At 33.2% G+C, this 59185-nt stretch overlaps 3 protein-coding genes across 40 annotated transcripts; all 3 read right to left on the bottom strand.

Annotated features, from left to right (window-relative positions):
* Nucleotides 1-5107: 5107 nt before the first annotated feature.
* LOC114334467 (uncharacterized) lies at nt 5108-12597 on the bottom strand. The gene is made up of 3 exons (XM_050658423.1): nt 12447-12597; nt 6890-7586; nt 5108-5621 (listed from the first exon to the last, which is right to left on the bottom strand). Exons 1-3 carry the CDS (start codon nt 12508-12510, stop codon nt 5135-5137), a joined length of 1248 nt encoding a protein of 415 aa, XP_050514380.1. The 5' UTR covers nt 12511-12597; the 3' UTR covers nt 5108-5134.
* Nucleotides 12598-28348: 15751 nt separating this feature from the next.
* LOC114334473 (uncharacterized) lies at nt 28349-39653 on the bottom strand. 38 transcript variants are annotated; one of them, XM_050658384.1, is made up of 15 exons: nt 39385-39650; nt 38391-38465; nt 38036-38110; nt 37857-37931; nt 37683-37757; nt 37505-37579; nt 37331-37405; nt 37155-37229; nt 36981-37055; nt 36807-36881; nt 36364-36438; nt 36190-36264; nt 35840-35914; nt 35668-35742; nt 28349-29580 (listed from the first exon to the last, which is right to left on the bottom strand). In XM_050658384.1, exons 1-15 carry the CDS (start codon nt 39566-39568, stop codon nt 28400-28402), a joined length of 2340 nt encoding a protein of 779 aa, XP_050514341.1. In that variant the 5' UTR covers nt 39569-39650; the 3' UTR covers nt 28349-28399. The 38 variants fall into 38 exon arrangements, with proteins under 38 accessions (XP_050514341.1, XP_050514346.1, XP_050514343.1 ...); XM_050658389.1 differs by lacking the exon at nt 35840-35914 and having other exon boundaries at nt 39385-39653; XM_050658386.1 differs by lacking the exon at nt 36364-36438.
* A 3579-nt stretch (nt 39654-43232) lies between these two features.
* On the bottom strand, nt 43233-49095 carry LOC114334474 (uncharacterized). The gene is made up of 2 exons (XM_050658383.1): nt 48615-49095; nt 43233-44470 (listed from the first exon to the last, which is right to left on the bottom strand). Exons 1-2 carry the CDS (start codon nt 48787-48789, stop codon nt 43290-43292), a joined length of 1356 nt encoding a protein of 451 aa, XP_050514340.1. The 5' UTR covers nt 48790-49095; the 3' UTR covers nt 43233-43289.
* Nucleotides 49096-59185: the final 10090 nt, after the last annotated feature.

Below are 59185 nucleotides of genomic sequence, written 5' to 3'. Positions count from 1 at the left end.
TGTTTATCCTTTATCGTTTATAAATAAGGAATTGACAAGATTAGATCGAATGGAACAGAACAACTTGGAACGGGATCCTACAACATTCACAAGAAATAATACGAGGAAAATAACAATACTATATATAAAAGGACTATCCGAGAAACTTAAAACAATAGGAAATAAATTCAACATTTCAACAACATTTAAAACAACAAACACATTGAGATCTATTCTATCTAAAACTAAACCTAACAATGAACAAGAAAGAACAAAGAATTGCATTTATAGAATACCTTGTGAATGCGAACAATTTTATTTAGGTGAAACATCAAGACCATTAAACGTTAGAATAAGTGAACATCAGTCTTATATTAAAAACAGAGAATTTGATAGATCTCAGATATGTCAACACGCATGGGATAATGAACATAGAGTTCAGTGGAGAGATTCAAGTATAGTCCTGAAAGAATCAGATAGCAAAAAGAGAAAAATCAAAGAAGCGGCTCTAATTATGCTAAATGAAACCAATTGTGTCGCAAATTCCTCGGTAGAATGCAGTAGGATGTGGTTACCCATACTGAAAGAGGAAGTCAATAGAAAGAAAATACCACGATTAGTATGTCAATAACATATCGAGTTAGTACAAATTTTATATTTTAGTATTACTTATTGTATATCTATGTAATATTAATATTATTAATAATTTAAACATATTAAAGTCAGAATTTGGTATTAGTTTTTTGAAGGTAGATTAAATGTAAGACCAAATACTTATGATGTCGGGATAGTATCACGAGGTTTTTTCCTGGTTTTCCCTCGTGATTTACTATGGAATCTCTAACGCGAGAATTTTACTGTCATCGTTGCATTTGGTTGTCTTTTTAAAGACAGATCACATGCTATGATTTTTTTGCGACGGATATTCTTGAGTTGGGATTGATTTTATGTAATCGAATGAACTATCTTTTAGTAAAGTCGTCCCAGGAACGCAACTCATAAATATTGGCGATATCATTTTAAAGTCTTCTACTTTAAAATGTATAATATACGTCTGAATTGCCAATATAAATGAGTCAGATTAAATAAATTATTAGAAGAATTTTTTTTACTTAGCAACAACATGTTTATTTTATTTTAATAGTATTTTGTATTTTGACAACGAAACCCGATTTGGGCTTCAAAACGTTAATAAATTCATTTTTTAGTAAAATTGTGGCTTATTTCCCATAAAAAAATACGTAATTATAAAAATGCCACAAGGAAATAGCTTCAGAACAATTTGATAGCTTGGTTTCACTGCACTTCTGCTGATCTTTTTAAAGCAGCTGTATCGAAAGTGCGAATTGCCATGATGGTTGCCAACCTTCTTAGAGGAGATGCCACATGAAGAAGAAGTGACACTTAAAACAACGATCCAATTTCATAAATGTTTGTTGTATTTGGTAATTATCTTCTTGATTTTTGACAAGAATGACTGCTATCCTAGGTTTTCATATTTGGTGAAATCTGCTATGTCTGATAAGTGGCTTTTAACATAGGTTTCCTCAATGATTAAATGATACCACATGCTATGAAACCTAAAAATTTCAAAAAGCAGCTTACCGGCCTCTTCATGGTCGGAATAAAACGAATATATACGTATGCAATGAGTTTGATTTTGAAAAGGTAGAACACCTTAAATATCTTCGAGTCTCAGTTAATAGAACTAATGACAAAAGCGTCGTAATCAGTGAAAGAATCCAGGCAGGAAACAGAGCCTACTGGAAATGCAATAACTTCCTCAAAGATTACTCAGAATACTAAACTGAAAATTTACAAAGCAGCAATTAGACCAGTAATCACATATGGTGCTGAAGTAATGTGTCTGACCCAGAAAGAGGAATAAAGATTGAGGATCCTAGAGAGGAAAATAATTCGGAGGATAGCAGGCCCACTAAACTTAGGTAATAATGAATTTAGAAAACTCATGAACCACGAAGTAAGAGGACTTCTGAAAGGAGAAGACATCGTCAGGTTTATCGAGGCACAGAGACTCCAGAAGAAGGAGAAATCCAGAAGCCGTCATCAAGAAAATTTCCAAATGGAGACCTGTATCAGGCAGACCACGAGGAAGACCCAAAACTAGTTGGGAGAACCAGATAGTCGAGGACCTTAAGAAGATGGGAGTGGGGGAATGGGTAACCATAAGTAAAAACAGGAACGAATGGAGAAAAATTGTAGAAGATGCCAAGTAACACAACCAATAATTGTAAAACCAAAATGTTAATGCGGATTGATTCACCGCGACAAACGAATCGGAAGAGCCCAAAGAGGGCGGGCGACAATCACTCCGCTAGGAGTGTGGATGCCATGATGATACGTTTGCAAACGGCTCTAAAGCTGATAAGGAGTTGAAGCTGAGGTATCAGAAGGGAATCAGTGGCTAAGACTTAGTGAAAGGTTAGGTCTCCTATCTTCCAAGCAGAAATGTTTGCTATAGAGATGATCCTGCAGGTACCAAAAAGAGGAATTGCGGGGACTGATCTATAAAACTTATATCAAATTGCCAGGCAGCATTACAGGGCACTGGAATCGAATCGGATTGACTCCAAGTTAGCTTGGAACTGTTTTCGGAATCTAATTCGGATCGGAAAAAGTATTAAAGTAAGGTTATTCTAGGTCCTGGACGTACTGGTATTGAAGGAAACGAAGAAGCTGACCTACTTGCAAAGGGAAGGGAAAAAGATACATTCTTAGATCCAGAAGCTGTTGTTCGCATAGCAACAAGCATTATCCATTTGGAGTAAATCTCACTAAGCAACAAGTACATAAATACATATACATTCACTATGAAGTTAGAACACTAAATAGGCTACAGTTCTCTGAAATGGGATACATAGAATAGCATGGACACAGAAGAAGACTAACACGGAAGTATTGCGAAAATGGGCAAAGAATGCGAAATAATAAACACAATAAAAATAGGAAAGTTACATCTGGGACACGGAAAGATAAGAGGAGGAAGGAGTATAGGAAGAAGGAGAGTGTCCTGGTAGAAGAATTTAAGGGACTGGTTTAAATGCAGTTCTGTAGAACTCTTCAGAGCAGAGGTAGATAGAGTAAACATAGTGATGATGATATCCAACCTACGATTGGAGACGGCACTTAAAGAAGAAGAAGAATGCAACAAGTAATAGAGAAAGCCTTAAAGGAAAACAGGGATAACGAGCAGCTACGAAACAATACAGGTAGGACGGGGAGGGTGAAGCCCCACACTGTGGCTAGCGTTCCACCCTCCTCTACAAAATACCTCCTACAATGTCAGACAAAACTCTGTTCGTGCATGCAGCCTGCTCTACCCAAATCGGAGCTTGTCAGATTGTCTGCATTCCGGAATCCCCGGAATTTCCCGGATTGTTAACAAAAATCCCCCAGGTGATGTCCCTCTGGGGGATTCCCCAGGGTTCTCTTTTTATAATTTTTTTTGTCCCACATGATAATTTTGCTGTATTTTTCATAGCATTTCTAAATTTTCTCCATTCTTCTTTTACTATCCCGTCATTTCTCCTTTATCCATTTCCTTCTTTAATTCCTTCTTATATCTGATATTCGTTGTTATTTCCTTAGTTTATGTATTTTAATTATTATTCCCTTGTATTTCTTATTCTTGTCATCTGTGCTCCATGTGATTCATGTTGGAATAGATTCTTTGAGTGGGTAGGGGGTCTGGATTTACTTGGTTTTTCCAGGCTTTTAATCCAGCTCACTGCTCAAGAGCCTCTTGTCAACACGAGAGGCGTGCACCAGGTTCGAATCTAGGCCGGAATATCGCGTAGGGATGTCTTTAGGTGGGCGCGTTGTAAGCTGTTGGGGGATACGCGGTTTCTCAAGCAAGCTGAAACTACTTGAGTAGGCCGCTCCGTCTCTTAAAAAACATTGAAAGTTGTGGACTGGGGGCTAACCAGCCTCCCAGACTTCCTTGGTAGCGTCTGGTAGCGCCAACAGTGGTCCTAGTAGTCTCTGGCCTGCACCAGAGCCTAACGGCCAAAGAATACTACCAGGGCTATAGTCCCTGCCTGTCGTAAGAGCCGACTAATGAGTCAGAACGAGAGGAACTTAAGCCATTGTTTGAAGTGTCGAGTCCGTAGTAACGAGCGCATTGCGCGATCCTGATCTCTGCGTCTCGTGCGCAGCGAAGGTAACGTGGCCGTCGTTTGAGGTGTCGGCAGGGAGAGGAGCCTGCTAGTATCCGAGACGAGTCCATTAGTCGCACTGGCCAACGGTCTTCGTTCATAGTATCCGAGACGAGCTTAACGGGGGTCCACTCTACTCTCGATTCTGTATAACCTGCCGTGAGTAAGTTCGACAGGTCATAAACGCTGGCACAAACCAGCGTGGACCGACGAGCCTTGCGGTATGGAGAAAGTGGTAAAGCAGGAGGCTCCTTGACAGTGACCTTCGGGGAGGACAATATTTGGTTATAGCGACACAGGTACTGGAAACGGGCTCGCGGGGGTATTTGTTCTTCCTTAGATAGAGCTCTTCTCTACGATGTAGAGGATCTCTTCATACTACCTGCTCTCTCCAAATGGGATATTGTTGAGACTTTGTATCGAGGGGGACTCCAGACTTCACAACCTGGGGGAGAATTCTTGTTAGCCATTCATGTTGACATGGATTCCTTAGTAGGGCAGGAGGTCCGGTATTTTTCTTGGGTTTTTACAGGACTTCGAATCCCACACTGCTGCACATATGCGTCATGATTTTAGTGCGAGACGCGTGCAGCGGTGCCGCTCGTAGACCGGAAGATAATCCAAGGTATGACGCTGCACTCCAATTCCTGCCACCCAGTGACGACCCGTAAGGGGAGCCGTAGGTGGGAAAGGATGTAACCGGTCCGGCGGAGGAGTGGTCAGTATTGCGGGAAAGTTGCGAGTACTTGAGGAGGCCGCCACCTTCTTTTAAAACAGACATTCGAACATTACAGGGGGTTCCTACGATTATTGGGGGAAATTACCATCCCCCAAGCCCCCTGGTGCGGTCGCAACTATGACTCTTTTTAAGGTGGATAACCGTGGTACTAGCCGTAAGATCTTGATATTCTTATGGCAATGAAAGATACTAATAAGCGAAATAATAAAAAAAATTCGTTAGAACGTATATATTTTAATATTTACTCTAATAATCCCTTTATCGTAAGATGAGGCAAAACGGTTATAAGAGTCTTGAATTTGCTATCTGTACAACTACAAGCATACGAATATCCAGTTCTGACATTATTCTTGTTCCATTTAAGCCAAGTAACTTTTGCTGCTACATCAGTCTTGCAAATTTTTTGACTATTACTTGTTATTTCTTCGTATGGATTATTATGCCCAACCAGAACAATACAATGTTGAGTTATTGGTTCATATACTAGTCTCCAAAATACTTCTGGTGCTGGAAGGGCAGGAGAATGCTTTTTGTCTTGATGGTTAACGTAGATATAGAGATCTACAAGTTCGGAAGTTTGAGAGTTGGGAAGGCTGGAAATTCCATAAACTCCTGTCCAAACTTTTAAGTCAACGTTTTTGTTGTTGGCATAATTTCTTACGTCAGTTTCTACTTGGTTCCAGTTACCTCCATTAAAAGTGTTCCATTGGGGAGCTGCATTGACATATCTAAAACATAATTTTAGGAATTGTAATTAAGAGGCTACATCAGCGCGTCTTCAATATTTTTTTTTCGAACGTTCTGCGAACTTTCAACAATATGGAAACAGTGCGTCAGCAGTACGATAGTGACAGTGACACTATACTATCAAAAACAAAGGCAAAATATTGTGATAACAATAATTATTATACTCATAGGCGCGCTAAATGTTGCCGTGTCAGTCAAGTTCGATTTCTTATTATAGATAATCAATTATTAGTAATTCCAATGTAACATAAAATCTAGGCATGGGATAAAAAAGTTTACTTGAAGGAAGTGTATTTTTTTGTTATTCTTAATGGCAGTACAGCTGTTTTATTCTTTTATTTTTTTAATGTTTGGTATTGTTTTTTTTTTTTTTTTTTTTTTTTTTTTATTTATTTAATGGCATAGACATTAGTCATTCAGCCAGTTGCAATAAACAAAATACAATCCTAATCCTAATACAAAATAAACAGAAACAATATAGTAACACAATAAATAATACAATACAATAATAATACAATAAAAACAATAATGGAACTCTGATAAAGTGATAAAACATTTATGACAAAAAAAAAGATGCAAATCTGAACTTAAATCATAAAAAATCTCATGCCCGCGTACAAATCTTATAGGACTGTGCGTGTATCTGACAAGAAATCTATAATGGTATTGTTTTAATAAAAATTCTTGGAAAGTAGTAAGTATTAAAATTAGTTTAATATTTAAATGAAATATAAATAAACTGTTTAAAGTACATATTAATTTCGTTAGAATCATATAATAGAAGTATAACTTCTTACGTGCGTACAAAGTACACACACATTCTTTTTTTCTTTCCCATCTAAGAAGCTGCTCCTCTTGTTCACTAGTCAAAGTCCATGTTCCTGTTGCATACATTACTACAGGTCTCATAACTGTTATGTATATTTTTACTTTTGAATTAATGGATACTGATTTTGGCTTTATGATATTCTGTAGGCTGTAGAAGCATTTGTTTCCAAGTGAAATTCTCGCTGTTACCTCTTCACTGTTTTTATTTACTTCTGTAATTGTTGATATGTTGCCTCTTAAGGGTCTACATTTCAAATACATTGAGAAGAGTCAACCTGACGTAGCATTTTGATAAAGGTTGTCGAATTCTCAGTTTTATTCGAGAATCACATAGCAATCTTTTGATATTTTCAAACGATTTTCTGGTCTGATTATAAATATTACAATAATCAGTCTGCAAAAAGTAATTGAATTTACTCACCTATACGACGCTCTTTGATGTGGTTCATACACAAAATCAGCTTTGGCAGCCAAATGTCCTCTATTTGGAAAAATACTTGTATTAACATACTGAGTGGACGTAGCCTCTAATCCAACGAGGGTATTATAAGTAGTCTGGATACTTTGGTACATCGCATTCACAGACCTCCCCATTCTATAAAAAATATCATCCTGCGAAAAGGAAGGGTTGGCAACGTTTCGAGCCCTATAATTTATAGATTTTGACAGAACAAAATAGGTGTATATTGCAAGCCTAGTAGTACTATCGAAACAAACAGTCATGGCTTCACTGAAACGGTCAGAACTTAGTGCAAACCCAATTTGAATGATTTGTAATTTTTTAACATTATCAACACATTTATTGTTTGGATCATTTGTGTCTGTTGCTCTAGTAATTTCTCTAACTGTGGGATTAATTACGTTATTACAAGACAAATAGGACCAATGTACGGTGTGGCCATTGATGTTAAAGACATCGCCTGTTTTACATGTAGCTGTTACAATGTCTCCTAATGATGTACCGTTCTTGATGATTTGAGTTCCTGGACATGCGAACTCTACTGCAGCGTTTCTGGTGAATGAAAGAGTGGTGTAACCAGGTGTGGGTTCGATTAGAGACGAAGTACCATATTTTACTACTAATGGAGTTTTACTACCAAATGGGTTTATTTCGCACCCTAAAAAATGTTAAAAAACTATTAAGAGACGTTTTTATTGCGAGAAGTAAATTCATATACAGGGTGTTTCATTAATAATTGTCCATATAGTAACTGAAGGAACCTTAGCACAAAATATGAAGATTTAACCTAAAAACACTTAAATAAAATGTAGTTAGTTACTGAGTTAAAGGGAGTTTTATCTAAAAATTTAAATACTATTTTTGCTCAGCATTTTAAAACTATTCGACATATCCTTTTCATACTTGGCAGGAACTATAGGTATTGTACAAACTACTAAATTATGTTAAACAAACGTTTCTGTCTATTACCAGAGGCGTACGACGGGGGAAAGTGAATAGTTGACCCTTTCCAAATTCTACGCCACTGGCAGAATTGCTATTTTAGTTCCATTTTTGGATTTTCCAATACTATCTATGAAAATAATATACTCTTCATTAGTAACGATAAAGTCATTAGTTTTCGAGATCTTTGAAGTTAAAAATTAAACGACAGAGTTATTTTGATTAATGTATTGTGTCGCTTCATTTTTAATTTCAAATATCTCAAAAACTAATCATTTTATCGTTACAAATGAAGAGTATATTATTTACATAAAAATTATTGAAAAATCAAAAAAAGAATGTGTGTGTACTTTGTACGCACGTAAGAAGTTATACTTCTATTATTATGATTTCAACGAAATGAATATACGTAACAGGTTATTTGTATTTTATTTAAATATTAAACTAACTTTCTTACCTACCACTTTAAAAAAAAATTATTGAAACGATACCAAAAATTAAAAAAAGGAATATGAATCGTCGTGAATGAATGGTATGAATTTGAACCCGGGACCCCTCGATCTCCGATCACACGCTCTACCACTGAGCTATATCCCTTTTGCTTTGACAGGTTACAAGATTTCTCATACATACTGAAAAATTTAATAGACCAAGTGAAGAATACAAAAATACTTTAAATATACTTACTATTATTATAAAATATCTTATTCCCGAGGAAGACAAATCTAAAGACACAAAAATTATAATAATTAATAGATTTACTAAAAACACTAATATATCCTTTTAATGACTTAATTGCGCTGACAGCGCTGATACATACATATCTTGAAAGATTAGCAACGAACTGCATAGATACTGTCTGTGTGCGCATGCGCCCAGCATTATAAAATTTCACTCTCGATCGTAAAGAAGTATAACTTCAAAAATCACTATAAAATAGCAATTTCGTCAGGGGCGTAGAATTTGGGAAGGGTCAACGAGCCACTATCCCCTGTCGTACGCCTCTGGTAGTAGCTAAAAACGTTTATTTATCTTAATTTAGTAGGGTGTACAGTACCTACACTTTCTGTCAAGTATGAATAGTTTTAAAGTACTGGCATACAAAAATTTTTAAATTTTAATCATAATATGAATCATAATATAAACTGTGCCGTTTCATATTTAACTTCAAATATCTCGAAAACTAATGACTTTATCTTTACCAATCAAGAGTATATTCTTTACGTAGAAAGTAATGGAGAATCTAAAAATGGCACTAAAATAGTAATTCCTCCATTGGTGTAGAATTTGAGATGGGTCAACCATTTACTATCCCCTGGCGTACGCCTCTGCTAGCAGCTAGAAACGTTTATCATAATTTAGTAGGGTGTATAGTAGTCGTAAACATCCTGTAACTCAGTAAGAAACCACATTTTATTTAAGTGTTTTAGGTGAAATCTTCGTATTTTGTGCTAAGGTTTCTCCAGTTACTATATGTAGGTATATTATTAATGAAACACCCTGTATACTATATAAGAGTTTTTAGTATTATATTTATACATAATATATTTATACCAACAATACGGTACAATACAAGATGATAATAATTTCATACAATTTTACAGAGACCTAAAACAAATAAGGGTACTGGATATGATGGAGGAAAAAGCCAGAACAAAGTTCACTGAACTAGAAGACATTAAACTACACTTGAGAGCAAAAAATCGGCTCACTCAATGAATTATACACGATAGATGTCTCGAATTTCTCAAACTTGTTGTCCGATTTGAGTGATTTTTTTAGTATGTTATAGCCTTATTCTTTAACAAAACCGCTGTAATAATAATATTGCTAAGCAGGTAAATGTCATTTTATACCGAGTGTAACAATCATACTGTCTTTTTCCTTAAATTTCGGAACACCGCGTGGAATATTTTAACACATTTAAAATATTGAAATTAAAACTAAATTGTAGCGTTAAGCTTTATTAACATTTTCTTTTCTGATTTTTGCTTATGTTGATAATAAAAAAGTTAGGCACGTTAACAATTAGCCATGTTTTCCATCAATGCATCCTCATTTTCTGCTTAGTTTAATAAACAAGCCTAAAATGGGCTATGGAAAATTAACAATTTAATGGATGTCAAATTCTTAACAGTCAAAAAGTGTCTGGTTTTTTGTGAAAATTATTAGATCTATTATTTAAAGTTTTAATACATAATTAAGTTCGTATTTTTTTTTGTTGTTTGGTGGAAATGGAACGCGCTACAAGGAATTTGACCAGCTATGAGTGTGTTCAAGCAGTGATCTTACGTAGCGAACGACTTGGCTAACATGGTATCAGCTCCTTATTTTGGTAACAATTTTTTGCTGATGCACGATAATGCAAGACTTCACGTTCACGAACTATAACTGAATATTTACAGCAGGTAAATCTTCGGACTTTGATTGGCCATTGCATAGTCCAGATTTTAACCCGATCGAACATTTGTGATACATAATTGGCAGAAGACTACGACAGTATTTGCCACCTCCTAGAACCTTACAAGAGGTAGAAACAGTAGCTCTCGAAATTTGGAATGATATTGATCAAGACCAAATAGCATACCTCAATAATAATATAAAAGTATATACAGTAGAACCCCGCAAATCCGAACCAATTGGGGGGACAGCCTGTTCGGATTCCGAAAAGTTCGGTTTATCCGAAAGTTAGCCTAACTAATAATTCAAAGCTTTCGTTGTCGTTGATTTTGGGTAAATGCACTTGTCTCACCCTATCCCTCTTCCACCCATCTCCGATTGATGTAACTGATGCAGAGCCAGTGTCATTGTTTGTGTTTAGTCGCTAACTCGCTGGCTAGATTTACAATTTGCAGAAGATCCATTTTTCCACTCTCCATTACAAGATGACCTCCTAGAAGTCGTACAACAACAGGATGAGAAAACGAAAAATAAAGTGCAATTACAGAATGGATTGAAGCTGACGACAATGGGCACCAAGGATTCATGGATGAAGACATTGTAGACTTGGTTCAGCCTCAAGGCAACCCTAATGAAGATAAAAAAGCGTGGAAGAAGTTTCCCTGCCATATCGAGTGTCACATGCAGATGCCACTAAAGCTCTGGGTGTGACTCTACGTTACTTGGAGCAGAACTCTGCTGCGTTACCGGTCGACGTAATGTTTATGCGTAAATGGTTTAACATTGCTGCGTCAATTCGCTACACCTCCATGCATCAGAAGAAAGTGACCGACTCCTTTCAGAATACTTCTTAGGGCTGCAAACGTTCTCGCAAGACTGTGACAATATTTTTGGACTCAAGTTGACTACAAGAGAACCGACGTAAAAGCACTATGTATCAAGTAGGTATTATTTTTTAAGAAATTTTGAATTTCAAAGACCTATTAATCCTAGATTGTTCAATTTTCTTCTTTTACTCTGTATAATGATGTTTTTAATTGTTTGTCTTGAATTTTTAAATTTTTTTCACTTTCCATTGGTTCGGATTTGCCGAACATTCGGATTAGCAGGGTTCGGATTTGCGGGGTTCTACTCTATCTCTTTTATTATCGAACATAAGCGAATGAGTCAAAGCACAAAATGGTAATAAAGCCTAAGTCTACAATTGTGTTTTAATTTAAATATTTTATATATGCTAGAATATTCCACAGGGTGTTTCGAACTTTAAGGAAAATACAAAGTATGATTGTTACACCCGGTATAAAATGACATTTGCCTGTCCATCAACAATATTATTACAATAATTTTCTTAAATAATAAGGCTATAATATCCTAAAAATCACTCAAATTGGGCAATAGGTTTAGGAAATTCGAGACATCCTAACGTATATAATTCATCTAGTCGATTTTGTTGCTCTCAGGTGTAGATAAACACTAACAAAAGGCGCACATAAAAATACTAACAAAACCCAAAAAACGGGCAAGAGGGGCCCACATCCTCGAGCGCCGAGTCACCGAACTGGACGTAGGCCGGAATGGTGCCTCGAGGCCCGAGCAATATAAATCACTAAAGATAGTGTAAATAGAACATCTTACGCTGACCTGAATTGATCGGGGTAGAATTTCGTGTGGGACTGCTTGATCCCAGGTCCTCCATATGATAGCGCAATGGGCCCGGAGGAGTGTTTATTCCTCCTCGGCCCATTGAATTATATCAGGGGTGTACAAATCTCTCAGGCTGGGTTAAACACTATTGCTGCTTGCAGGTTTGTCCCGATTTATCCATTGTTTACAACAGGCCTCCTCCAGGTGTTCCCATTTTCTCCTGTTCTGCGCCTCTGATATACTATTTAACATGATAATTTCAGCAACCAAGAATATCTTGAAGTCGAAAGATTAGGAAGGCATTAGAGCTCAGGAATTTGGAGGAAGAGGACGCTTAAGACAAGCAAACATGGCGATTAATGGTGGAAATGCGAAAGTAACTTGCAGGAATAATTTTACCACTTAGAGGAAGTGAGGGCTGTATGGTTAAAATATAAGTAAGGAATAATAACCAATAACGAAAATTTTACATTAGATCAAAATCAACAAAATCCCTGTTAAACCAACAATTAAACAGTATAAACTTACTTACCTGTTGTAGCACATGTTCCTACAGATAGTAAGTAACCAACTAATATAATTATAACAGAGTTCATTGTTGCTGAAAGGAAAAATGCATGAATCGCATCCTTATGTAAAGGTATTTATTGAAGTATTTTATTTTATCTAATTCCAATTTATATTTGAAATAAAGGTTTTAACTCAATAAAATTAATACCAAAGATGAAATTTTATAACGACCAATTAATAAGTTTATGGAGGAAATTATTACAAAATTTATTTGGATTCTAAAAAATTTAAATGTACATATATAAAAGTAGACACGTAATATTTGGACCAAGAATTTAAATTATTCATAGACAAAGATTAAATTAGGTTTCTTAGATTTTTATTCCATTACTTTTATCAAACACCTCTTGACACATATGTACAAACTATTTATGAAAATCTTAACGAAGACTCTAACACCAAAACTTGATTTCTATTAGCTCAAAAAGCAGGCAGGCTTCAGGAAGAATATGGCACAAATGACCATTTGCATATCAAAGGTATTAATTGAAACATGCATCGCGTACAACAATTCCACTGGTTCTTGCATTTGTCGATTACGAGAAGGCTTTTGATTCTGTAGAATTTCAAATATACTGGAAATCGTAATGTAAAGCTGAATAGATTACAGGTATACGTCACTAAAAAACATCTATCAGAACGCTACATCAAGTATACGACTACACGAAGACACAGAAAAATTCAGCTTAGGTCGAGGGGTAAGACAAGGAGACAATATTTCACCAAAATTGTTCACGGCAGCTCTAGAGTTAGTGGCGTAGCTGAAGATTGGGGGGCCCACCCGAGAAAAATTTTGTGGGCCCCCGTATTATAAACATAACGACAACTAATAATAATAACAGTATAATTACTAAAATATATGTAAATCACAATATTTTGCCTTTCTTCTATATCAGTTCAATAGAAATGAAAACGTGTTGCACCTACATGTCTCTTAATCTGACAAACCTATTAGTAAGTTGTTGCAATATTATATATTTTACATTGAAAACATTAACTTCAAAATTTTTTGCTACTAGTTATTTTTTCGTAAATTTTTTTATACGTTTTATCCGGTTATTTTTAAATTCCGGTATAATTTCCCACTATTCTGCTATTCCTGCTGCTTCTGCTAAAGTCTCGGAAAATTAATTTCTCATTTCTCGAAGAATATCACGAGTTATTTCAAACAGCTGAAGGGCGACCGTTAACTCTGCCGTTTCAGATTGCAAAAAAAATATTAATGTTAACGACAAATTCAAAATTCATATGCTCTAATAATGCATTAGCTTAATGCAAAGCCTTAACAGCATCATGTGTGGGTGATCACCGGGTTTTACATAAACTTTTAAATGTTGGCAAACGCGATGAATCAAAAGTCAAAAGAGTACACTCCATCTTTTAATACTTGCACTAAAAAAACATATAATCTTTTAATTATATCCTAAAAAAAAACAACTCCTGTAAACCAGCAACGGCATCATCCAACACTAGGTTCAGATTATGGGATGCACAATAGGTCACAACTAGGGCACATAGGAAGCGGTTTTTTCAATGTCAGTGATGCGACTTTGTACGGCTGAATATACATCACTCATAACGCTTGCCCCATCATACCCCTTTCCTCTGCAGTTGTGTATGGAAAGGTGGGTGCTTTGATTGTGTAAATTTTAAAATTTCATTTACCAGTCCTTCTGCAATTTGGTCTAATATGCAAGTATATTCCAAAAAACTTTCAACAACTTCTGCTTTGGAAGGTAAATTATTTTCATCTTCTTCTAAAAGTGCCTATCTTCTGGAGATGTTGGCGGCCACATTGACATATCTTATTCTATTTACGGCAGCTCGAAATAGATCAGTTGACGTTAGACCAGTCCACTTTCTAAGATTGACCAGCCAGGATATACGTCTACGTCCAAGGCCTCTCCTGCCCTCAATCTTGCCTTGTAGAATCAACTGTAGCAGTCGGTATTCTTCATTACGCATAATGTGGCCTAATATGAAATAGCCTGCTATGATAATAATGAAAATAATTTTCATTATTTTCATAGCAAGCTATTTTTACATACCGGAAAATAAAACTAAGCTGATCGTGTTTTGAAATATCTTGAGTGGTATCAAGAATTATTGAATAAAAACAACTTTTTTAAATTAAATTAATCAATTTGTAAAAATGAATAACCATTTTCAGTTTCACCAGAGAAGGTTCCCATTGTTTTTCAGTCTGGTAGGATGTAGAATGACATTTTTGGATGTTGTTTTATGTGCTATTAGATTGAAAACTTAGGTGTTTTTTTTTTTGTTTTTTAATCAATTTGTGTTCAGTTTCTTGAGCTAGCAAATTAACTTCGTTTTGTATTTGGGGGCTCAAGTAATTTGTTTTTAAGTTATTGTTTTTATCGATTAATTTAGCTAAAACATGATCATATTTAGCTCGTAAAAGAACCACCGACATAAAATTACGTTTTTGGACTACCAACATGCCCACGAAACGCTAAATTTCACCTGTAAAGAGTAACGCCCGGTTTCATAATCAAAGTTCATAACTAAAATTCACTTTAAAGTTGACATTTACCCATATGAATTGCATTGGTAAAGGTACCAACTTAAAATTTAAAGTCCACTTTAACTGATTATGAAACCGAGCTTAAGAGTTACATCAATTACCCGCTTCATTACTTCCTTCTAAATTCTCTATTTTGATGTTTATTAGGAAAATAGGTTTTGGTCCCCAATTTAAATAAAGTAGAAGTATTAAGCTTTAAGGCTTTAAGGGGCCTTGCGGGCCCTGCGGGCCTGTCAGCTACGCCACTGTTAGAGTCGATATTTAAGAACACTTAATGGCAAGATATTGGCATCAATATAGGTGGAGAAAGATTAGATGATTTGAGGTTTGCAGATGATGTTGTATTAATCGCAGACAATTTACAAAATACAGTTTCTATGATACATTCGCTTAAAACTCTGAGAGAGCAGGATTAAGAAAAGGATGTGTGTGTACTTTGTACGCACGTAAGAAGTTATACTTCTATTATATGATTTCTTAAAAATAAATATACTTTAAACAGTTTGTTTTAATTTTTTTTAAACACCAAACTAATTTTGGGCTTACCGCTTTCAAAAAAATTTAAAAAAAAGTATAGGATTGCAGTGGATTCGAACTCAAGACCTCTCGATCTCTGGCCGAATGCTATACCAAATATGCTACAAGGACTGTGTCTGTATCGGTTCGGACGTACCTAATGACAATTCACGGTAACAAACAGACAAGGTGAAGTATAATAAATATACAATAAAATATTTTAATAACACTCATCTTACTCCTGAGGAAGACAAATCCAAAGACACAATAATTATAATAAATATGTTTACTAAAGACACTATATATTCTTTTCACACCTTTTCTTGCACTGATATATTTATATATAACTAGAAAGATTTAGCAACTAAATTCCATACTGTCTGTGTGCGCATGCGCGCAATATTATGAAATTTTACTCTCAATCGCGCCTAAAGAAGTATAACTTCAATAAACTTTGATAAAACTAAATTTATGATAAATCTCTTAATGAGTGGAAATATAACTATTGACAATAATACCATTTAACAAACAGACACTTACAAATATCTGGGACACGAGATCAAAATAATCAGAAACAATCAAACACATGAAATATAAAGGCAAATACGCCTGACTTCTTCTTCTTCATGTGCCTCATCCTTTTAGACATTGTCGATTCTTTTACATTTTACTCTGTCTGCAAGCAACGGTTCAATCTGGCTGCAATAGGCCTGACATGGGCAATATTTGGTAAACTAAGCCATATTCTAAAACAAGCGAAAGGTTTATAACCAATGTGTTTCTACAAACAATGATTTTTCTCTGATAACAAAATATGACTTTTTGTTGAATGAATCCTTCTTTGAATTTTCCTTAGTTTTTAATAAAAATCTTAATCTTTACATTATTTGCATCTATAGATCACCTGACTCTTCCGTGGAACTATTTTTTCAGAACCTGCTAAATTTGTTAGATGACTTGCCTCACAAAAGCAGAAAAATTCTATGCGGAGACTTCAACATAAATTATGCTGCTGCTTGTGCTACCCAAATGTTCTTGATCAACATATTTGAATCATATGGTCTCTCAATGCACGTTAATTCTCCTACAAGGATTACAAAAACTACATCTACCATAATTGATTATATTGTCTCCGATTTCTCACCCCTTGATGTTTGCTCTACAGTTATTAATGCGGAACTATCGGATCATGAAGCAGTATATACGAAATTTAACATCTTCAGCAAACCCTCCTCGAAAACCCGACGTTTAGGTAGGATTTTTTCCGCTCGGAATTTTCATAAATTTCAAAATTTATGTTTAACTTCGGACTGGCATTTTCCTTCTACGGACGTGGACTATAATTTCAGTGATTTTTTGGAGAAGATTGTCTGTACCTTCCAATAAGGCATTTCCTTTAATTACGATTAAGCCAAAACGTCGCAAACCCTGGACTACCAAAGGTATCCGCATATCAGCAAAAAATATGCGTTCACTACTTTATATCAAGAAATTTACTACCAACGTCTCTGTCATTCAATATATCACCAAATACAGAGTCACATACCTAAAACTCATCAAATCAGCTAAAAAAAGCCTACTATCAAAATCGTCTGGGAAGCTCCAAAAGTGTTGCAAAAGAAACTTGGTCCATAATAAACGATCTTCGAAATAAAACCCACGCAGCTCAAACATTTGCCCTTCCAAACCCTGAAAATCTAAACGAATACTTCATTAACGTGAGTAAAAATATAACATCAACTATTCAGTCTCAACAAGATCCCATTTCCTATCTCCCTAATTCAGAAATTGTCTCGAATTCATTCTTTATAAGACCAATCTATAAATCTGAATTGATCCAAACGATCAATAGTATCAAAAGCAAATCATCTTGTAGTACTGATGGACTATCCATAAAAATCTTCTCAAATCTCACAGATAATGTGTTAGAACTCCTCGTGTCACTAATTAATGATTCCTTTGAAAACGGTAAATTTCCAGAGTGCCTGAAGACAGCCATTATTATTCCTCTTCATAAAGGTGGCGAAAAATCTAATGCCTGCAACTATAGACCTATTGCCCTACTACCGGTACTCTCCAAAATTATTGAGAGGCTCATAAAAACCCGACTTATGTCCTTTCTCTTTGATAACAATATTTTATCACAAAATCAGTTCGGCTTCTTAACTAATAAATGTACAACTGATGCCATGTTTTCTGTACTTCACGAGGTTGACCAAGCACTAAACAATAATCTTTATACTGCCACTGTTTTCTGTGACTATTCCAAAGCTTTTGATTGTGTAAATCACAACATTTTGATTAAAAAACTTAATTACTATGGAATTCGAGGTATTTCTTTGAATTGGTTCAAATCTTACTTAGATAATAGGAAACAATTGGTTAGAGCAAATGATACTGACTCTAGTCTCAAAAACATTATATGTGGAGTACCACAAGGTTCAGTATTGGGTCCTCTACTTTTCCTGATCTTTATAAATGACATCACTAATTTAAAAATCGATGGAAAAATTTTTCTTTTTGCTGATGATACCAGTATCACTTGGAGCAACTCAACTATTGCATTCATGCAACTATAACTTCTGATCTTCTTACGATAAAAACCTGGCCTGACTCTAATTTACTCTCCTTTAACGTGGATAAAACGGTAGCATTATCATATAAAGGTGCTCTTCAACCCCTGCTTGTGAATAGCAGCCAGATCTCTACCGTTGATTCTGTAAAATTTCTTGGTATTCTTTTAGACAGCAACCTCAAATGGTCCCTTCATATCGATTTGTTAAGTAAGAAACTCGCCTCGGCCTGCTATGCCATAAGATCTGTTTCGAAGGAACTCAATTTAGCATCTTCTAAAGTAACATATTTTTCTTTATTCGAGTCTCATCTTCGATATGGTCTTCCTTTTTGGGGGTCTAGTACAGCTGCCCAATTTGATGTTATTTTCAAATTACAAAAAAGACCAATAAGATATCTGTTTGGCCTTAGAAGAACAACCCATTGCAGAAGTTACTTTAAAGATCACGAAATTTTAACCCTTCCATCTTTGTATATTTTAGAAACTGTTTGCTTAATTCGTAAACACATGCATGTCTTTCCAGCAAGGCCTCATCATGACTACTCCACCAGAAATTCAACTTTTGATGTCTATTTACCGATCCCGTCTTCTGAGTTAGTAAAGAAATCTATACTATATTCCGCAAAAAAACTATACAACCATTTCCCTTTACAACTCAAATCTGCAACATCCTTTCTCAAGTTCCGTAAAATGACAAAAGCTCACTTATCTAAAAGACCATATTATTCAGTAGAAGAGTTTCTTAATGACTAACTAAGAAATCACAGTAACGTACAAGTAACTAAAGTGTATTTATCTATATTTGGGTGTCACATACAGCAGCTTAAACTTATTAGTTCCTTTGTTTTTGTTTTATTATATTATGTTGTATGTTCAATTTTGCAATTTATAGTAATTTTGCAATATATTGGTTTTTGTTTTTTTACTTCACTTTTTTAACTTGTTTATATTTTTTTTATTGACGATTTATCTAATTTTATAAAATTGTATTTGTTATTGTTATGTATATCTTTTTCGTGATTCTATGTTAAGCTTTGTCCATAAAATTGTATAATTTTCAGTGACAATAAAGCATATTTCTATTCTATTCTAGTCTATTCTCGTACAAACTTATGGAGCAGAGAATTTTACACTGATGCAAAAATCCGAGAATAAGCTAGAGGCTACACAAGGAGCCATGGAACATGCAATGCTGGACGTGAGCATTCGGACCACATAATAAACCAACAGATCAAGCAAAGATCAGGAGTTCAAGACCTCATCGAAAGAATCACGACGTTTAAGTTGAACTGTGTAGCACCAGCGTATGAATAACAAAGGCAAAAAAAAATAATATGTATCACGACAAATTAAACAAACATAAAAATATCTGTACTTGGTGCTACGTAACTTTTCGGAGTACCTCGGTAGCTCTAAGTCTTCAGAGATCTAGAGGTGTGGATTCTTAATAGATTTGAAATATAATAGAACTCAAATGCTCGGGGGCGCCATTGGATAAAAAGAATATGAAAGACGAAATATACTTAAAACTTCAAAAAAATAACTAAAGTAAAAAGTTAATAAAAATATATAGTTATCATGAAATAGAAACGCATTTACATAAATATAAATATAACATGACCTTACCTTAGTGTTCCCATGTTGATTTATTACTTATGAACAAGAGAAAAGGGATCAGATAATAATATTATGAATCAAAAAAAATTATTATAAAATGAATCAACTTTTTATTAAAATTAAAATAAAAAAACGAAATGATGGATCTCTTATAGACAATATAAGAGATTTTGTTTACAAAAACAATAAAAAAAGGTTTACAAACAATACCTTGTCATTATAGTCCTGTCCTTATTCTTCATGTTGTGAATGTCCTAAGCACGCACTTTTCACTGAATTTAGATAAAGAATAGTACACAATGTTTATTTCCATGAAAAGTTTCAGCAAAAATAAATAAATAAACTTCAAAATCTGCTCATATTGACTTTTAAATAACTTTTGAGATATTTAGGATTATCTTTAGCACTTAATCCATAACTGCTTACAAAAAGAAACTTAGGTAGTAAGGTATACACTAAAATAAACTGGCTCTTTACCTAACAGCGGCATTTGGCTTGTGACTAGGAAGTCACGAAAGGAAAACAGTTTCTAACACTACATTTTCAGGAACTTTAAAAACTTGATTAAGAACTATGTCAGAACTTATATTCGGACTTAACTTTCTCAGAAAACCGCCAAAGCGGCTTCTGCTGAGGCTACAACAAACCTCTCTCTTTGAAAGCCCAAACTTGAATGCTTAATCTCACAACTTGAATGAATCTGCTCAAACCAACACGCTTCCTTCCAAAAACCCACTCCATATCTCTCAATCTACCCTACTCATCCAATCAACCAAATAATAAAAAAGTTCAATCCTTCTCTCTTCCGTCATTGACTAATAAAAAAATAACTAAGCTTCCTACACTTATTATCGACCAATAGGGAAAAACAAAACATATTCTAAGCCCAACCTACTTAGTAAGGAACCATCAAAAATCAGTTTGCAAAGTCAGCAAACCTCTCCCAGTTCCACAGTTCTCAAGAAAAATATTGCTGACTCCACGATTTGACACCTGTGCTCTCTGATACTGATATTAGCACGTTTGTGTATCTAACTTCCAAGATTCGTGGAGCCAGTCGATCATTATAATACAATTTAACCCTTTTTTACATCACAAACTGAACGGGCGAGAAATTAAACACAGGAAATCCAATGTATAGTATTTTTACTACAAAAGCGATATTACGTAGGTCAAAATTTTTGACGTAAGAGAACTGTCAAAACATTAGAATGTGACTTTTCATTATTGTCATGTTTATTATAAACATGGCAATAATGAAAAGTCACATTCTAATGTTTTGACAGTTATCTTACGTCAAAAATTTTGACCTACGTAATATCGCTTTTGTAGTAAAAATACTATATATACCTATGCCTGTAAAATATAATAACGTCTTTTTTAACAAGACCGATAAACTACAATTGAATTATTCTCACGTTTTTTCGGGACAGAAATAAATTCCTTGAATTTATTCTTATGTCTACAGGGTGAGATACAAATATGTTACAATACATTTACGATTTTTGGTTTCTGGATGAGGCAAAAAATTTGAGTTCTTTTAAACCGTTTCAACTGGGCAGGGCACTTAGTTAAAACACAAGATGAAGGCGAATCATAGAATGAAGGCCAAAAAACTATAAAAGAAGACAAGAACGAGCAACGAGTAAATGGACCGACGACGTAAAAAGAGTAGCGGAAAACTGGCTACAAGCGGCAAGCGGCCCATTGTAGAGAACACTGGAACGAAATGAACCACTGAACATCATACCACATACAACGTTATCCCTCATAATCGCATAATAATGACTATCAGTAAATTCTCTTTGCATAATATACTATTATTTTTATTACCTGAAGAACATTTAAATTCGCTGTAAAACAAAAACCTAAAATCTGGAATCGTAGGTGTATGTGTAGGTATAATTATTACAATTAAATACAATATTGATTTAATGAGGTAGAAAATAATAATCAGAGATCTCTTTAAGGACTACAACTATGGGAATCACCAAAATTTTATTTCTAAGTATACGTGAAAACTGTTATTGTCTATATTGAATCGTCAGGAATAATAAAGATAATCCATATTATAAATTTACTTTAAACCGTAATAAATTATTACATATATATTTAACTCATAATCTTTGTAATAGTAGGCTTGAATGACAATAATGTTTTTATTGTTAGGGGCTTAAATATGAAATAAACAATTTCAAAACAAAACGTAACTACTATAATCTATAATTGAATAGGAAATATTTTGATATTCACTTTATAGAAACAATTCCACAATTAAGAAAATTTGCCATATTTGTCCTCTTTTTACGTAAGAATGTTACTATTAGACCTCCGTTCCAGTCTTTAGGGATTTTGCTGTTATGGAGACATCTGTTAAATAGCTGTGTTAGTATTAGTGAGCGTTACAGAAATGCAGTAAAGTCTGTAAAAACCTATCCTGGCGCCGATGTGCCATCTGATCACAATCTATTGTTAGCCGAAATAAAATTAAAACTTAAACGGATAAAACAACCACGGTCCTATAGCAAACTGGATACCGATTTTATTAGAAACAACAGTCAGGGGATTTCAAACAATTTAGAGAGCCATTTTGAGAATAGCGAACAACAAGAATCCATCGAGGATCATTGGAACCAAATCAAAACGATTATAAGCAACTCAACTCCAAACTTCAAAGAGAAAAATCAAAAGAAGCAACAGTGGATGAACGATGAGATTTTGAATTTGATGGAAAAAAGACGCAAATTTAAGAATCAAAACATCGAAATGTACAAACGCATTAATAAAGAGATAAGGACTAAAATACGAGCGGCAAAAGAAACATACTTTGAAAAAAAATGTTTAGAAATTGAAGAGTTGCAGAGAAAACATGATTCATTTAATATGTATAAAAAAATAAAAGAACTCACCGGTCAGAACAAAAAACATGCAAATAACATCGTTGATAGAGACGGAAAACTGATTATCACTGATTTGGATAAAATAGACAGATGGAAAGAATACATTGAGGAACTGTTTAATGATGAAAGGCCCGAGCTTGAAATAAACGAAGTAGTTACAGGACCTGACATAACTATGGACGAAATTGAACAAGCAATAAAATTAGCAAAGACCAGAAAAGCGACGGGACCAGACGAAATACCGAATGAAATAATAAAGCTCTTCGAAAATTCAGGTAAAAGATCTCTCCTTCATCTTTTTAATAAAGTTTATCAAACTGGCTATATACCAACGGATTGGCTGCTGTCGACTTTTGTGACGATACCTAAAAAAGCAAACGCGAAAAGATGTAGTGACTACCGAACCATTAGCTTGATGAGTCATGTTTTAAAGATATTTCTACGAATTTTGCACTCTAGGATGTACCAAAAAATAGAAGAACAGCTTGGTGATACACAGTTTGGATTCCGCAATAACCTTCGGACCAGAGAAGCACTGTTTAGTATTCAGGTTATGGTACAGAGATGCAGAGATGTCGGACATCCGGTTTATATGTGTTTCATTGACTTTGAGAAGGCCTTTGATCGGGTAAAACATACGGAAATGATTGCTATTCTTCAGAAAGTGGATATTGATGATAAAGACCTACGCATTATCAAAAATCTTTACTGGCATCAACGTGCAAACATCAGGATTGGCTGGGACACGTCTGAAGAACTTCAAATACGAAGAGGAGTAAGGCAGGGCTGCATTTTGTCCCCACTAATATTTAACATCTATTCTGAGTTTGTTTTCAATAAAGCAGTGGATAATGCTCAATGTGGTATCAAAATGAATGGCGTCAATATTAATAATTTGAGATATGCGGATGACACGGTGTTAATTGCGAGCAATTATGAAGAACTTCAACATCTGATTAATATGATTACCACAACGTGTGATGAATATGGACTCAAGCTAAACACCGCAAAGACCAAGGTGATGGTTGTCAGTAAGACGCCAATACAACCGGAAGTAGTAACAGCTTATGGTGAACAATTAGAAATAACTAACAGTATCACCTACCTTGGTTGTAATCTAAATGAGAACTGGGACATGAGCAAAGAAATTAGAATACGTATAGAGAAGGCCAGAGCTGCATTCTTTAAGATAAAGAAACTTTTATGTGGAAACAACATTACTTTGAATCTTAAAATTAGATTAGTGAGATGTTATATGTTCTCTACTCTTTTGTACGGTGTCGAAGGTTGGACTTTAACAGATACTCTTCTCAAGAAATTCGAAGCCTTTGAAATTTGGGTATACCGAAGAATCCTACGAATAAGTTGGGTGGATAGAGTTCGTAACGAAGTTGTTTTGCACCGGATGGGAAAAGTCACAGAAGTCGTCAGAACAGTTAAAAATCGAAAACTTGAATATTTTGGCCATGTTATGCGACACCCAGAGAGATATAATATACTCCATTTAATAATACAAGGCAAGGTAGACGGAAGAAGAGGGCCAGGTCGAAGAAGAACGTCATGGCTTAGACACCTGAGAGAATGGTATAACAGATCCTCTGCATCCCTTTTCCGAGCTGCCGTTAACAAAATTACTATAGCCAATTTGATAGCCAACGTTCGATAATCGAGCACGGCACATGAAGAAGAAGTTAGTATTAGTATGGAGATTATTACTGTCTAGCCTGTTTTCAAAAGTTCAGCAATTATAACGTCGTGTCTTAGGGATTTATTATTTATTAGCTCATTTAAAAGTACATATTTCGATTTCGACGTCGCGCATCCTCTATATATATATGGTACTACCTCTGATTAAACGTTTTTTATTTTACTATTGACATTGTACAATGTTTTGTGGAAGCCTTTGACTCTCTTTGTTATTTTATATTTCTCCTTCCCTTCCTTGTTATTGGCGTCTTTTAATTTTGATAGTTTTTGTGAACCCTCAGTGTCGGTCTTAGACATTTTAAGCATCTGTTGTTTTCTATGACTTGCTCTATTAAATTTTCGTTTCATTTATTTTCTAATTGTTGTATTAAGTTATAGGTATTCTTGAGTTCAAAATTCATATTCCAAGCTTCATAAACTTGAACCATTAAGTCCTCGATCTTTAAACCCGCGTACTTAAAGTTTGCGTGTGTGTCACGGCTTTTTTAGATGAACTTACTTGCTAAGACATTTTGGAATTATTCTCCACTCATATTTACTTTGAAGGAATCTATCCGTTTTGTTTTTTTAAATATCCTTTTTTTCTCTTCTTTGGTGTTAATATTTATTTTCGCCCTAACTCTACGATGGACTCTCAATTGTTACGTTGTTAATTCTTGTGAGATAACAATAATATTCTTTGGTTTTGTGAGAGAAAATAGTTTATTTTATTTTTAATTGTTTTTTATTTTAAGTATCGCACCTATTTTAAGATTCTGTTATTTAAGTATCTTTTGTAAAGTGCATTTATAGCATATTATGCCTTCTTGTTTTAGGAATTACATAAGATTTTCTTCTCTTTGATTCTTGTGCTGAATCCTAAATTTGCAATCTTATATTTAATTTTTCTTTCTATTTGGGCTTTGAGTGAATTCACGTTATTTATTTCCCGTTTAGACTTGAGCCTCTTCAGGGCTACCTGAATTATTTGGACGTTAAAATCACCCATTACCATTATTTTAGGTTCTGTTTTGTCGTTATAGCTTTTTTAAGGTATTCGTGTAAAGTATGAGAGTTGTACACAGTGAAATAAAAAAAAAGTTTTTGAGTTCAAAAAATTTATTTTTGAATTAAAAGGAAAATTTTCAAAGTAGTATGTTACATTAACTCTTTCTTAACATTCTAAGAACGAAATTCACTAAAAATTCACATAATGAAAAAAGATAAAACCCAAAGAAAAAATACCGAAAATTGTTTCACTGTGTACCAGAGTCGGTACATAGTGAAACATATTATATATAGTGTCTTAAGAATAGGTTTTGACCACGTAAAACTCTTATTGAACATCTAATGATCCAAAGTCAATATTATTAAATTTACAATAACCAGATTATTGTATATTTTAATATTGCAAGTTACAAAACTAATATTATATCCAGTGGTGTCATGGCAAAATTAGCAGTGCGGGAACGCAGTGCCGGAACGCATTGCTAATTTTTGTTTACAAAACCTAAATTCTCTATTATTTTTTTTCTTTTCTTAACCAGTGCGGGAACGGCGTTCCCACGCGTTCCCACACCATGACACCACTGATTATATCTCTCGGCAGCTCTACGTAGAGAATAATTTTCTTCTAATACCAACTTTGTTGCATCAGCCATTACATTTGCAGGCGTTTGCTTTCTAACCATCTGATCTGAACCAAAATAATAAATGTTGGTAATAATTTATAATATTACAATGCGCGTATCACTGTGTACCACATAACACTGTTTCAGTGTGTACCAATAACCTAATCACATAATAAAATTTAAAACTTGCAATGCAAGTTGTTATCTGACAAATTGTGTTTTAGGATATATTATTACATAGGTAAAATGCCATTTTAGTAATAAGAATGCTTGAAATCGGCTGTTAATAAATAAAAAAATACATGTCAACTACTGTTATTAAGTTACTACAGTCGGAAAAATGAAAGAATACCCATGAACGAACATATAAAACACGCTGTATTTTCCTGTCACCGTGTCACACCAAAAAATTGGCCAGCGCAAGTACATGTAATAATTATTGTTACATGTACTTGCACTGGACAATTTTCTTTGTGACACGGTGACAGGAAAACACAACGTGTTTTATATGTTCGTTCATGGGTATTCTTTCATTTTTCCGACTGTACATAACTTTAAAAAACGTTAAATCCAATTACTGTTCGCAAAACTTATTCCAAGCAGGGTAACGCTCACAACAACATTCGAATCTACTGGATAACTGTAGATTTCATAAATGCGCTTTACGAGAGCGCCAAATTTAAAAATAAATTTCGGTCTTTCACTGTGACGCATGTATCACTGTGTACCACTTTCCCCTATTTACTTTTTAAACTAGTGGCGGTCAATGTGTCTTCTTCTCTTAATATTCCTATATTTGATGTGCCTAAAAGAACAGTCCCATAGCATTGATTAAAAACTACCCGTAAACCACCAAAAATCAATGCCCATAGTCTTGAAACTTGGCAAATAATTTATTTTGTTCTAAGACTCTATTTAATTTCTGTTCAATAAGTCTCTTTCTTCTTGTTGTAATTTTTTATGTTTGTCTGCTTGTGAGGAAAGATTCTCTTGCTGTAAAAAAAGAACTTAAACTAGGGTTTGTCTAAAAGGTTTTATTTATATGCGTTTTATTTTTCTTGAAATGAAAGGCTAAGACAAAATGAATAACCATTTTCAATTTCGTTGCAATACGAAACTACAGCCGCATCATATTCTAGTCCAATTAGAGAGTGCAGCAAGCACCTCCACCGGTTTCAAAACCTATTAGTCTCTCATCAGGAGACATATTATGCTGCTCTCTCTGACCCAAAGACTAAGTTTTCAATCTAATAGCACATAAAATAACAAAAATATTACTCTACCTACATCCCACCAGATTTAAAACAATGGAAACCTTCTTTGGTTACATCTCCGAGGATTCTAAAATTTGCAAGCCATAACGGATGCTGAGACTAAAGAAGATGAGGGAATTTTACAATTTATAATTCACGTCCCATCTGCTCAGCGTGGTAAAGTTCCAACGAGAATGGTTCCCTTCGTACTCCAATCAGAGTAAACATGTAAATTAAAAATGAATAACCACTTTCAATTTACATTCTCGTTGGAACTTTACCACGCTGAGCAGATGGGACGTGAATTATAAATTGTATAATTCCCTCATCTTCTTTAGTCTCAGCATCCGTTATGGCTTGCAAATTTTAGAAGCCTCGGAGGTGTAACCAGAGAAGTTTCCCATTGTTTTCAATCTGGTGGGATGTAGAGTAATATTTTTGTTATTTTATGTGCTATTAGATTGAAAACTTAGTCATTTGCTAGCAGTTGGCGCTAGGGCATCCCTGCCATTTCGTTCGTTGCAATTCGTAACTGCACGCCGGGGTTTGTCCTAGTTGGGTCAGAGAGCAGTATATGTGCCTCCTGATGAGAGACTAATAAGTTTCGAAATCGGTAGAGGTGCTTGCTGCACTCTCTGATTGGACTAGAATATAATGCGGCTGTAGTTTCGTGTTGCAACGAAATTGAAAATGGTTATTAATTTTTGATTTACATGTTTACTCTGATTGGAGTGCGAAGGGAACCATTCTCGTTGGAACTTTACCACGCTGAGCAGATGGGACGTGAATTATAAATTGTAAAATTCCCTCATCTTCCTTAGTCTCAGCATCCGTTATGGCTTGCAAACTGTAGAAGCCTCGAAGATGTAACCAGAGAAGGTTCCCATTGTTTTCAGTCTGGTGGGATCTAGAGTAATATTTTTGTTATTTTATGTGCTATTAGATTGAAAACTTAGGCGAAAGGCTAAGAGTTTATAAATTTAGTAGGTAGGTTTCTCTCGGTAAGAGGAAACCCCCTATAAAATCTGTAACCAACTTATCGTTTTTTTCTACTTTTCATGCTCTTATAACTTTTCTGGTATCCTTTTCTGTACTCCCAATGATTGTAATAACTGCCTTTACAAATAATAACACATTTTTAAAACTTAAACAAAATTTAATTATAATAAATACAAAATTTATATATCTTCATTCATAAGTGTCCAGTTATTTTGAGTTTTGGAGCAAAGTCGACAATGCTGTGGAATCCATCATCATTATAGTCACACGCGTAAAAATATCCTTTGGCATAAAGTTCCTTGTCCCATCTTATCCAACTTATTTTACTGGATATATCAACACAAATTTGTTCTTCTGGATTAACTTTGTCCACGTACGGATTATTATGTCCTATAAAAACTATTCCTTGTGCATTTAAAGGATTATACACAATTTTCCAATATAACTCAGGTACTGGAAAGGCTATCACAAACTCTTTTTTGACTACTTTTTCAAGAAGATACAGCTCTGTAGGCTCAGATGTTTCATTGTTTAATTTCATAACGCCATATGTTCCGCTCCAAATTTGTAGGTTAACATTGTTGTTACTTGCATATAGTCTTATTTCGTTTTCTTGCAACCAATTTCCTTTGTTAATCGAGTTCCATTGCGGTGCAATGTTGGCGTAGTTCTTAACAGCCAGCTGAAACGTTGCTAAATAAAAATCATTTTCAGAAGCAAGTTGTTGCGTGGTAATAAATTTGTTGTTGTTAATATATTTATCCGAATCATCTGGTAAACCTAGTAAATTATTAATTGTTTTTTTACTATCATCATAGACCGTTTTCACAGAATAACCTAATTTGTAAAGCCAATCTGCTTGTCGAATATTAGACCTCGTAACATTTCTGGATCCAAAATTTATGGAACTTATCAAAGTATAGTGAGAATAAAGAGCTATTTTGTTTGTTGTATTAAAACAGATATTTACAATATTGATAAAACGATTTGAGTCCACAGTATAACCCAAATTTAAGAATATTGTACTGTCGCCGCCAATATCACACGATTTGTTAGGATCGTCTGAACTCAAATTTTGAACTGGTACCTCATTAATTGTTGGTACTAAGGATTTTGAACATAAAACGTTTCTCCACTCTATATTTGTTCCATTATATATAAATGTTTCGTTGGACTTACAAACAACCGTAATACTAGAACCTAAGTTGACTCCATTTGCTCGTACTTCTGCTTGAGGACATGAAAATTCTACTTCTTCCTTATTCACAAAGGCCGTAGTTGCTTTTCCTTGTGGATAAATAACATTGTTTGTATTGGGATATAAAAGAATGGGTACTGTATTTTTGTATTGTATTTGGTTAATCTCACACACTCCTAGAAATAAAAATAAGTATTTATAGAGAATTAATATATAAGGAATTATATATCATATAAGAATTTATATTTTAAAAATAAAATATATTTTAATCATTCTTACAAAAAATTTTTTCTTTTCTCTTATTAGTGAATGTTAACCATTTTTTCTTATGTGTAATTCGATCTCTTGTATATATAATATATAATCTTTGGTTTACGACCTAAAACCGTTTTGAAGTGTCTGACATAAATATGGTGCTAGACAGGCCAACTTTTTTCGGACATCTTGGATTTTAAAGCACCCTATGTAACGCACAGCCGGCACAGCTGAATGTGGCTGAATTTTTATGTTTGTGCATCACAGTGTTGCCATGCTGTTTTCTATATATTTCTTTCATAATTTTAATCAATGTTAAATGTACCTACAAGAATAATAGAATAATAACATTTATTTCTCCGTCATTATACTAGGTATAATGACAAATGAGGTGTCAAATTAAAGCTTATAATCCAAGCATAGTACTAAAGGTAAGAAATTAGACCTAGGTTCTCTGTCTGTCTGTCTGTCTGACCGCGAATATATCTCCTCCTTTACTATACCAGGTAGAATGACAAATGAGGTGTCAAATGAAAGCTTATAATCCAAGGATGGTACTAAAGGTGAGAAATTTGACATAGGCTGTCTGTCCATCTGTCCGTCCGACCGCGAGTATAACTCATCCGTCACTATACCAGGTAGAATGACAAATGAGGTGTCAACTGAAAGTTTATAATCCAAGGATGGTAGTAAAGGTGAGAAATTAGACCTAGGTTGTCTGTCCGTCTGTCTGTCTGTCCGCGAATATAACTCCTCCGTCACTATACCAGGTCGGATGGACAGGCGGACAGACAGCCTGTGTCAAACTTGTCATCTTTAGTACCATCCTTGGATTATAAGCTTTCATTTGACACCTCATTTGTCATTCTATCTGGTACAGTGACGAAGGAATCATATACGCAGTCGGACAGACAGACGGACAGACAGCCTAGGTTAAATTTCTCACCTTTAGTACCATCCTTGGATAAGCTTTCATTTGACACCTCATATTTGTCATTCTACCTGGTATAATGACGGAGGAGTTGAGTTTGCAAACAGACAGACAAGACGGACGGACGGACAGACATTTTTTAAAATTGGTGAAAACAACAACATATTAAACTTTATTTAATTGGTGTTTCAAAACTACTTACTTTTAACACATTAGGTACACAATATTACAAGGTTTCTAGCAAGTTAAACGTCACAATGATTTAAAATAATCAAGTAAAAACCTACATATACATAACATATTATTAGAACATACCTAAAATACACAAAAATGATACATTTCACACACAAATATAATATCACAAAAAATTGTAACGTGATAGTATGAAAAAATAAAGGATACGGCAACGGTGTTACATGTGACGGTCGGACCGGGTCAGATTCAATGCCAATATCTACACAGACATATTAGGGTGCTTTAATATCCAAGAAGTCCCTTTTTTCATTCTCACTTAAAACATGGAGAATGAAGGATGCATTTTATGAATGTTAAAATATAACGTGTATGTGAAAATATAATCATTAAAGTTTCAAGTGCTTATTGAAAATGGCAAGTAGGCGAAACGTTTAGGAAAAATAAAGTGTTTTAATTAACAGACCGACAAACCCAGGAATTATAAAAAGTTTCTATTTTAATTATTATAATATACTCACGGACAAGAATATTGCATATTTTATCTTCAATCGTTATTATTTGTTTATTTTTTAAATTTGAAATGTTAAGTATTTTTTTATTTATTTATTTATCTATTTATTCTATTTATTTATTTATTTGATGTATTTTAATTCATTGGAGATAAATAAAAGGTTAAAAATAGCCTTTGTAACCGAATATGCAATAATGTAACAAATTAACAAACATTGCATAGTATGAAAAGTGTGCTTTGGCGACTTTGACAATTCTTGTTTTGTAGAAATGTCAGTTAGAATATGTCAGTTGGACAGTTTTTTTTTCGATTCTGCAGTTTTATTGCTGATATGCCATATTTAAGCGAGTTAGTGTGTGCTAGAATTGTTACTTTAAGAAATGAGGGTTATAGACAAGAAGATATTGCGTGGATAGCAAATATCCATTAGTCTACTGTTTCTCGTATAGTAAAGCGATACAATGAGACTGGGGAATACAAACGGCGACCTGGTCAAGGACGAAAAAGATGTACAACGCCAAGAGATGACCAATATTTAAGACTTACATCTTTGCGAAATCGTACACTTACAGCTCCTTATCTCAAAAATGAATTACTGATCAACTACTGATACAAGTTAATGTAAGTGTCAAAACTGTGACTCGAAGACTTAAAGATGTTGGTTTGAATCCAAAACTCCCTGCCAGAGTTCCACTTCTTCTACCACGACATAAAACTCAAAGGTTGCACTTTGCAAGAGCCCACGTTAACTCGAACGAACATCAATGGAGAAGAGTTCTTTTCACAGATGAAACGAGGATACAATTATGGAAGCCAGATGGACGCGATCGAGTATACAGAAGGTCTGGGGAACATTTCGCAGAATGTAATCTTGTACAAAATTTCAGTTTTGGTGGCGGTTCCATAATGCTATGAAGTGGCATTAGTTGGGAGAGTCATACGGAGCTTATTGAGGTGAATATTCGAATGAATGCTGACTGATATGTACGGCACATCCTTGAAGAGCATGTTTTTCCTTATGACGGCTTCATTGGGTATGATAAGTTTGTGCTAATGCATGATAATGCCCTTACACATACCGCAGGAACAGTCATACAATATCTTGAAGATGTTGGGGTTGAGGCTCTAGACTGGCCACCAATGAGCCCCGATGCAAATCCCATAGAACATATATGGGACATCCTAAAAAGACGTATACGAGCAAGAAATCGAGCTCCAAACTCAATTGCAGAATTAAGAAATGCTGCACAGGAAGAATGGAATCGACTTCCGCAAGAAACCATCCAAGATATTCTGCGGAGCATGCCTAGAAGGATGCAGGCAATCATTAGAGCTAGAGAAGGAAATACTAGGTACTAAATTGTTACAAGGTTGCCGTAAAAAATTGTTCTATTGTCGTTATTGTTTGTTTTTCTAATTAAACGCTATAAGCAAAATGAGACTATTTCATTAATTTCTCTACAAATTCGTTGTGACTCTGCAATATGCAAGTTTATTGACAATAAATTACCTACGTGAACCACTAAATTACGTGAACCACATTATTACCGAATGTCATCAGTTCAGTGTAGTAAGACAACAGCTCAAACTCAAACCGCAGCTATGTGACATTCTAAGTGATACTAACCAGTTAGACAGAGTTCTTCAGTTTTAAAAAAAAATATCATTGTATCATAAACTTTAATTTTTTTATGACATAACTTGTTAATGCTCTTTAATTATACCTCTTGTAATCTTGTTTGTAATCGTCCCGTGCGAGTGGCCATAGTTGCCGAGCACGTTAATGTAAATAAAAAAAAATTACCTAGGATAGTCCTGCTCAACTTATTTGCCAATAAAAGTACAACATTTTTTCTAAGGAAAAAGATACAGGTACTTTAAAAATAAAATAAGCAATATTTTTGTCTGTAAGTGTATTTTGATCCAACTTGTTTGAAAATGAATCCAGTTTGGGCAAAGGTAAAATAGAAGAACTATAAAAAGTCATTACCTGGTGCTTCTGTAGTTACAGAAGTCTCAAATTCTGGATCAGTTCTCGTATCATTTTCCGTCTGGGTTGTAAATAATTAAAAGATAAATGATAACAATCAAGACAAAGACAAAAAAGGAGCTCCATTTGCTAGTATGTATTAAGAATATAATATAGTGTACTAAATTCAAATTCAAATTTCAAATTTATTCAAGAATATGTGTGTACAACATTTTACATTTAGATCCTATATTATTATTAGTGTCGACTGACTCAGCACCATGCCTAGGCAAGAGTTGCCTGTTTTGCACTGTACTATGTCAATCGAAACTGTATCAATTGTACATAAAAGTAGTATTAAGGTTGGAACTAAGAAGTAACATACCTAACTATCGAAGAGATAATGCAACAGAACAAGACGGACGGTAAACCTCTCTAGCTGCTGAATACTTTGTTAATTATAATACCAATATACACCCAAATTTTACTCTGATTATGCTGTCGTTCATACATTAAGACATTGCGTCCAAAAATAATTGTAAGTGGGTTTTTAGATAGGTTTTTATGTATTTTTTAAATTTAAATAATTTAGGTTCTTGTTTGATATTAGGCTATTGATTATGTACTATAGAAAGGAACTACAACGTTAACGAGGTTTTATTATTTCATATGGTCAATGAATCTCTATATATGAAAAAACCGCGGAGTGCTACCATTTAAAGGGGTGCGTTTTTGAGAAATGGGTGAATTAGTCACTGGGCACAGGTTACATTAGGGTGAGTTCTATGCACTTTTGGTACAAACACGACTACATAAAAATTGTTCCTGGTTAAATTTCCTATCGAAATATAACTTTTTAAAGTCAAAGATACTTTTTTTACAAAAATATATTCAATAGAAAAAGCCCAAAGAAACCCAAAAGAAAGAAATTTGGTTTTTTGTCCCATAACTTTTGTCCACGGGGATATAGGTATAGACATTGCTTCACAGAAAAAAATCTTACACATTTTGTCTTTAAAATTGTGTTTAGTAGAGGTCATTAGGATTTACAGTTTTCGAAATATGATTTTTCAAATTTCGCCACTCACAGCAATTTTGGGCAATTTTCCTTGTTATTTCGCAAATATTGTTCTGTAACTTTTTTCTACGTAACTTTAGGCATATGCAATGGTACATGTAAGAGAAATAGAAATCAATTACCTTAAAAATGTTCTGCTGTATAATGTTGTACGACTTCCTTTAAAGAGGTTATCTTTTTCAAGACTTTATACTTTTAACGAGTTTTTATATTTTTTACGATTATTTTTTAAATTTCCCATTATACCTTTTTTTTTCTACATTTACGTATATATTATATAATAAAAAAAAAGCTTATTCTGTTTACTCTAAAATGGTGTATTACAAAAAAGTCTAGAATTATTTTTGAATAATAATATGCTTTTTCAAAATGTAATAAGTACTTGCAACGATTTTTGATTTTAGGATTATTTTTTAAATTTCTCATTATACCTTTTTTATGTGATGATGTGTTATGATTGAATCTTATTTTTTATAGGTAATACTTTTGATCCACTTGACTGGACCGGGCAAACTTCAAAATATGGATTAATTCCAATATTTACTGTCAAAGCTCCTGCACCACAAGCTTTGCTTGAAAAAATAGCATGTAAATGTACCAAACGATGTACAAAAAACTGCGGTTGTAGGAAGATAGGAATTAGCTGTTCAATATTCTGCAAAGGGTGAATGTGCATGGGTACTAATTGTGGGAACTCTAAGATAATTGAAGTGTTAGAGGAAGATATTGAAGCTAATGCTAACGAAGAGATGGACTTTGATTTTGAAAAATTTTTAAATGTCAACGTTTAAATAATTGTAACTAAAGTGATGTTTTATAAGACTAATGTTTATGTAATTTTTGTCTTATTTTGAATATAATCAATAGCCTATATGTATAGGAATTATGTTATAAAATTTAGGTCCAAAGAACATTAGGGATCTTTGTGTTACTGATTTTTTGAACTGCTGAATACTAATATCCATATTTGTTACTGATCGAGTTAATCGGTTGTTTTGAAAATTTGTTTGAGTTTATATAAACATTTAAAACACAGTTGTAGATGTAGAGGGATTTAACACTAAATATCTCGGATTCATCATATAATTTTTTTGTTGGATGCAGTTTTCTTTTTTTAAAAATTATTTTTAATAGAGTATTTTGAACTGTTTCTAAAATGTTAAGAGTTTTGTTAAACGCGCCACCCCATGCTACAACACAATATCTTAATACTGATTCTGCAAGCGAGTTATAAACCATAATTAATTTTTTCCTGGGTAGAATATCTCTTAAGATATAAAATTACTATACATATAAAAAAGTACTATACATATAAATTCATTACCTGGTGCTTCCGTAGCAATAGAGGTTGTAATTTCTGGATCAATTCTCGTATTATCTTCCATCTGTGTTGTAAATACTGAAAAGATAAATAAACAATCAAGACCAACACAAAAAAGGAGCTCCATCTGCTATTATTAGGAATATATAGTGTACTATACGTATAAATTCATTACCTGATGATTCTGTAGTAAGAGAGGTTTTATTTTCTGAATCAGTTCTCGTATAATCTTCCGTCTGTGTTGTAAATACTGAAAACATAAATGATAGCAATCATGACAAAGACAAAAAAGGGAGCTCCATCTTCTAGTATAAAGAATGTATAGTATACTATACTTATAAAGTTGATACCTGATGCTTCGGTAGGTATAGAGGTTGTAACTTCTGGATTATTTCTCGTATTATCTTCAATCTATGTTGTAGATAATGAAAAAATAAATAATAACAATCAAGACACAGACGAAAGAGGGAGCTCCATCTACTAGTATTAAGAATATATAGTGTACTATACATATAAATTCATTACCTGATGCTTCTGTAGTAATAGAGGTTTTAATTTCTGGATCAGTTCTCGTATTATCTTGCATCTGTGTTGTAGAAACTGAAAAAATAAATAACATCAATCAAGACAAAGACAAAAAGGGAGCTCCATCTACTGGTATAAGGAATGTATAGTGTACTATACACATACATTCATTACCTGATGCTTCTGTAGTAATAGAAGTTTTAATTTCTGGATCGGTTCTAGTATTATCTCCCGTCTGTGTTGTAAATACTGAAAACATAAATAATATAAATCAAGACAAATACAAAAAAGTGAGCTCCATCTGCTAGTGTAAAGAATATATAGTACACTATACTTTGAAAGTCGTTACCTGATTCTTCTGCAACTATAGAGGTTGTAATTTCTGGATCAGTTCTCGTATTATCTTTCATTTGTGTTGTAGATAGTGAAAAAATAAATAATAACAGTCAAGACACAGAAAAGATGGAGCTGCATCTACTAGTATTAAGAATATATAGTGTACTATATGAACCAGGATAGAATTGTGTGGAGAAATGCAATTAGGGAAACCGACCCCGCATAGGGTTAAAACAAAGAGAATGATGATGATGAGTCTACTATACATATAAATTCATTACCTGATGCTTCTCTAGTTATAGAGGTTTTAATTTCCGGATCGGTTCTAGTATTTTCTTCCCTCTGTGTTGTAAATACTGAAAAGATAAATAATAGCAATCAAGGCAAAAACAAAAAAGGAGCTTCATCTGCTAGTAGTAAGAATATATATTGTACTATACATATAAATTCATTACCTGATGATTCTGTAGCAATAGAGGTTGTAATTGCTGGATCAGTTCTCGTATTATCTTCCATCGGTGTTGTAGATACTGAAAAAATAAATAACATCAATCAAGACACAGACAAAAAAGGAGATCCGTCTACTAGTATTAAAAATATATAGTGTACTATACATATCAATTCATTACCTGATGCTTCTGAAGTAATAGAAGTTTTAATTTCTGGATCGGTTCTAGTATTATCTTCCGTCTGTGTTGTAAATACTGAAAACATAAATAATAGAAATCAAGACAAATACAAAAAAAGTGAGCTCCATCTGCTAGTATAAAGAATATATAGTATAGTATACTTTGAAAGTCGTTACCTGATTCTTCTGTAACTATAGAGGTTGTAATTTCTGGATCAATTCTCGTAGTATATTCTATTTGTGTTGTAGATACTGCAAAAATAAATAATAGCAATCAAGACAACGACAAAAAAAGAGATCTATCTACTAGTATTAAGAATATATAGTGTACTATACATATAAATTCATTACCTGATGCTTCTGTAGTAATAGAGGTTTTAATTTCTGGATCGGCTCTAGTATTATCTTCCGTCTGTGTTGTAAATACTGAAAATATAAATAATAGAAATCAAGACAAATACAAAAAGTGAGCTCCATCTGCTATTATAAAGAATATATAGTATACTATATCTACTTTGAAAGTCGTTACCTGATTCTTCTGTAACTATATAGGTTATAATTTCTGGATCAGTTCTCGTATTATATGTCATCTGTGTTGTAGATACTGAAAAGATTAATAATAACAATCAAGACAACGACAAAAAAGGAGATCCATCTACTAGTATTAAGAATATATAGTGTACTATACATATAAATTCATTACCTGATGCTTCTGTAGTAATAGAGGTTTTAATTTCTGGATCGGCTCTAGTATTATCTTCCGTCTGTGTTTTAAATACTGAAAACATAAATAACAGAAATCAAGACAAATACAAAAAAGTGAGCTCCATCTGCTAGTATAAAGAATATATAGTATACTATATCTACTTTGAAAGTCGTTACCTGATTCTTCTGTAACTATAGAGGTTGTAATTTCTGGATCAGTTCTCGTATTATATTCCATCTGTGTTGTAGATACTGAAAAAATAAATAATAGCAATCAAGACACAGACAAAAAAGGGAGCTCCATCTACTAGTACATATTAAGAATATATTATAGTGTATTATACATATAAATGCATTACCTGATGCTTCTGTAGTAATAGAGGTTTTAATTTCTGGATCGTATCTAGTCTTATCTTCCCTCTGTGTTGTAAATAATGAAAAGATAAATACTAGCAATCAAGACAAAGACAAAAAGCAGCTCCATCTGCTAGTATTAAGAATATATAGTGTACTATACATATAAATTCATTACCTGATGGTTCTGTAGCAATAGAGGTTGTAATTTCTGGATGCGTTCTCGTATTGTCTTTGATCTGTGTTGTAAATACTGAAAAGATAAATAATAGCAATTAAGACAAAGACAAAAAAGGAGCTCCATCTGCTAGTGTTAAGAGTATATAGTGTATAATACATATAAATTCATTACCTACCTGATGCTTCTGTAGTTATAGAGGTTTTTAAATCTGGATAATTTGTCGTATACTCTCCAATATGTGTTGTAAATACAGAAAAGCTAAGAGCAATCAAGAAAAAAACAAAAAAAGAAACTCTAGCTCTAGCACAGAGCATCTATAATGTACTATACTTGATGCAACAATAAAGTCATTACCTTGATGATTCTGTAGTAATAGAGGTTTTTAATTCTGGATCATTTGTCGTATTCTCTTCCATCTGTGTTGTAAATACTGAAAAGAGATTAACAATTAAGAAAAATAAAAAGTTTTTACTAATTAAAGAGCAACTGAAATGTCTGCAGAAAACGTACAGGTCTTCTTATTATAAATATCTATGAACAATCAAATAATTGAATATTACAAATTCTGAGAAATACTGGACTATATTTCCCTGGACTAAGCCGAAGGACACAAAAAAGTTGCAGTTGCTATTTTTAAATAATACATTGTAATAAACTTGGTTCAATCAGAAAATCGTTACTTGGCTATTCAGCTGAAGTAATTTTAAGCTCCGGATCTTCTTCTTCTTCTTCTTTTAATAGGACTATGTCCTGTTTCTTCTGTTAATGTCTCTGCTGCGATCTGGAGTTCCAGCTGTCGTACCATCCTTTTTTGGGTCTTCCTATGGGTCGCTTGGTGTTGGGCTTCTGTGTCTTGGATCACTCCGGATTATGTGTAGAATTTTCTTTTAACTGTGTTTAAATATTAAAAAGATAATAGTAACAAAAAGATCACAATAAATGAAGCTCCCGATTGTATTAGTAAGTAAGGTATTTAAAATCAAATCGTTACCTGATATTTCCGTGCTTATAGAACTTTTAAAGTCCGGTTCTATTGTCGCATTTTCGGTGGATGATGTTCTAGGGACCGCAACAATAATTACAGTAACACCTATAACACAAACACCTATAATACAGGCTCCACATGATAATATGAAAAACCCTCCCGATTTTAAAACTGCTTTAAACTGAAACATTTTCTCAAATTTCTTCAAAATTTATCATAAATACAATGAACAATGAGAAGGTTTTCAATAAATTTATATGAAGTATTATTATTCACATTGAACTTATTTGTCTACATTAGGTGATTCACAGAGGTTGCTTAGTAGCTTAGTCCAATATTTTATTATGATGTTATTTATAACTAATCCTTTAATCTTCCTTAAATTTTTTTGACATGTTATGTTTTTATATTATGTTCTCGTCTATTTTTTAGTTAAAGGAAATAATACTTATTGTAACATTAATTTTTTTTAAATTTTTCGGTTGCTAAATTAATTTTTCGGTTGCTTTATTAAAATATTCTTTCCGTATGCAAACCTAACTGTTTTTGTATTTCTCTTCGTTTATAGCATTACAAATTAACTCAAATTGTTATTCAATATGGTGATGAATCAAATAATTCACGAAGTAAGAAAACGACATGGATACCACATGTGAGCGCATAAAATCACGATAGTATGCTATGCCGATGATGCAGTACTAATTGCTGATAACGAGGATGATCTATAAAGGTAGCTCCACACCTTCAATATCACAGCAAATAAACTTAACATGAGAATATCAGTAGAAAAAACTAAACGGATAGTGATCAGTAAAGAGACGCTTAGATGTGAACTAGAAATACACGGTAAAATTGTAGAACAAGTAATGAAATTCAAATGCCTAATACTAGAGATCACTAGTGACAGAGATATAAGAACAGAGATCACAAGGTAAGCAGCAAAAACAGAAAGAATAAGTGGCTGCCTCCGAGAAAACATAATGGAGAAACAAATATCTGACCACGAAAGGCAAAAGGAAAGTATATAAAACAACAATAAGACCAATCCTAACATATTATACAGCGGTGACATGGACCGATATAAGAAAGACGAAACAACAAATCAACAATAGCGAAGTGAAAGTATTAAGATCATCAGCGGGCATATTATTAAGAGACACACAAAGCAACAGAAGTATACATGAACGGAGGCGAGAAGCTAGCCAGCCTCGGTTGCTAATGCTCCGCGCAGCACAGCAGTGTTTTAGAGGATGGTACGTATTTTCGGCTGCAATGCTATTCAAATGGGGATTCATTATTTTCGAATCCTGAGAAAACTAATAAGTATTTTTGAAAAATTTAAACGCAGAATGAAAGATTACGTTATTAGCGAGGGCCGAAAGTCCCCAAGAACGTCTATAATGTTTAGTTTAATAAGTGACAGGGGTGAAAAACTAACAGAAAATTTAGTGTGATTTTTAATTTCAAATACCTGATTCAAAATAAACTTTTTATTCATTCTAAGGGACTTTCGGCCCTCGGTAATAATTTAGTGTCTTTCATTCTGCTTTTAAATTTTTCAAAAATGTTTATTGGTTTTTTCAGGATTCGAAAAAATAGAACACAATGTCCGTGGTAATATTTTCCAAATCTATCTTTGTCTTACAACGGACTCAGTCAAATAGAATATTGTCAGCATATTGTCAGTCAGACACTGACAATCAGTGACAATTTTAAATATTTGACATGGCATCGGGAATATTTTGAGTTGTTGATTAAATACTAGTGATATACAGTGTATTTGATAAATAATTGATTTAAGACGTGAACTTAATTAAAAGTTATTTATTGTGTATTATTTGTGGAAGATCCAAGCAAAGAATACATCAGGATAATATATTCTGTGATCCAAGTATTTTGTTGTTAAAGATGTTCAAAGTTGTAAGCGTTCCATAGTAACAATATATGATTAAAAAATCACTTTAACACTTTTTTGTTGTACAAATAAATTATTACAATCACTGCATACATAGTTAGTGAAAAAATTATCACATTTATTAACTGAATTAATAATTTGCAATTATAAAAATAACAGTTATCCAAGAACATTCAAAGCCCATCTCTTTAAATTAATGATGACATTTTCAAGTAGAATGACATTCTAGTAATGTTTACATATCCACGCCAGTGTGAATTTTACTACACGTAATTTGCCGTGTAAAGACAGAAAAAGTAGGGATACACGTAAAATATTTGCGAATTATGTACCCATAGCCTTAAGGAGACCCGGTCTCCTAACAGTGCCATCACAGGCTGCCCGGAGATTTAGCAAGGGAGGCTGGTCGGTTTCTCGCCTCTGTTGCGTGCATCTCGGGACAACGAATTTTAGGGTCCTGACTAAAAATAATGAAAAAACTAAAAGTGCGAATTTTGTTATGAAATTTGTTATGTGGGGTTAGAATAATATTTGGAACAACTTGTTCAAATAACTTTTTCCGATACCTATCTGCAACGCAAAGCAAAGTATCGATAATTTACCGTGTTTTTGGATTCGAAGTAGGCCGCGTTTAGAATTAAACAATTCAGTTGAATATCTTAAAAAATATGAACCTTCAACCTGTATGGACTGCAAAACTTCAAATCTGTATTTATTTTGATATGCATATCTACTTCCAAAGATGGAATTGTTAATAAGTAAACGACACAAACTTTGGTATTACACTTTTGCAATTAAACTAACTATTTTTAAAATGATACGATATTATGAAATTATGAATTATGATAATATTATGAAATGTAAATAAACATTTGTCAAAATATGGGGCATTAAATTACATTTTTTGGCGCATTTTTTGCTAGTGCAAATTTGTCTAGATATTTTACACTTAGGTTAGCCCCCCCTATTGTAAAAATCACGAGCCGCCACTGCATAGAACCTTCTCATATCAATATTAACTTGGGCCGAAGCTACCTTACTACCGTGAAAGTTCGTCTGCAGGGCTTTAATTGAAGCCATCGAGGCCAGTGATTGCCTTGAAGGATACTATTCCAGGTCTATATTATGGCTTTAAGTGAACTGCCATCAATGATTTGCATAATACCTTGTCAATAAAGAAGACTAGGGTTTATTCATTCTCTCCGACCCTCCGATTTTTTAATGTCCAGTCTTCCATCTCAAGGTCTTGATTTCGCTTGCTTTGATTAAGTTGATTTATCAGCCTCTCTCTCTCTCTCTTTCTCTCTCTCTCTCTCTCTCTCTCTCTCTCTCTCTCTCTCTCTCTCTCTCTCTCTCTTTCTCTCTCTTTGTGTGTTACCACCATGAATACTTTTGTTATATGACCTGGATGAGGATGACATAAACCATGATAACCTGGTCTGCCCATAAGAGGTTTTTAGTTTTTAGTGACCTTTTGTTCTCTCTTTGTTGCGAGTTATAATATTCTCTTATATTTTCCTAATTATGCCGCTTTATCTTTGTGTGAACTTTCTTTGGTCTACGTGCCAGCAGCTTTTTTTTCCTGTTTATTGATCTTCCTATTCTGAGCTCCAGAAAGAAGTTTTTTAAGCGATTAAATCTGTTCCTGTCGGGAAACCCTCTATCTCAATATTTGGGCTGGAAAGAAAGTCCACGGCCCGAATCGTTTCTATGGTCTTTTCTATTAGATTTTTGTTTCCGAACTCAGAAGAGTTACTCACCTCTGAGCCATCTCGTGTCTCCCTTATTATCTCGTATGATCAACCACTTGTAGTGAGGTAAATCTATCTTATATCCACATACATATATACGTACATATTTATACCATACATACACATAGATAAAAAATAGTGACTGAAGAGTAAATGCCTAGGATATTGCAGTGAAAAATTACAACACGTTATTAAAAATCAGGAAATAATTTTATTATAATAAATAAAAAATATATACTTGTTATTCATAAATAGCCCGTTACTTTCAGATTTGGGGCAAAGGTGACAGTGCTGTGAAATCCATCATCATTATAGTCACAGGCGTAAAAATATCCCTTATCATAAAGTTCTTTGTCCCAACTTATCCAACTTATTTTACTGGATATATCCTCACAAATTTGTTCTTCTGGACTAACTTTGTCCACATACGGATTATTATGTCCTATAAGAACTATTCCTTGTGTATTTAAAGGGTTATACACAACTTTCCAATATAACTCAGGTACTGGAAAAGCTATCACAAACTCTTTTTTGACTACTTTTTCAAGAAGATATAGCTCTGTGGGCTCTGATGATTCATTGTTTAATTTCATAACGCCATATGTTCCGCTCCAAATTTGTAAGTTAACATTGTTGTTACTAGCATATAGTCTAATTTCGTTTTCTTGCAACCAATTTCCTTTGTTAATCGAGTTCCATTGCGGTGCAATGTTGGCGTAGTTCTTAACGGCCAGTTGAAACGTTGCTAAATAAAAATCATTTTCGGCAGCAAGTTGTTGTGTGGTAATAAATGTATTGCTGTTAATATATTTATCAGAATCATTGGCTAAACCTAGTAAATTATTAATTGATATTTTACTATCATCATAAACCGTTTTTACAGAGTAACCTAGTTTATAAAGCGGATCGTGTTGTCGAATATTAGACCTCGTAACATTTCTGGATCCAAAAATTGTAACACTTGTCAAAATGTAGTGAGAATACAGAGCTAGTTTGTTTGTTGTATTAAAACAAATATTTACAATATTGATAAAACGATTTGAGTCCACTGTGTAGCCCAAATTTAGGAAAAGTGTACTATCGTCGCCAGTATCGCAAGGTTTGTTAGGATCGTCTGAACTCAAATTTTGAACTGGTACCTCTTTGATGGTTGGTACTAATAACTTTGAACATGCAACGTCTTTCCACTCTATATTTGTTCCATTGTATATAAATGTTTCGTTGAACTTACAAACAACCGTAATACTAGAACCTAAGTTAACTCCATTTGCTCGAACTTCTGATTGAGAACATGAAAATTCTACTTCTTGGTTACTGGCAAATATTGTATTTGCTTTTCCTTGTGGATAAATAACATTGTCTGTGTTAGGAGATAGCAGAAGAGGATGGGTATTTCTGTACTGAATTTGGTTAATTTCACAGGGACCTAAAATAAAAATATATGTACAGTTTTAAGTAATAAAAGAGCAATATAATTTTAGATCAACTAGAGGACCTGCATATGTGCGACAGGGTCGTACTATAAGAATTGCACAGAAGCATTGGACGAGATCCACGGTGGAATCAAGATTGACGGAACCAGCATAGATTACATCAGGTACGCTGATGGTACCCTAATATATCCTAATAGCAATCAACCCACAAGAACTTCAAAATATAATATTGAAGTTCGTCATAGCGAAATTTGCAGTTTAGATCTACATGTTTCCAAAACTCAAATTTTAGATATAAATAAATAATTTCTTCAATGAATGTTGGAATAAAGAAGGCTGAGGGAGTTCTAAAAGTTGCTCACTTCTTGCAAGTTCACATAATAAAGTTTTATTATTAATATTATTTTAATTTTATTAAAGTAACACTTTCGCTTGTAAAATTCTAGTATTTTCAAAGACACCAATAAAAGTAGGTATATTTGTATGCCAGTAGACAAATAATAGAACAGGTATCTTCCATAAAGTATTTGGGAAGAAATATCAGTAACCAGTGTAACCCAAAAAAATTCTAAGCTAAAGAAGATAAAGTTCAAAAGTGAAATTTTGAGTTAAAAAAAAATTGAACAAGCTAGGAGAGTACGTATGAAAATGAAAACATCGTTTTCAAGATCAGATCTTAGTCTACGTATGTTACGTTTTATCTGACTTGCTGTATGCTGTGAAAGTTTAACAATGGGCTCTAAAACAAAAAAAGAATAAATTCCTTTGCAATGTGTACCAAAATTTACCACCGATGAGGTACTTAGGCGCCTCATCTCATCTCAGCAAAAAGAATTACTAAGCATGGTCAAAGAAGGGAAAATGCAATACTTGGGTAACTAAGGGTAATTGGTGTTAAGAGGTGAACAATGGAGTCACTCACAGGTGATATACAATGGAAGATAAAAGGCTAGGAATGCATTCAAAAACATGGCCAAACATTTAAAAGTCACAACCTTAATCTGGATATCAAAGTAAGGCTCATACTAATCTCAGCTCACCTTCTTAGCACTACACTAAGGAGTTAAATCCTGAAGCACTCGCTGAAACGATGAAGAAGAAACTTGAAGCCTTTGAGATGTGAATACACAGGCGAATTTTAAAGATATCATGGACGAATAAGATAAAGGATATTACAGAAACAGTACCAAAGAAGTTATTTAAACAGAGATAAATGATAAAATAGATTCTACTGAAACCATATAAAATTTGAAAATTGAAAAAAAAACTTTAAATAAAAGACTTTCAAATCTGAATAGTAGTAATCAAGCTAGGAAACTCTAAAGCCTGAGTTATAGTCCAGAACGCATCTGTTTTGAGATGGACATTGAGAGGTGACTCATCTTTTTTTTGCAGAAATTGCTTGGAATTAACTCATATAATAATAATTAAGTTATCCTCCTACTCAAAAAGGTCCGGAACATTGTTTAAATAATCAAAATGTCAAAGAATGAAGGAAAAATTAGATTTTTTTTTGTTTTTTGATTATAACTTTAAAAGTATTTACTTCCGAGAAAAGTTGCACTAAAATAAAAGTTGCGTAATTAAATTTCCTACAATATAAGATTGGTAAAATGTTTTTAAAATTGTTACGCTTGTTGCAAAATAGCAATAATTGCGAAAAAAAAACATAAAAAAAACAAGTATTCGCATTTTACATTTTTCAAATATTTATGCTACACGTAGGACCTTCATGTTTTACCCAGAAAACTTTATGATATAATACAACAATACTGTAAATTTTGTTAAGATCAGTTTAATAAATTTTGCAAAATAAATTTAGCAATCCAGCTTTCGCAAAAAATTTTCTTTTTTTCAAAATGTTGCAGGACTGAAAATAGCACTTGACAGCCACTTTATTTTTTTTTTACCTATAGAAGAATAATGTAACTACCATGGCGTCAGGAATTTTTTTAAATAAACATTAATTTTTGGTGCTACACGCAGGACAGTGGTGTTCAATTCACATAAGTTGATTTCCACCATAATTTCTTCCAATCTTTATCAAATATATTATTTTCTTATACTATATATTGTTGTATTTTAATATTTTAATTCTACAAAAATCAAACTAATTTGATTATTGTTTGTGAAATATTGTTTAAACAATTGCATATGTTTAAAAAATTAAAATATATGAACAAAGAAATTTTTTGCTAAAAGAAGTGTTATTTCAAAGGACAGAGTATGTGTTTTTATTTTGCAATAAACAAATTTATTTATTTATATCGAAATGTACTAAAAATTAAAATTTACCAATCATTATCAAAGGTCATTGGAATGCCCAATCAAAGCAAACGTATCCGCTGTCATGCGCGTAGCACCAAAAATTAATGTTCATTTAAAAAAATTTCTGACGCCATGGTAGTTAACCTATTTTAATTTTGCAAATTGCAAATGAAAGGTACAGTATTCTTCTATATGTAAGAAAAATTCAAGTGGCTGTCAAGTGCTATTTTCAGTCCTGCAACATTTTAAAAAAATGAATAATTTTTGCGAAAGCTCGATTGCAAAATTTATTTTGCAAAATATATTAAATCGATCTTAACAAAATTTACAGTATTGTTTTACTATATCATATAGTTTTTCTGGGTGAAATATGAAGGTCCTAAGTGTAGCAAAAATGGTTGAAAAACGTAAAATGCGAATATGTACTTGTTTGTTTATGGTTTTTTTCGCAATTATTGCTATTTTGCAACAAGGGTGACTTAAAATTTTTGACTAACTCTATGTTGTAAGAAATTTAATTACGCAACTTTTATGTCAGTGCAACTTTTCTCGTAATTGGATGGTTTTAAAGTTAAAATCAAAAACGGAGAAAAAACTCGAATGTTCGCTTAATTTTTTGACATTTTGATTATTTAAACAATGTTCCGGACCTTTTTGAGTAGGAGGATAACAATATATGAGCTCTTTCCAAGCAATTTGTGCAAAATAAATATGAGTCACCTCTCAACATCCAAACGTACTAATATTTTTACAGATGCGCCCTGGTCTATTAGCACTGCATTATAGTTTTCTAAACAAAATTTAAAAAAAAATGTATTTAATACGTAAAAACAAAAATATCGATTTTATTTTAAAATGAAAATACGTAATAAGGAACGAAAGCTTTGATTAAATTCGATTCGGGTCCACCACCATCGGCTTATCAAGCTTTCTGCTTTTCAGCGTCTTCCGAGCTGCCTGTGGTGTGGTGTATCCCGAAGCGAACTGAATCCAGTTGGCTCAGCTGACTCGTTAGCGACATTTATCTAGACCGGTGATTCCCATTGTGGTCTATATCGACCCCCCGTGGTTTATGGCCACCTACAAGGGGTCTACGTGGGTGAAAATAAAAATTGGGGGTCTATGAGATGAAAATGGGGGTCAATGGCAAAGAACCGCAATGGATTATTAATCCATTTGGTGACATTGAAGAAACGGATGTTACATTGCACGAGGAATTAATTGGAATAAGCACCAACGACGAACGTAGGTAGGTTAGAGATAGATATCAACAAATCGAGCTTCAAAAAGACATACCTGTTACTTATTCCGTATTATGGAAGACCGCGAGAAAGTTTTTAATTGCTTCTCCGTTTTCATACCTAGTAGAAAGTGAAGGTACGATCAAACCGAGGAGGTTTGAGATTATATCTAACTAAATTAATGCCAAATGTTGATAATTTCTTAAACCATAAAGTTCATCGCCCCCACCCTCATTAAATGAATTTATTTTTTACTTATTTTTTTTTCATATAACAGTTACTATATTTTGATTTAAATTTAATTAATCAATGTGTGAAAAGGTGTTGTTTCTTTTACTTTTTCGCACTATAATTACTTCACTACTGTTAGAAATTTTAATCTTTCAAAGTGAATAATAGCAGGGGGTCGATCTAAACTTAAAAAACTTGATAAGGGGTCTACCAGAGAAAAAAGTTTGGGAAACTCTGATCTAGACCTATACCGACCTACAGAGAATTTTCTCTGTCTCTAAAAATATGTAAATCAAATAGTTTCTTGAACTAAAGCAGAAAAACTTATTTTTAAAATGACGAGTAAAAAATCAGCTATATTGTAAGCTAAAGTATGTTAAAATATTTAAATTTTTACCTGAAGGTTCATTCGGTTCGTCTGTATGATCTTCGATTTTGCTACTTTTTGTTCCAGTATGTGTTTTGGACGCTGCTACTGTAATTATAATAAGGAGAACAATACCAACAACAACTCCAGTTACTATTAAAAAAAACTTTCTCGATTTTAAAAACGGTTTGGAAAAATAGATCATCCTAAATATTGTAACTCTGTTGATCGTTAATACAATGGACAATAAGGGGAGACAATAAATTTATATGAGGTGTTATCTTTTACAATAGGTTGAAATGTCTACTCTGTGTGATTTACAGAAGACTACTGTTCCAATATTTTGTAGTATGATATCACAATACAATTTATTCTTATCGTCTTTGATATTGTTTACACATTTTTGATATTTATAATAGGTAGGTACATATTTTTTAAGTCTCTTTAGTAGACCGCGATAATACCTATTTATTTCTGTTTACAATAATAAAATACAGACTATGTCTAGACGTAGAGAAACTAAAGTATTTACAACAAATTGACACAATTGTCTCTAAAACCTTTCTGTGCGCATATATTTTAATAGTTATTTATGGTATAAGTGTTCAAAGTACACGTTTAAGGCACGCATGTGAAAGAAACTCGCTATCGCTCATTCTGCAATTCACATGAGTGCCTTAAAAATGTACTTTTTAACACGCATATCATACAATATTTTTTCTACAAACGTAATTACAGGACAATATCTACAAAATCTTTTACTTGAACTTGACTGACATTCCATTTTTATATTTTTTTGACATTACATCAAAATTGCCTATACGATCAATACGATTTGCAGTGCCATAAAAATTTTAAAGCACTAGTGCCTTAAAGTAGCATTTTTAACGCACGTATGGAGTGCTAAAAATTGCATTTTTAACACATTTGTAGAAAAAATATTTTAATATTTAGGGGTTTTAGCATATATATTTCTATTTATTAAATATTTATATTACGATTATATATAATATACACACACCCAAACTTATATAAAATCACCATGTATTTCAAAGTAATATTTATTTATTTTGAAAATACTTGTTATTGTTGCGAGAAATAAAAGTTTTTATTGAAAATAAACAAATAATAAGACAATCGGATAGTACAGCTCGGTACGGTATAGGACAGTATAGGTTATTTGCTTGTTGCAAATTATAGGAGTTGCAAATTGAACGAAAATAAATAAACTAACTTTTGCGTCCAAAAACGAAAATATGCCTGATGTGGGGTTCTAGAACTTACAACGAGGAAAGATTATTGGTCTTGTGGAGAAAGTAATGTTCTCAGATTGACATAGCTGTAGAGCTAGGCGTAATACATGGCGTTCTGTCCAAAACCTATGCTAGGTAACAGGAACTAGGAAAGCTCAAAAATAAAGCAAGGGAAAGTCGCCACAAGTAATAACGGCTCTCCAAGATCGCTTAATTGTCCAATCACCTGGAAGACACCCAACCATTTCTCACCTGCAGCTCCAAAGGCAGCTTTTGGAAGCTACAGGTGTAACTGTTTCAGTTGAAACGATAAGAAAGAAGAGTTCGTACCAAGAAGTATACAGCAGGACACAGTTATGGGTTCCCGAGTTATCCAGACAACACAAGATTGATCGCCTTAACCCTTATCCGGGTTAACATTTTACTTACGTAACCGGGCAACTCGGGTCCGTATGGCCCACCAATGTTCTTGAATGTACTATTCATATTTACCCATATACATATTTCTAATATTCTTTTTTGATTTTTTATTAAAGTTAAATTTAAATTATCTAGATTTAAAAAAGGTGCTACTATAGTATGCGGTCTACCTTGAGGGTGCGATCTAACTGAAGGATTTGCACAAAATAATGAAATGCAAGAAAACTTTTGTAGAAAAAATATTTATTCACAAGTAATAAACATTTGGAGCCAGATAAAGACAATTAATAAATAAAAACTTTTCTAAATCTACCAGGCCATTTTATTTGAAAAGAGGGGTTGATGTTTACGCATACCCTGAACAAAGCTTACGGTGTTGTTGCCTTTCATTATTGTGTGAAAACCCTTCTGAGAAAATATTATGGTAATTAGCAGCTCATGTATAAAGTACCGACAAAACAATCTTTACAAAATGAATAAAACGCATAAGTCAGAAGAATATTATTATTTTACTTTTACAAATTAATACTTTGTCATATCAATTTACTATTTTAGTTGGGACTAAGCCACAAGATTAGCTTATTCCCAAGTAGAATAGCAAATTGATATGACAAATTAAATTATTATTAAGTATTAGGTTAAAAAACAATAAAAATATAAAAACCATGGATTTGCTTTTGGGACATTTTATTCGCACTACCTACTTTCACTGTAATTCAATATAATTTTAGGAGCTTAGTTGTCGACACTAACATCGATATCAAACGACTGATAGCAGATGCATTATTTATTTCAAAATATGTACAGGTACCTACCTAACAATATTATTGCATTCCTACAATGATTATCAGTTTTTAAAATTCATTTAGAATAGATATAACACCTATTGTAAGCATCTCTTTGATGTTCACATCAAAGAGATGTTTACATTGTTTGTGACAAGTTTAGACTTTATTATTGGATTTCGGGAATCATAAAAGTCGTTTATATAATCCACAAAAACATTACCTGACTGCCAGATTAACTTCTTTAAAAAAGATTTAGACTTTAGTTATAAATACAAATAGGGTCCGGCGGGCCCGTGTTGCCCCTTTGCGTGACAAAATCGTTTCGACGCAATAATTTCAAAAATGATAATGAATATTTTAAATAGCTCATGACTATGTTGAAGGAAACATACTTCTAAACAAATTCAGTTTTGCATAAAATTTAATAAAAATTTTATTATCAGTTTATGATAAAATAATTGGCGTCTCGGGCCCGTTGGACCCACCTTGCCCGGATAAGGGTTAATTGGTGTCTTCACCACCAAAACTGGGACATTGAGAATTGACAAAATATGCTATTTTCAAAAAAAGTCAGGATTTGTGTAGAATTAGATGACCCATTAAATCGTGTACTTAGAGGTCGAGGAAGACAAGCAAGAACGAAAACTGTCAGATCTGTTCACAAATATACAATGAAGGGGAAGTGTAATGTTCTGGAAAGGAATTGTGATCCGTAAAAAACTCCTTTAATTTTCATCCAATCAACTTTAACTGCTCACAGATATGTTGATAACCTGTAGTCAGGCTCAGGAGAGCTGCAACAGGAGAAAATTTTATTTTATTGCATGATAATGGATACATACCATTAGAGTGACTACAGACATCATTAAAGCAGAAGGTATCCCTTGTTTGGAGTGGCCTGCTTGCTCAACCGAGCTTAATCCTATAGAGTATTTGTGGGATATGCTTAAAAGAAAAATTAGAGCTCGCCGGGATAATCCACAAAACACCGCACAGCTAGTACAAGCTGCTCTTGAAGAATGGAGTAACCTACCCCAACAAAATGTTGATAATTTGATTAGGAGAATGCCCACGCAAACTAAAACTTGCATAAGGACTAGAGGTGATAACACTGACTACCACAAAATACAAAAAAAATAAATAGAAACAATTTAAACATAATTCTTTTTATTTTTCTCTCTGATTTTGGCCTTGGTTTAGAACTAGAACCTTTTAGCCACGTAGTTGTATAACTTATCACTAAGTCAGGGGAGTAATGTGTAGTGTGTGTGTTGAGTAAGTGTCTTGTTACTTTGCAAAGTCGACGTCATTGTCTTTGCAAAGAGACGCTAATTGTATCCGAACGTCTGCGGTCCCTCCGGTTAGTAAACATAATTCGTAATACATTGAAATTTTGTATGCTATTGACTTTAAAACAACTACTTTCAATTTGTTTGTTAAATACTTTATTGTTTTATTTAATTGTTATGTATTTGTTATTAAATTGCTTTAAAATAAATATTGTTTGACTTCGTGTGTCTGTTTTTTTAAATTCGTACCAAATAGTAAGAAATATCAGAGGATTCCATATAAGTTTGGATGTGTGTATATAATCGTTTAACGATGCTTTCTGCTAAAATGAATAATACTTTTGTCATGCGTAAATATCAAACGATGATGATTTTCCGATGCGTGAATGAACACGACACATGAAAACTCTCAACTCATGGAAGTTAATTTACTCAGTGAAACTCAGTGTGTTTCAGTGTTGCCAAGCGGCGGATAATTATCCGATTTGCTTACCTTTTTGAGAGTTGTCGTATCTTCTTCGTATCTTTAAATAAATCGGATATTTGCGGATATTTTTCAGTGTATCTACCATCGACTAATAAAACTTTCTCATTTATATATTCCCAACACCAACAACACATTAATTTTGTTTGGTTCCACCCAAATTTTTATAAATAGCCTATACTCGATGAATGTTAGTGACATCCGATACTTTTCATTTTTTGACAAAAGGGACATGTGCCGATTCTTTGTTTAGAATTTAAATGCACAAGTGCATCCACTTAAGGCATACTAATTCTAAAACTAAATTTCAAAAACCGTCTGCCGTCCGATGTTATTTATGAGTTTTTAGTTTTTAGTCTTTAAACTTATGAAAGCTAATTCACACACGATTTAGTTTTATTTTCATTTTATGTAGTGCAGTGCTTAAGTAAACGTTTCCAGATTTCTCGGACATGAGATGTAGTTAAATCGGTTCTTTTTTGTAAAGTTCTATCAAATCTAATATCTTAAACAAAACCATTTCAACAAAACATGTTATTATATTTATGATTTTTTTGAGGAATGTAATGGTACTATGCACAAAAGAACTTTCCGGCACAGAAACGTCACTTTTCTGCACACTACTGTCAGTTATTCTGTGAGAAAATATTAAGCTTGTTTGTTAACATGTTAACATATTAAGCTTTGTTTACGTTTAAAATTGTGCAGAAAAATGCATTTGGAATAGTGGTTGTAGAAAAATCTACTAATTTGAAACTAGTAATATCTAGATATCTACTAATTAACTCAAAAATCCTTCAAATTTTTTGCCTATAAAAATTATTTAGTCGGGCATTAACGTTGAACGTACCACGGGTATTATGGATAATAACTTTGATACCTTAATAACTACAAGACTGTCAAATACATTTCTATTGTTTTAGTTGTAATAAATATTTAGTTGTTAAAAGAGCGTAGGCGCAAAATTTCGGACCAATAATCTTTAAACGTATTCATTTTTTTCGAATCCTGAGAAAACTAATAAATATTTTTGAAAAATTTGAACGCAGAATGAAAGATTACATTATTACCGAGGGCTGAAAGTTCCTTAAAATAAACAAAATGTTTCTTTTGAATGAGATATTTGAAATTAAAAATCACACTTAATATTCTCTTTTCCTTTTACCCCTGTAACATATTAGAATAAAAATTATAGAAGTCTCTAGGGACTTTCTGCCCTCGGTAATAATGTAATCTTTCATTCTGCGTTTAAATTTTTAAATAATATTTATTAGCTTTCTCAGGACACGAAAAAAATAATGCATTTTAAAAGCATTGACCAGAAATTTTGCGCCTATGCTATTAATGTAGCTGTAGTTTATTTTGTATTGATTTATTTATTATTTATTTTTCCAGTACCTATTTTTAGGTAGTTATTACGTTTTAATAAAATAATATTTAAAAGTGTTTTTTTTTACTTAAATAATTATAATAAATTAATATAACGATCCAAATAATGAAATATTTAGATTTATTTATTTATTTAGAATTTAACACTTACGATAATACAAAATACGAATAATATAATAATATGTAGTAAGTAAATAGTATTTACATACATGAATTAGGTAATAATCAGCTAGGATACGAGATTTTCATCTATAAACGAAAATTTTTAAAATGTGAAATAGAGAATCCAGTAGATTAAAGGGCCGGTTGTTCGAACGCTAATCAGAAATGGAATCAACTGATCATCAAATATTTAATTACTGTCAATGTCAACTTTGATTGGGTTGCTGAAAACATAATTGATTGCAATTATGAGATTAATTGATTAATTAATCAATTATGTTAATAATTGTTACGTTAATTGATAATTAATAATTAATTAATCAATCAATTATGTTAATTATCATAATGATAATAGATTACAATCAACTGATTGGCGTACGAACAACGGATTTTGTTATTTGATGAATGTTAAGGGGACTAAAAGAATAACATTGACAACATTGATTTTAATAACAGAACAATATTTGACCTAGCGTACCTTTTCGTGACAAATCGGATATTTTTCGAGCGATCATCGGATAATCTAGAGAAATGCGATTGGCAACACTGGTTTGTTTATCATCATTGCAAAAGCCGAACGTACGGGAAATTGTAGATGGTATATAAATAAACTGATAAGCAGAATATAAAAAATATATATAAAATAAAGTAGAATTTTTAAAGAAAACCTAATGTGTCAAACAATTTTTGATTTCATATTTGAATTCTACACATCAAAATACAAAGGAAATAGTGGAAATGATATTGAAACAAAACATTATTTGTGTTTTCCAGTATTTGCTACGTTTGGAGTGGTCTTAGTTGCATTAAAAATTTTGTATTAAAAGGTCTCATTTTCTTCCTTGTTTATACAGGGTGTTTCATTAATAATTGTCCATATACTAACTGGAGAAACCCTAGCACAAAATACGAAGATTTAACCTAAAACACTTAAATAAAATGTGGTTCCTTACTGAGTTACAGGGTGTTATATCTAAAAATTTATAAACTATTTTTGCTCAGCACTTTACAACTATTCAACGTATCCTTTTCATACTTGGCTGAAAGTGCGACTACTAGACACCCTACTAAATTATGATAACAAACGTTCCTAGCTACTACCAGAGGCGTACGACAGGGGATGGTGAATGGTTGACCCTTCTCAAATTCTACGCCACTGGAGGAATTATTATTTTAGTGTCATTTTTTAGATTCTCCAATACTTTCTACGTAAATAATATACTGTTCATTGGTAAGGATAAAGTCATTAGTTTTCGAGATATTTGAAGGTAAATATGAAACGGCACAGTTATTTTGATTAATTTATGATATGCTTCATATGATTAAAAATTAAAAATTATTTGTACCCAGTACTTTAAAACTATTAGACTTATCCTTATCATACTTGGCAGAAAGTGTAGGTACTGTACACCCCACTAAATTAAGATAAATAAACGTTTCTAGCTACTACCAACCAGAGGCGTGCGACAGGGAATAGTGGCTGGTTGACCCTTCCTAAATTCTACGCCACTGACGAAATAGCTATTTTAGTTCAATTTTTGATTTTGCAATACTTTTTATGTAAATAATATACTCTTCAATCGTAACGATAAAATGATTAGTTTTCGAGATATTTGAAATTAAAAATTAAGCGACACAATACACTGATCAAAATAACCGTGTCGTTTCATTTTTAACTTCAAAGATCTCGAAAACTAATGACTTTATCGTTACGTATGAAAAGTATATTATTTTCATAGAAAGTATTGGAAAATCCAAAAATTGAACTAAAATAGCAATTTCGCCAGTGGCGTAGAATTTGGAAAGGGTCAACCATTCACTTGCCCCCGTAGGACGCCTCTGGTAAAAGCCAGAAACGTTTGTGTAACATAGTTTAGTAGTTTGTACAGTACCTATACTTCCTGCTAAGTATGATAAATATACGTTGAATAGTTTTAAAATGCTGAGCAAAAATATTTTTAAATTTTTAAATAAAACACCCTGTAACACATTAAGGAACCTCATTTTATTTAAGTGTTTTAGGTTAAATCTTCGTATTTTGTGCTAAGCTTTCTCCAGTTAGTATATGGACAATTATTAATGAAACACCCTGTATAAATTCATTAAAAAATATCTGTTTTTTATATCTCAAAGTCAATCTCTAGTTTAGTAAAGCTAGCCCGAATCCCCACTTGAGATTTTGTGTCTCTTTGGCCGGTCTCTTTTGTGTTCTTCTGAACTTAGCCATTCTTTACTAGTCTCTTCAATAACTTCTCTCCCATTTCTTCGTCAATTTGTTAGTTATTACTCTTCTAAATCACAATACCCAGAGTATTGTGTTACAAATTGGCGAATTGGTAATTTCTTTAATTTCGTTAAAAAAATGATGTCACCCTTTTTTATCTGTTTTATTTATCAATATACTTTAATTTTAAAGAAAGTATTGCATCGAAGCCATAAATTATTACTATAACACAAAATAACACAAAACTGTCATATTTTATTAGAACTTTAGTTACAAAACATTACGTAAATTAATTTAATTTATTGTCAAATTTATGGGATTAGGTATATCAATATTTTAACTTTGTTTACATATTTTACTAATCCTGTTATCTATCTATAAAATACAGCGAATAATAGAATATAACTTGAATTCATTTTTACTTATTTTGCATTACTTATTTATTATTTTCATATTTTTCCCAGATAGTATGTACCTATATTTTAGACCTGGATCCCGCATATCAAAAGAAAAGTTTATTGATAGCAAGCTGAAAATTTGTTGATAGCTTAACGGTGTGTAGTCGGACAAACTTTGATGTATGGTAACACTGGAACAGGGGAAGTTTTAATTGTGGAACGTGATTTTAATTGTGCAACGTGTCATCCTGACAAGTTTATGATTGTGAAAACTAACAGGTTGTTTTTAAGTTTATTCAATACCAAACTTTATATAATATATTAAAAAGTGTTTGTACGACAAATATGTTGGGCATTTTAATAAGTCCGACACGTAGAATAAGTCAAATGATAGGAGTTATATTGGTGGTAACTAGCAATCTGATTTTTGCAGGAGAGTTTAATGAAAGGGTAACAAATAAATTGGAAGTTCTGTACGACAAAATACATGGGACGTTTTCGTAATCTGCCGTTCCAAATTTTTAACCTCTTCCACAATTAAAACTTACCCTGTTACAGTGTTCCCGTACATCAAAGTTTGTCCGACTAGACACCGTTAAGCTAATTACAAATTTTTAGCTTGCTATTAATCAACTTTTCTTGGTGCGCGGGATCCAGGCCTGAAACCTATTTTTATTTAGGTACTAATTTTAAATGTTAACAGTCTACTAAACATTTTTTTTGTACTTGTATATATAAAATAGCTATTTGTATAACAAGGGAGGAAAGTGCTACTTTTCCTCCCGAGAATGAAGTTTACTGCCCGACGCGTAGCGGAGGGCAGTAATCATTCAAGGGAGGAAAAGGCACTTTACTCCCATGTTATACATATGGTTTTTCCACCTTCCTCAAATAACAACTCATTTTTTCATTTTTACTTAATTTATCTATGTAACTAACCAACAAAATTTGTTAGAACTAAAACTAATAAGTAGGTACAATATAACTGTCAACTGTCAATAATAAAAGTCAAATTATTAATGTAAACATTGTTAAATCAGAATAACAATTTACTGTTTTTTCCATTCTGCAAAATACAGAGTGTTTTTAAATAAACGTTAAAATGTATAGATACTTACGTAATAGAAAATAGATATTGTACAGGGCGTCAATAAGTTATATTTCATGAATGAAATACCATGACGTCACTTTTACTTTTCCTCCCTAGGGAGGAAAAATATTTTCCTCCCTAGGGAGGAAAAGTACAACTTTGCTCCCTACAATCAGGTCCGGAAAAGTATACTTTCGGTAGAGGTAGGTGGAAAAATATTTTTATTACCAACCTTATGGAACGACAAGACAACTCACAAAATGAAATTGTTAAATGGTAAAAGCTTTCGACCGTTTGATTTTGAAAGAGTAGCTTGTCTCTGAAAAATTGCCACGTTTGGGAATTGGGTAATTTTGATAAGTGAAAAACAAGACCGCCATGTCATTTTGTAAAATAGAAATCACACATGCAGTGCTCAAATAGGGAACTTGCATAAAATTTTATATTCGAAACTTACTTTTTCGTGTCTGGATCCGACTACAGTTTTTCTGCTCAATATCGGGCTACGTCTACACCCTTTGTATTTGCGAGCCATAAATCATCGAGGGTACACTGTGATGGGCAAAGTCTGCATATTCTCAGATGCTCCACGCTCTGTATTTCCCCACACTCACAAAGTGCGTCGTTATCTGTCTTGATGCCCCATTTAATAAGGTTCTGTTTTACAGGGGCAACACCTGTGCGTATTCGGTTGAGTGTCCGCCAGGTTCTCCAGTCCAGGTTCATACCATTAGGTCGTTCTGGATGTAGGGGGAACAGTTCGGGTGGTTCGACGCTGACATTTCTCATAAACCTTTTCCTTGATTTAAGTCGGCTGATTCCTGGCGGTTCATCAAACCCGTATAATTGGTGCCTTTCATCGAAAGTTTGCCTGAACTTCTCCACATATTGTGAGGCGCATTTACGGTCGTCTGGTGATGCGAATCCAGCTGCCCGGTACAGTAATGGTAGAGGGGTAGGCTTCATACAACCGGTAATTATTCTACATGTTTCATGTAACGCCGTGGTGACATGTTGGGCGTGTCTAGATCTACCCCAGACGGGACAAGCATATTCCCCTGTTGAGAAACATAAGACCTCAGCTGTTGTCTTTAAGACCTGGGG

This window comes from Diabrotica virgifera, chromosome 8 (genome assembly GCF_917563875.1).
Source record: "Diabrotica virgifera virgifera chromosome 8, PGI_DIABVI_V3a".
NCBI lineage: Eukaryota > Metazoa > Arthropoda > Insecta > Coleoptera > Chrysomelidae > Diabrotica > Diabrotica virgifera.
Note: the sequence above shows the minus strand (reverse complement) of the source record. Positions and strands in the feature narration are given on the sequence as shown.

Bases quoted from the DNA above. Each gene is read 5' to 3' on its own strand.
- LOC114334467 (XM_050658423.1), bottom strand. From the start codon at position 12,510: ATGAACTCTGTTATAATTATATTAGTTGGTTACTTACTATCTGTAGGA. The intron at 7,587-12,446 runs GTAAGTAAGTTT...AACATTTTTTAG, and splicing joins AGGAACATGTGCTACAACAG to GGTGCGAAATAAACCCATTT. The intron at 5,622-6,889 runs GTGAGTAAATTC...ATTATGTTTTAG, and splicing joins CATCAAAGAGCGTCGTATAG to ATATGTCAATGCAGCTCCCC.
- LOC114334473 (XM_050658384.1), bottom strand. From the start codon at position 39,568: ATGTTTCAGTTTAAAGCAGTTTTAAAATCGGGAGGGTTTTTCATATTA. The intron at 37,932-38,035 runs GTAACGACTTTC...TTATGTTTTCAG, and splicing joins TATAGTTACAGAAGAATCAG to TATTTAAAACACAGACGGAA. The intron at 37,580-37,682 runs GTAACGACTTTC...TTATATTTTCAG, and splicing joins TATAGTTACAGAAGAATCAG to TATTTACAACACAGACGGAA.
- LOC114334474 (XM_050658383.1), bottom strand. From the start codon at position 48,789: ATGATCTATTTTTCCAAACCGTTTTTAAAATCGAGAAAGTTTTTTTTA. The intron at 44,471-48,614 runs GTAAAAATTTAA...TTTTTATTTTAG, and splicing joins CGAACCGAATGAACCTTCAG to GTCCCTGTGAAATTAACCAA.